Genomic DNA, 64805 nt, shown 5'->3' with positions numbered 1-64805 from the left:
AAACAGACCCCTCACGCCCCAGGGACCCTGTGTCAACGCTACAGCAACAGTTGGTGAAGAGCGGGGCCCGGAAGTCTCGGACCGGACACACGGACACACGCGGTGAACCCCTAAGTGTCCCAGGAGCTCAGCGTCTCTTTGCCTGAAGAAGCGGTCACGGCGGCCCCAGAGAGGGTCCCCTGCGGAGCCTGCTGGTCCTCGCAGGTGCACGCCCCTCCCATTCCCCCTGCTCTAGCCCCTCGGCAGACTCGATGGACGTGAGGTCCCGGTGGGACGTGAGAAGAGGCGGGAGGCTCACCAGAGCAATCGCCCGGGTTTGCCGATTCAGATGCACAGGAGCGGGGACACATCTGTGTGCAATGGGCGCCAGGGTGTGGGGCCGGTGCGGAAGGAGCAGGAAGCTCCACGCAGACGTGCACATGGCTCCCTGGGCAGAGCCTGCCCGCCGCACGCGTGGCAGCCTGTGGGTCTGCCCGCGCTTGCCCGGAGGACGGGGACCGGGCACAAGGGTGGCCGCCAGAACCCTCTGGAAATGCGGGCTCCGTGGCACGCTGTGCGGGAAGGTGCCCACGGGCGCAGAGAGACTGGAACGTTCCTGCGGGAGCGACTTTGCCGGACCCGGAGCCCGGGGGACGCCCTTCTCAGCACCCTTTTGGGACATAAATTCCCATCGGGCTCTTCTCTGCGGCCGCGCTCGGTCGGAACGTTGGTCTTCCAGCCGGGCTTCTGGAGTTCAACGGGGGCAGGGATTCCGAGCGACGCTTAGTCCCCAGAGACGACGCGATAGTGATCGCCACAGAGGTAGCAGGGCCGGGGCGCAGTCAGAGCCGTGCGAGTACTGGGCTCTTCCTCCAGCAGGCGAGGAGCCCGGGTCAGCCGAGGGCAAAGAAGCGCGGGCTGGTGGCGGGTGCACAGTAGTTGTGACCGTGTGGCCACGTGGCCGGTTGCAGGAAAGAGCGCCACGGCCATTCCGTTGTGATTTGTGTGCGCTTTCGCGTGCCTGTCAGCCCGTTTGCTTGCTCTCCCCTCCTCCTGGTCCCACCCCATCTGCCACCCTCTGAGCCAGCAGTGGCCCGCCTTCCGTGTCAGTTACAGGGTGGCTGAGCCACAAGAAGGGATGCGCCGCCCGTGCGGTCCAGGGCAGCACGTGTCCAGCGTGGGCTGTTGGCTGAATGACGTCAGGCACATCTTGCTCCTGGCTTTCCCCGGAAGCGAAGCGCTCCGTGGTGAGTTCGCACCGGTGGGTGCGTGCTGCGCACGGCCGCCCCTGGACCCAGAACTCCTTTCCCTGTGTACTTCCGAGTCCGTGTGACCACAGGGACAGTTTGCCCGCGATTCAGAGGACACACGAAGCTGCAGCAGCCACGTTCTTCTTAGTGTGAAGGACCAAGCTGTGAGGTCTAGTGCCGTCACCTTCCACCCCTGGGTGGGAGCTAACGGCACCGGTGGTGACACAGGTCACCAGCTGACGGCGCCCTGTGAGACAGGGCACCGCCTCCCTGGCGCTCCTGACCAGAGACACGCAGCATCTAATCGCGATGGACCCCGGGCAAGGCAGAGCTGAGGGACTTTCCGCAAAAGAACCGACCTCCAGTCTCCAAAAGGTCATAAAGGCCAAGGAAAGACTGAAGAGTGTCCTGGAGTGAGGGAGACAAGAGGGATGAGCCAGCCCCAACAACGGTGACCTTGGATTGGGCCCTTTCACTACCCAGAACTGAAATGGGGCGTTTCCGGTCGGCCAGGAGAGTTAAGTTCCGGGGATGCGCTGAGTGGGGGGGACAGGGGGCAATGGGGAGCAGTCTTCCCACGCTGGGGCGCTTGGGGGCAGGGGCTTGGGCCACGTGTTGCCACCACAAGCACAGAAGCGGCTGGACACGAGGAAGCCTGGGGAGCCGATCGGTCTGTTTATGGCCCCGGTTGTGGTGATGATTTCGCGGGGCTGGGCCCCAGCTGCTCTCACTGTACGTTAAATCTGTGCAGTTTAGTATTGGTAAAAAGGAAACCGCGAGGCCCCAAATGTAGTCACTCACGTCAGGGACCCGTTAGCCAGTCAACCGGGGAATGCCCTGGTCAGCACCAGGACATGTACTGAGGGACCCCTTCTGTTCCCCTTAGGAGGGCCACCTGGCCTAAAACAATGCACTTTGCTACTAATTTCCTTTTTTCCATTCCCTCTCTTCCTTAAAAACCCTTCCTTTTCTGCAGCTCAACGGAGTTCCTCTCTGCTTGGGGATGAGATGATGCCTAATCCACGAACTGATTAATAAAGTCAGATGTTCAATATTTGCTCAGTTGAATTTCTGATTATCTATCGACTGTACCTCAATGAAGCCGTTCTTTACGACAAGAACGTCACTGGGACAATTTTTAAGACCTGAAAGGGAGCTGAGGACACATGGTGGGGACATGTGGTGTTAGTCCCTTGGCTGGTGTGTGTGTGTGTGTGTGTGTGTGTGCAGGATAATGTCCATTTGAAGGAAACAGACACTAAGCTACTTGCGGGCGATGGGGTGCTAGTTTTTCAAACTACTCTCAAAACGGTTCAGAGCAAACGGTTGTACTATCCTTGCAATCCTGAATGATTTCAGAATAAAAATGATCCGTAGCACTTGAATGTGTCTGGAATGTCGTGGTGGCCTCGGTGGAGTGGGGCAGGTGCTGCCCGGTGTCCTGATTCGGGGTGTGGGTTGAGGGATGTAGGGAGACAATTTGAAGCTGTGGGTGTTTGGGAGAACACTCCCCAGAGGGATCTGCGAGCAGATCAGGCAAAGGGTGGGCAGGGGGCTGGGGACTGTCCCCCAGGCCACGTGGAAGCCGGACCCCAGGGCTCAGAGAGGGGCGGAAGCAGGTGTGCCCTCTCCTGGGGATCTCAGAGACCTGCGGGTGGGTCCCGCAGATGAGAGCTCAGCCCCGCGCTGCAGAAAGGCGCTTCCCAGGCACCTGGCTAACGTGCTCTCTGGAGCCTCACTCGCACACGGGACCGGCTCCTTGTCCCACCCCCACAGGTGGCACCGTGAGTCCCTCTTGGGAACAAATGTCCAACGGGTGTCTGGGAAGAAAGCCAGACCGCATGAGTTACCTGTGTCAGGGCAAGGAGTCCCTCCATTTCACTCGCCAACGATTCGCCAGCCAAGGACGCGCCCAGAGGGCAAGCCCAGCTGGGTCTGCAGGACTGAGGGGGTCTCCGAGAGGCAGGATGGGCTTTAGGACGGGAGCCTCTCTTCCTGGGGCGCTGGCCGGGTCTGAGTGAGGGGGCGACGGTGGGGCACACCTCTGGATCGGGAGGGCCTGGTAGACCTGTCACGTGCCCTGCCCTGACCCCCGACCCTGTGGACAGCGGCATGGGTCCCGTGAGGCCCGGGACCGGGGACCAGAAGGTGCTCAGGACAGGCCTGGGGCTTGCTGCCAGAAGTGGAATCGCCATCAGAACCCACAGGTAGCAGTGGCACAGAGGAGAAGCCCGGTGAGGCCTCTGGTGCCCGGAGGGGTCCACCGATTTGTGCCAAGATGAAGTTTCAGAGTGGGGGGAGGGAGCCAAAACAGGACGGCCGGGAGGGAGAACCACCCCCTCCCCGAGCCACACCTGAGAGGGAATGAGGCCGGTAGGGAGGCCACACCTGTGGATAGGATTGGGCTCTGGGCTTGGAAGCCAGGGGGCGGGTGTCCTAGGCCGGCCAGGGGCCAGTGAGGAAGACTCTGGAGGCCACAGACTAGGGCCGTGGTGGAGTCGGGGTCAGCAGGGCAGGAGAACGGCCTCAAACCCAGTATGCCTGGGCTATAATCCAGGGGCGCCTGCTCGAGGCTTCCAGGGGCCAGCTCCAGCCCATCCGTCCCCACCATCCAAGAAGGGCCACGTTCCTTCTCCACGGTTAATTTTTTTTCTGTTTTTGTTGCTGTTGTTAATTTTTTTAATCTTTATTTTTATTTTTGAGAGAGAGACAGACAGAGCGTGAGTGGGGGAAGGGCAGAGAGAGGGAGACACAGGATCGGAAGCAGGCTCCAGGCTCCGAGGTGTCAGCACAGAGCCCGACACGGGGCTCGAACTCATGAACTGCGAGATCATGACCTGAGCCGAAGTCGACGCTTAAGTGACTGAGCCATCCAGGCGCCCCTATTTTTCTTTTCTGTTTTTTTTTTTAAATATTTATTTATTTGGAGAGAAAGTGCAAGTCGGGGAGAAGGGCAGAGGGAGGAGGAGAAAATCCCACACAGGCTCCAAGCTCAGCATGGAATCTGATGCACGATCGCAACCTGAGCCGGTCTCAAGAGTCAGACACTTCGACTGAGCCACCCACAAGCCCCTTTATTTCCTTTTCCAAACCTTGTGGTGCAGCTTTTGACCAGCACCTTTGGGTTGTGCTGGGGAGGGCAGAAGATTCCTGTAAACAAGGAAGTAGAGACTGCAATGATGCCCCGCCCCTGCCCTGTGCCTCCAGCCCCCCCCCTTCCTTCACAGCACCCCAATGGCCCCGCCACAGGCCTTTAAAACCTCCTTGCCCTCCTCTCCTGCTGCACACAGGCTCAGAGTCAGCACCATGCAACTGAATTTCAGAGGCCTGCCGGCCCTGGTGACAGGGGCAGGGAAAGGTACATATGAGCAAGTGGGTGTGCGGGAGGGGCCAAGGTGGAGAGTAAGGTGGCCAGACTTGAAGCCTCACAGGCCTGTGCTGGGGTCTGTGAGTCCCTCCATGCCTGTCACGGCCCTCCCCGCCAGTGCCTGCCTCCCTACCACACCCCGGCCCCTGGTGACGTCCACCACCCAGCAGGCCGCCCTGGGACAGGACACTGCCTCTACTTGGTCAGTGCAAGACGCCCCACCCGAGACAGTGGCCTTCAGGTTCAGGCTACGCAGACGGGGACATCCAGACAGGGTCTCTTCCCTGGGCTCAGTGGAAAGGAGCTGTTCTCTGGGGCCTCCCTTGGCCAGATCCTGGCCGGCCGAGCCTCTGACTCTGGCTGGCACCCCCTCACTGCTCTTTCCTGAGTGGAAGAGGCTGCAGCCTCAGTCCTCAGCCTTGACCCAGATGTACTGGGGTATCTGCCCACCCGGTGCCCCCCTGCAGGGATCGGGAGGGACACTGTGAAGGCCCTGCATGCCCTGGGAGCCAAAGTGGTAGCCGTGAGCCGCACCGACGCTGACCTAGTCAGCCTCTCCGAGGAGGTGAGCAGCCCGGTCACGGCCCAACCTGACCCCACACGCTCCGGGTGCCTCATGAGCCTGCTGGGACCACCTCCTTGATCACTGACCACTGCCTCTCCACAGTGTCCCGGGATACAGACCGTGTGTGTGGACCTGGGTGACTGGGACGCCACGGAGCGGGCACTGGGCAACGTGGGCCCCGTGGACCTGCTGGTGAACAACGCTGCCGTGGTGCCACTGCAGCCCTTCCTGGAGGTCACCAAGGAGGTCTTCGACAGGTGGGGAGTAGGAGAGCAGGTGGACTGGGGAGTGGTTGCTGAGGACAGGGGCCGATGTGGCCGTGGACGCTCTGTCTGCCCTCTGCAGGACCTTCAGTGTGAACCTGCGCTCACTGGTGCAGGTGTCCCAGGTGAGCCGGTGGGGGAGCAAGGCCCAAGGATGACCAGGCCCGGCCGGGAGTACAGTGAGATCAGGCTGCCCCTCTCCTGGTTTCTAGATCGTGGCCCGGGGAATGATCCACCGCGGAGTGCCTGGCTCCATTGTCCATGTCTCCAGCATGGTGGCCCATGTCACTTTCCCCAACCTATCTGTCTACAGTGAGTCCCTCTGCCCAGCCCGTACCCCATCCATCCATGAGGAGATCCTGGGCGCTGGGGCTTAGCGTCTGTGCAGAGAGGGCTAAGGGGTCCTCAGTGCTGCCCTCCCTCCACAGGCTCCACCAAGGGCGCAATAAGTGTATTCACCAGAGCCATGGCCGCAGAGCTGGGGCCGTACAAGGTGGGCATGGGAGGGGAGGACCTGGGGATCACACAAAGGTGGGCTGGGGAGCAGGGGTAGGGGCTGGCAATGGTAAGGGGCGGCAGACGGCATGGGAGAGGCCCGAGGACCATCCAAGGCTCTGGGCAGCGACTGACTGAACACAGTAAGCAAGTTCCGCAGGTGGTGGGGGGAGCACAGAGGCTCATCTACTCGCTGAGGCCGCCGTCTTCGCCCCTTGGCCCTAGATCCGGGTAAACTCCGTGAACCCCACGGTGGTGCTGACGGCCATGGGCCAGAAAGTCTTGACGGACCCCGAGATCGCCCGGAAACTGAAGGAGCGTCACCCCCTGCGGAAGTTTGCAGGTCAGCGGGGCTTCGGGGAGCGGAGGGCGCGAGCAGGGCGGCCGGGACACACCGCGCTGATCCCGCCGGTCCCCCGCCGATCCCCGCAGAGACGGAGGACGTGGTCAACAGCATCCTCTTCCTGCTCAGCGACCGCAGCGCCTCCACCAGCGGCTCGGGCATACTCGTGGACGCCGGGTACCTGGCTTCCTAGAGCGCCCGGCGCCGGGGAGCCGGCGCTCAGGGCACCAGGCCCGCCCCCCGCCCGCCCACGCCCCGCGCCGCCCACCGCCCAGCCACGCCCCGGTCACGCCCACCGCCCCACCACGCCTTCACCACCAAGCCGCTCGCTCGCGCATCTCCCACCCAGACTCTGCATCTGGGCACACACCGCATCCACACTCGTGCTGCCATGAAACCCGCCCCTGTCGCCCCCACCCACTGTGTCCTCCGCTGTGCCGGCTGGATTTCCCTAAATAAATGGAGGCCATTCTCTGGAACCAGTGCGTGCCGGGGTTTGGGAGGGGAGGATCAGGGAGGGGGAGCACACATTTCACTTGCCATGAAATGAGGGCGCAGATCCTAAAGCCAGCCGGACTCTACGGGCGACCCTGTCTTGTAGCTGAAGGGCAGCGATTTCTTACACAGAGACTTTTGTCCGTGCCCCGCCCCCTCCCCCAGCCCCCCAATCAGCCCTGGGCAGAGGGCAGCCAAGTTCCCTCCCCTTGAGGCTCTGGCCCCGCCCTTCAGCCCAGCACTGCTGCTCCGAGCTCCGCCGGTCAGAGAGGTTAGAGGGTCTGGGATCTGGGGAAGATGCCATGTACCCCCGGGTCACATCTATCTGTAAATGACCCTAAAGGCTCAGGCAGCAATGCTGGTTGCTCTTGCCGGCCACCGTGAACCCCGGATGACCCCGATCCTCCTATCTCATCCTGTGCAAGTTTTTTTACCGTGCTGGTGGTCTGCTAACGGGCCTGGATGATAGGGGTTCCTCTCCCTTCCAGTGTAGCAAGATTCTCACACAGAGAGTGGTGACACCGCACCCAGGCTTTTCTTTCCAGGAAGCAACTTTATTTGTGCCGCATTGCTCAGTTGGGTTCGTACCCAAAGAATTGAGCCCCGAATGCCACGTGGTGTGTGTGTGGTTTTTTTTTTTTTTTTTTTTTTTTATGTATTTTCTACTTCTTTGTCTCCCATATATGGTAACACACACAAACATGCAGTCTGATTAAGTGGTCTCCTGTTATAGGGTCGTGAGCAATGTTGTCATGTATGCTCATAGCCAGGTTACCTTGAGGGTTTTTTTGTTTGTTTTCCTTAGGGAGGGAACCCTACCACATTCCCCTCTTTGATGCTTGGACCCCTCTATTTTGGGTTAAAGAGCACCATCTTGGTTTAAAGGCTCATATTTCTATAGCATCATTTCATGTATGGCTGTCCTCTTTTTTTTTTTTAAATCATGGCCTCAGTGGGACTGGAAGCAGACCGTACAACCAAGGGAGCTAAGCACCGTAGGATTAAGCAACCTCCCAGAATTAGGAGGATAATTTTTATGAGAGTTTTGAATCCCCTGAAAGTTAGTTTCCAAATAACTCTCCGGGGTTTTAACCACTCCAGGTCTGGACAGGGACATGAGTAATCCTTTTGATTTGATCTGTGATCTTTTCTATGACTTTTTCCTCATTATCTATAGGCAGCAGTTGCTGAGGCTAAACTTTTCACAAACTTCTTCCTCAGAAGCAAGCAGGCAATCTAAGGCCCAGCGATTTTGATAGATAGCACTGAGCATTTCGGTTTGCTGCTTGGCTAGTGAGTGCTAACAGAAACCTCTCCCCCCATTCCTAGCCGGCCCGGGGCGGCCTCAGCCAATCCTATGGTGAAAAGGAGACCAAGAATCATAGTAACAGTGAAAAACAAGGCGGAAACATATAGAAAATAAGGACAGTCTTGTTTCATCGGACCGTCGGTTCCTCAAGCGTCTGCCGTGCGTAGGTCAGTCGGCTTCCAAGTGACTAAAGCAGGGCTGCAGTCTCCCGGGGCCGGAGCCTCTGGAGTTGCAGATTGCTTCTTCCTGTGGTCAGCTTGCACGGCGTTGATGAATCAGGAAGGCACTCCCAGTTTCGAGATGCCGGCTTCACTCTGTCGTAGTGAACCCAGGGACCCGCTTCAGCTACTTTCCTGCGTAGGGGTGCACAAAATGACAATGAACAGTCCTCTCCAGAGGGGTTTTAGGGGTTGGACACTCTGCTCCTTCACCCATACAGCATCTCCTGGTTTAAAAGGGTGAGCCTCTGTGGTCAGACTCACAGGTAATCGCTCCCTGACCCAGTGGTATAAGGTGGTTAGGGTAGACGCAAGGGCTCACATCTGTTGTCTTAGGGTTAGATTGCCTGTCTCATTTAGATCCCCCCCTTATGCCCTTGATAATGGGGGGGAGGGTGCCCATAAGGGATTTCACAAGGAGAGAACCCCATCTGCTTCTTCAGCTTCCCACCTGCAGCTGTAGTCTGCCTCCCTGAGGTCCCTTGTCTCTCTCTGCCTCATGTTCACCCTTTCCCTATTCATTCCTCCCCTGGAACAGGGCCTGTGTCTGCTGTGAGGGAACAGGGATGATGACCGTTCTGGCTTCTTCAAGTTTACAAGGGATGGTGTAGGGGTACAGCAGTTAGAATCTACCCAAGGGTCGGTCAAGTGGCCCACAGTGTATATTTAATGAGAGCCTCCCTTAACCTTTCCAGGAAGGCCACCGGGGTTTGATTTTGTGTCTGTAAGATAGTGGCTAATTTAGCGTAGTTTAAAGATTTGACCTTACGTCCGACTTCGGCCAGGTCACGATCTCGCGGTCCGTGAGTTCGAGCCCCGCGTCAGGCTCTGGGCTGATGGCTCGGAGCCTGGAGCCTGTTTCCGATTCTGTGTCTCCCTCTCTCTCTGCCCCTCCCCCGTTCATGCTCTGTCTCTCTCTGTCCCAGAAATAAATAAAAAAAAAAACGTTGAAAAAAAAAAATTAAAAAAAAAAAAAAAAAGATTTGACCTTAGACCTCCTGACCATATGTACAATTTTTTAAAGATTTTTCTTCATAAACCTTTTTATAACTGTCCTTTGCTTTTAGATTTTGACCTGAGCCATTTTTTCCCCCAAACAACCAGTCTTATTTAGGACAAAATTACTTTTTTTTTGTTTACCTTTAACAAAAAATGTATTTCCATACCTTATATTTATTTATATGTCTAGTTTTCTTTTTTTTTTTTATATGTCTAGTTTTCTACATGTAGAGTTACTTTCCTTATTTCCATCAGTCTCAACTACATTTAGCAGAATTTTAACTCTTAGAAACCTTAGTCTCCAGTGAAAACTAAGTAGTAATCAATTATGAACTGTTACATCAGAATTTCTTAGATGTCAAACTTACGAATCAATTAAGCACAAAGCATGTTTTTTAACAGATCCAACTATCTTTAGTTTTTCTGCAACAAGTCAAAAGCGCAAACCTACATCTAGTAATTAGTGCTTTAGCGGCGCCTGGGTGGCTCCGTCGGTTAAGCGTCCGACTTCGGCTCAGGTCATGATCTCACGGTCCGTGAGTTCGAGCCCCGCGTCGGGGTCTATGCTGACCGCTCAGAGCCTGGAGCCTGTTTCAGATTCTGTGTCCCCTCTCTCTGACCCTCCCCTGTTCATGCTCTGTCTCTCCCTGTCTCAAAAACAAATAAAATGTTAAAAAAAAAATTTAGTAATTAGTGCTTTAGCCTCTTGTCTCGTTAGATAGCCAATGAATTAAAACCCAATTTATCATGCAAGCAAAAACTTTAACGTTTTTGTTAGGGTCAGGCGTAAGGCAGGGTAAAGGTAGGAGTCAGAGGCTAAAAAATTTCAGCAAAGGCTTTATTTGGGAACTAAGGTCTCGGGCGAGGTTCCGTGACTCAAGGAGAGAGAGAGAGGAGCCAGGGAAGCCGCACCCAGGTGTGGTGGGGTGGGGTTTTTAAGCTGCAGCTCCTCTGGGTTTAGGTCCGGGTGGGCCTTTTTCATGTCAGGTCATGCTGTCGCTCGGTGATTGGTTGACCTCCAGTTCGTTCTGGCACCCTACTAGGGGCTTTTTGTTGGATTACACTGGCAAGATGGCCGTCCCCTCTACTGTGGTTCCAAGCACATCATAACAGTTTTAAGTTACCAAAGACTTTGAAAGCTATCTTAACAATTACTCACGAAAACTCTGAGACAAAGTTAACCATTACTTTAAGTCACCCTTTTGTTAAATTGGAACAGAGATCACATGAGCTTATTTGCAAATCTAGGTAGAGTAAAAGTTGTTTTTTTTTTTTTTTATGTTGATAAACATTGTCTCTATCAAACCAACAAACTTAAATTAACTTAAACACTGAATACGTTTTACTTGGGTCCACCGAAGACAATTTGTTTCCCGTGATTAATTGCTACTTAGAGTCCTGGTGGGGAAATCTGAAGTGTGTGGTCTCCACTCTAGGACCTCTGGGGTGGGATGGTTATGTGCCTGAGGCATTGGGGAGCCCGTTCTGCAGGCCGCCCGCAAGTGGTGCAGAAACAGGAGGGGGGGGGGGGAGGGGAAGGCAGAAGAGGCGAGGTGCCAGCAGAAGGCAGAGAAAGAGAATTCCCAGTTTTAAGTCTTGTCGCTCAGACAGAGGAGCAGACTCCAGGTTTCTTTTGTTTTGTTTTGTTTTTCACTAGTGCAATAAGGCAGTGCCTGCCAGTCCGGAGAAGACAGGGAATTTCCCTGAAACAAAGGGAGTTTTGGCCCCTTGGGAGTATTCCTTAAAGCTCCCATTCTGAGGTAAGCTAACCAGAGACAGTTGGCTCTAATTATCATAGTCATTGACCCAGGAAATGAATGAGAGACCAGTCCCCACACACGGTCACACGGTGACTCCAACCCGCCGCCGAGCGCCCTGGAGTTGCGGCTTTGTGCCCAGTCCCCTCGCGGAACTACTAAGGCAGCCCTGGGGGGTGACCAGGCTCCCCTTCTGCCTCTTAGGGGCAGGTCTGCCAAAACGAACCTGGGTTCATACTAGTCTGATGGGCGCTCCCTGAGCTGGTCCCTGGGCCTCACGGGCTCCGCTGGCGCACACGGGGTCCTCACCCCCGGCCGGGAGGGGTAGCCTCCTGCGGGTCAAGTGGTCCCCCGGCGCCCGGAGGTTCGTATCCCAGCAGCAAAGGAGGTGGAAACGCACTGTCTCTGAATCCCGGACGAGTCCCCAAGTAATGTAGCAGGACTCTCACAGAGTCGCGACACTGAGGTTTTACTTCCCAGGAAGCAACTTTATTCCTGCCAGCACAGCTCAGTTGGGTTCGTACCCAAAGAACTGAGCCCCAAGCACCACGTGGCATAGTTTTTCAAATGTGTTTTCTACTTCTTTGTCCCCCATATGTGGTAACACACAAACATGCAGTCTGATTAAGTGATCTCATGTTACAAGGTCCTGAGGGATGTTGTCATGTATGGGCACAGCCAGGTTACCTTGAGGTTTTTGTTTTTGTTTTTTTCCTTCCTTAGGGAGGGGACTCTACCTCACCAAGTTAAGGTGGGGCTTTGTTGGCATTGGCTTCTTCAGGCTGATTTAGTTGTCCAAACTCTTTCCCTTTGGGCACTATGAGAGAACCTGCGTCAGCCATGGGGTAGGGTGGGGGTGCGGGTCATGCGATCCCTTTTGCCAAACTTTTCTTCCCAGAAACAAAGCAAGATATGTTGGCGCTGAGTTCTGCATTTCACGTGTAGCTACACGTTCTTTCTGGTATTAACCAGCACAGCTTTTCTGGAACAATCTTGGCAGGGAACCGGTGCTCTCCGGGCTCTGCTTTCGGAAGCCGCTAAACAGCTTTCAGGCTCAGGTGACCCGCCGCCCCCACTCCCTTGCGCCTGCGGCGCCCGCCTGGGCGGTGCTATTTCCATGTCCCCGCCCCTGACCCGGACACCAGCCTGCGATTGGCCCCTCCGCGCCCCGCCTCTCCGCCGTCCCGCCCCGCGCCCTCCGACGGCCGCCACACTCAGACACTGAACGCCAGTCATGGACCTGGGGCTCGCGGGCCGCCGTGCGCTCGTCACCGGGGCGGGCAAAGGTGGGCCTGCGGGGCGGCCTGGGGCGGCGGGCGGCCGCGGCGGGGGACGCACGCACTGAGCCGCGCTCCCCGCAGGCATCGGGCGCGGCACTGTCAAGGCGCTGCACGCGGCGGGGGTGCAGGTGGTGGCCTTGAGCCGGACCCGGGCCGACCTGGACAGCCTGGTCGTCGAGGTAGGCGCAGCTCTGTCCCGGCCCCGGGGCGGCGGGAGGCGGGCGGGGCGGGGGTGGGGGTGGCGAGAGGGCCGGGACGCGCAGGCGCGGGGCGCAGGGGCTGACCCAGGACCCTGAGCAGCCCCTCCCAGGGCGCGCGGCCTCCGGTGGAACGGCAACGCCCCCTGGGCTTGGAAGGAGGCAGAAATGGCTGCTTTGCCGGCCCGGGGCCTTGGGACGCAGGAAGTGGACCGGCCGGAGGCGGGGCCAGCCTCCAGGTCACCAAGCCCGGAGATGCCCAGGGACCGCGTTAGGTCCTCTACCACCTCCCTCAGCAGCCTGCGTTCTGAACCCCAAGAAGGTATCCTCTGGGACCTCTAGCCCCGCCCCCTGTCAGGCTGAAAGATCGGCGAGGCAGCGCCCCTTTTGGGGCGGGGAGCCGCTGGTAGCTGTCCCTCCCCCCGCTACGCACAGTGTCCTGGGGTGGAGCCCGTGTGTGTGGACCTGGGTGACTGGGACGCCACGGAGCGGGCACTGGGCAGTGTGGGCCCCGTGGACCTGCTGGTGAACAACGCCGCCGTGGCGCTGCTGCAGCCCTTCCTGGAGGTCACCAAGGAGGCGTGTGACACGTGAGCTGACCAGGGTAGACGCCCCCGGGGACAGGGCTGTCCCCTGCAGCAGCAGCCCCAGTCCCTGACCGGGGTCTCTCCATCTGCCTCCAGATCCTTCGATGTGAACCTGCGGGCTGTCATCCAGGTGTCTCAGGTGAGCCGCCTTCAGGGCTGGGGTGGGAACTAGTGGGTGACGAGTGCTGCCTCACGCTCCCTCTGCAATTCCAGATCGTGGCGAGGGGCCTGATAGCTAGGGGGGCCCCGGGGGCCATCGTGAATATCTCCAGCCAGGCCTCACAGCGCGCGATAACCAACCACAGCGTCTACTGTGAGTAAGCCCCAGACGTGCTCCCGCCCGAACCCCACCGACCCCCAAGCCTGCAGCCGTCGGGCTCCAGGCACGCCACTCCTCACAGGTTCTACCAAGGGTGCCATGGACATGCTGACCAGGGTGATGGCTCTGGAGCTGGGGCCACACAAGGTGAGCCCCCCTGGGACGCCTCCCAACACCCAGCCCTCATGCCCTGGGCGCCTAGCCTGCCTTGCTGACCTCCTGTCTGTCCTGGTGCAGATCCGCGTGAATGCGGTGAACCCCACAGTGGTGATGACCCCCATGGCCCAGGCCAACTGGAGCGACCCCCAGAAGGCCAAGGCCATGCTGGATCGAATCCCACTTGGCAGGTTCGCTGGTGAGTCAGGCAGGAGCCCAGCCGGGGGGTGCACCAGTAGCCCCCATACCCGCCTAGGTGAGAAGTGAGAGGGAAGGATGAGGGCAGCGCCCTCCACCTGTGCCCTGACTTCCACCCTGCCCACAGAGGTGGAGAATGTGGTGGACGTCATCCTTTTCCTTCTGAGTGACCGGAGCAGCATGACCACAGGTTCCACCGTGCCGGTGGACGGAGGCTTCCTGGCCACCTGAGTCTCCCCTGCCTAACGTAACCCCTGCTTCGTGCTGAGCCCACCCCTGTCCCCATCTCTCCAATAAACATGATTCTTCTGCCTGGTTTGCACACTGACTGCTAGGCCGCTGGCAAGGGGTCGGGAGGTGCAGGACCCAGTGCTGGGGGGTGGGAATGAGTCCCAGGTGGGCAGGCACCCGTTCAACTCACAGCCCAGGCCAGGTGGCAGCCTGGCTCCCGCGCCTGAGATTTTTCAGACCTGGCCAAGTTCCTGGCAGGGCCTGGGAGGCGAGGCCATCCAGGAGGCCAGCTCCTAAGCGCGGCGGTGAATTTGACCAAGGGTGGCCTTTGGCTCCGTCCGGAGGCTTGTGGGCTGGAAGCAGCGGCGTTCTGACAACCAGCTCCATGGGTGTAACCGCACGGAGACACCGGTTGATGCTTATCGGCATTAATGAACGAGTCAGAAGTGGAACAAGGAAGACGGATGTTGGAACTTCGCTAATTTGTCAGCGACCTGATCGACCTCTTTGCCAGATCAGGTGACAGTTTTCAAATACTGGAAGGACATCGTCCCACTTTTGTGGCTCACAAAGGACTCCCCACGTGAGAGCTGGCCCATGTGTCACCCGCGTGTCTTCCTGCCTTAGGCCTGAACGATTCGATCCGCCAGGCCCTGCTCGAACTTGCCGGTCTCCACAGGGTAGGGACACCCCCCCCCAATCTGATGTTACTGAGGGCGGGGCTGGGCGCAGATGTGTGGGGACGGATGTGCAGTGTCCCACCTTCATGTGGCATCCGCACCACACAGATGCCACGGGCACGAGTAACCCCACACACCTAGACGATAGCATTGTGTACAAAAACGGGTGTTTGGAGTATTTGCTCATTTTCTGATATGACTCATTGTAAGTGTATATAATTATTAATAAAGGCGGTTTAGCAACTGGCTAGCGAAACTCCTGAAAACTCTCACGGTTGGCTCTTCTGAGCCGGCGGGAGCCTGTTGTGCACACCATGGGGAGGCCTGGTGTCGTAAGCACCTGCCTGGACTGGCACCCTGCGGCCTCGGGTGAAGTCCGAGCTCCTGCACTGTGGTCCCCCGCGGCGCTCCCCGGCTGACCTTCACCTTCCCTCCCACCATTTCTGACTCTGGCACTGACACACGGCCCCCTTGCCGCTCCAGAGGAACCACACTCGACCACTACGCTTTGTCTAGACTGGCCGCTTCTCCTCCTGACCACTTCTCTTCTTGAATACTTAGCTCAGTGTGGCCCAGCCCTGGTGGGTGCGGGGCGCTGCGGAGCCCTGCCAGGGACTCCATGGGCCCTGACCGCAAGCTGTCCCCTCCCCACACCTGAGAGCTGCTGCACCGAAGCCCGCCTCCCCAGCGCGTGCCCCTCCCCGAGGCCTGAAGTCAGCACGAGGGGGGCTTTCCTCACCCCAAAGGGGCTACATGTCCTTGCTCCCATTCTGATCTGGGTCACATCCTTTGGGGACTGACACAGCTGAGCAAGGTCGTTCTCTCCTCTTGCCCAGGATGTGGGGTCAAGCTCACCCCTCTGTACTCTCGATGGGGGAAGTGAGGGGCCAGGCACCCCAGGACAGAGAGGCAAGTAGCCAGACAGGCGGGAGATGGTGGTGGAGAATGTTTATTGTATAAAAGAAGAAAGGGCTGCCCCATCCTGGGGCGCATGAACCGGACCCATCCCCCCAACCTCCCCCACCAGGAAGCCCATCCTGGGGCTGCCCTGGACCTGCCCCTGCAGCCCGAGGGAGACCCTGCTCCCTTCCAGCCTCCCGTGGGGGCCAGGTAAAGCTGGAGCTGTACCCCAGAAGGACAAGACAGAGCAGACAGGACTCCACGGCCCCAGCCCTGTCCCCATGCTTCTTCCCCCTCCCCACCCACACCACTCCCCCACAGCAGACTCAGGGACACCAAACATCTCGACACGACAGCAAGCACGGGCCCGGGCGGGGTCGCTCCTCCAGAAGCTGGCTCTAGAAGACCGTGCACTTCTTCCCGGGCTTTTTCACAGGGGGTGGGCAGAGCACAGCCCGGATGGCCTCGTCAAACACGGTCTTCAGGCCCCGCTGAGTGAGGGCTGAGCACTCCAGGTACTTGACAGAGCCTGAGGGCAGCGAGGGAGGGGACAGTGATGAGGGGACAGCGAGAGTAGGGGACGCTGAGGATGGGACTCAGCGAGGGGGAGGACAGCAAGGGAGGCGGCAGCGGGGCGGTGGGGGGGGGGGGTGGTGTGTGCAAGTAAGGGGTGAGCACAGGTGGGGGCCCACAGGGGGCAGCACTGTGCCCTCCAGAGCAGGCTTCCTGTCCCTTTCCCGCCGGCATCCCAAGGCCCTGCAGGGCCCACTCACCGATCTCCCGGGCCATGGCCAGGCCCTGGGGGTAGGTGATGGGCGCCAGCTTCTTGTCCCGCAGCCGCTCAATGGTGTCCTTGTCGTCACGGAGGTCCAGCTTGGTGCCCACCAGGAGGATGGGCGTGTGGGGGCAGTGGTGTCGCACCTCGGGGTACCACTGCGGGGATGGAGGCTCTGACCCCTACCCCTTGAGGGCTTCTCCCCCAGCCATGCCCGCAGCAGGCCGTGGCTCCCAAGAGTCCCCTCCTCTTGGTCCCTGGATCTACCCTCAGCCCTTCCTGGAGCCGTCACTGGGATTAGTGGGAAAGTGACCCAGGACAAAATGCCTACCGGGAAGTTTCAAGGGCCCAGCGGCCCTCCCTTCTCTGAGAGCTTCACCCCCAACCCCTACCTCACCGCAGCCCCTCGTCACTGTCCTGGGTCACCTTCAGACCCTGTGCCAAGACCTCGCCTGCCTCCGAAGGACAAGCTGCCTAAGGTCTTCAGGCAAGAGCCCCCACCCTGCCAGGGCAAATCCTCTGAACAACCCCTCTCCCGCAGACAAGCCCTCCCTGCGACACTGCCCTACCTTGGCTCGAACATTCTCAAAGGACGCCGGGCTCACGAGAGAGAAGCAGATCAGAAAGACGTCCTTGGGAGAAAAGGTGAGGGGGCCCTGGTGGGAGTGGTCAAGGACCTCCAAATGGCAACCCCCCCACATATCCCGACGAGGACCCCGCCCAAGCCACCCAGCTCCCGGGGCAGCCCTGTCGTCACCTACAGTTTGGGGATAGGACAGTGGCCTCAGCCGGTCGTAGTCCTCCTGCCCGGCGGTGTCCCACAGCCCCAGGTTGACCGGCTTCCCGTCCACCATCACGTTCGCAGAGTAGTTGTCGAAACTGCCAGGCAGAGCGGGAAGGTCAGTCCAGGCCCGCACAGAACGCGAGGTGTGGCAGCGCCCCGGCCCCACCCGAGCAGCCCAGACCGGGGCCTCCCGCGCCTGACCTCGAAGCCCGGGGTTGGGGGGTTGGGGGGTTGGGGGGGGTTGGGGGGGGGTTGGGGGGGGTGGGCCCACGACACCGAGACCGCGCCCGAGGCCCTGACGGGCCAGCTCCAGACCCGCCCGCCCGGAGCGCTCACACGGTGGGGATGTACTCTCCCGGGAAGGCGTTGGTCGTGTAGCTGATCAGCAAGCAGGTCTTCCCCACGGCGCTGTGGACAGAGGGCGAGCCCACGTTGCTCCCGGGCCAGGCTTCAGCCCTCCGCCCAGCAAGGGCAGCCCCTCCCGTGCAGCCAGAGGCGAACACAGGGGTCCCGGCCCGGCAGATCCGCAGCTGCCCGGAGCTAGAGGAGGACCAGCGCGGGCCGGCCTCCCCAGGGCAGGGCTGGGGCTGGGGGTGGGGGTGGGGCGAGCCGTCTCAGAGATTCCGGCACCCGGGCGGGTGGGCCCGGCGGAGGGCGCAGCCCAGGTGGGAGGCCCGGCCCCACCCACCCGGCGGCCGGGCGGCGGCAGGGCAGCATCAGGTGGGCCCGGGCCGGAGGCCCGCGGCCCGGCGGCCAGCGGGGACCTCGCCCCAGCGCGCCCTCCCGCTCCGGCCCGACCCCGGGGCGCGCGCGGGAGGGGCGTCGGGGCGTGAGGGCCGCCCCGCCCGGCCCCCCGCACCCCCGCCGCTCCCGCGCCCCGGAGCCTTGCGCCCAGCCCGGGCGGGGTCCCCGGGGCCGCCCCCGCCCGGCCCGCGGCCCCCGCGCGGCGCACTCACCCGTCGCCGACCACCACGCACTTGATGGCCTGCATGGGCGCGGGCCGGGCGGGCGCGGCCGCGAGCCGAGCTGCGGAGAAATGCCCGGCGCCGCAGCGGCCGCGGACCCGAGCCGAGCGCGGAGCCGAGCGGCCGGAGACAGCCGAGCGCCGCCGAGCGCCGGGCGCGGAGACAGCCGAGCGCGGCCGGCGGGGGGCGCGGGGGGCGCGGGCCCGCCCCGAGCCCGGCACTCGCCCGGTCCCGGAGAACTCCGGTGAGGGGTGGGGACACGGCGATCCCCAGCCAGTCCCCGGAGCCCCTGGGACCCATGCCACGAGCCGGGGGTCAGCGCAGGCAGGCGATGCCCCCCAACCAGGCCGTGTGTGGGGCCCTCTGTGTGCCTGTGGCTTCTTCCAGGAAGCGCCTGCCCCAGGGACCGCGGACAGAGGGGCTGAGATGCACTTGCCCCGCGACCAGGAGACAGCTGGTGCTGGCAGTCACCGGTCCCCCCACCCCGCCCCCGCAGCCCCACGTCCCCACAGGGCAACAGCCACGGGGCAGCGCCCGAGAGCGTCTCCTGGGTGGCTGGGAGCACAGACACATGTGGGGAAAGGCACCGGCCCAAAATGTATCACAAAGTGTAAAAGTTCTGTATTTCAAAAGAACCAGGACTCCTGGTTACATTGGGAAAGGAGCGTTTGTGGGCACACCGGAAAAGGCGATTGTGAGGGGTAGGGGGTGCAGGTCTTCTGGATTTTCTTCCCCTGTGGCTGCTGCTTCTGAAACACATCTCAGGCACGTTCCCTGGGACCCGCCCGAAGGACTGGGGTTGGGGCCCACGGTGTGTCCGCTGGGGACGTCTTGGCTGACTAGCCCCGTGCCTGCCTAGCAGGGCACCCCAGCGCTGGGCAGCAGTGGCCCCGCTCGCCGGTCCGCCTTGGCACCGATTTTCCAAGTCTCCAGCTGTAGACCCTGCCTTAAACTGCCAGCCTGATGGGCTGTCCCTTGAGAGGAAGGGACGGGCAGGGATGGGGCACAGATGTCCGGGAGATGCTGCCTTCCTGCCACTCTAGGAGTCCCCCTGCTTCCCTTCACTTCTGGGGACTCATGGCCCTCAGGGGAGACCCCTGCACATAAGCCAGGACGGCATTTTGCAGGAAGCTGGCCCTCTGGGCCTCCTCCTCCCGGATCCGGGCGATCTCAGCCTCCTTGAGCCGAAGCTTCTCCCGGAGAGAGGCGTTCTCACTCTCCCTGTCCAGCAGCGCCTCCCGGTGGTCACCTGTGATCACTGCAGGGGAAGAACCTCAGGGAGGTCGGCAGCGGGGGAGAGGGCCTGGGGGGCCCTGGCCGGGGTCCCACAGAGGCAGACCCCATCCAGCACCCCTGGGAGCTGAGACCCAGGCCAGGCTCAGCTCTGCAGCCCGGCCGGCTGTCGTCGGGTGGCCCGCTGAGGACAGGCTGGGCTGCGAGGGCACCGGGGTGGGGGCTCAGCTCACCTTTCAGCTGGCGCTCCAGCGCCGCCACCTTCTCTCTCAGAGCCTCCTGGGCCGTCAGTTCGGCCTGCAGGCGGCCGTTCTGCTCCTGCAGCTCCACCCGCACCCTGGTCACCTCTGCCACCTTTTCTTGGTCCTTGTTGCTCAGTTCCTGCCAGACGTGGGGGTGAGTGTGCGGCGGGGGAAGGGCACGGGGGGGGGGGGGCCTCAAAGTCCGAGTTACCTGCTGCAGCTCCTGTAGGCGCCGCCTCAGGCCCTCCACCTGCAGGCCCAGCTGGCCGGCCTGCGCCTGCGCCTCGGCCACCGTCTGCCTCTGCTGCAGGCAGGCGCTCTGGGCCTCGTCCCGCGCCTGAGCCAGCAGCCGCAGCTTCTCCTCCAGGTGAGCCAGGCGCTGCTGCTGTGGGCACCCAGGGGGGCTGCTGAGCCCAGGGGCGAAGGGCCGAGGCCTGCCAGCCGCTTCCCGCCCTGGCCCTGGGCCTCCCTGTGGAGTAGCCGCCTCGGCCCCAGGGGAACTTTTCCTTGCAGCGTGAAGACTGCTCGTAACTGAAGTCACTCTGTGTGTGTGTTCCGAGCAGGCTCCACCTGAACTAGCCCACACAGAGTACCCTTCCCGCTCCCCCTCCCCACCCCCAGGCTGACCACTCTGCCCTCTGGGTCCTGGCTGTGGCCATGCGATCACAGGCTGCACGGGGGCAGACCGCTTCCCCCATCCCAGGGTGGCACGACAGTGGCTCTTGGTGGGGGAGGGGGTGGGATGTGTCCCGCACCTGTCCTGTTCTGACTCTTCCCTGCCCCCGTACCTCTGGAGCTCCCGTCCCCCCACCTTCCCCTACAGAACCAAAGGACGGCCTAGGTCTGGCCGGTGCACACATCAGCCCCTCAGGCCTCGCTCCCCGGTGGGCACCGTAAGCTGTGGAATCCAGGCGTGTCTGGCCACGGGCTTACCTCCTCCAGACGGACTTGGTTCTTGGCCTTGATGAGCTCCTCCTCAGCCTGGCCACGCTCACTGAGAGCCGCCGCCTTCACTCGGCTCAGCTCCTGCCCCACAGACAGCGACCCACTGGGCCTATTCTCCTGCCCCTAGCCAGGACCCCTGTGGCCCCACCCGGCCACTGGGCCGGGGGTGCCCTGCACCAGCCTCCTGAGAGTGTCCCGGGAGTTGCCACGGCCAAGAGGTCCCACGTCCCACCGTAGGAAAGTCCCTCTGGCCTCACGGAGATACTGGTCCTGAACGCGGGGGGAGAGGGGGCGGGGGGGGGGGGGCGGGCCTGAAGAGGTTCTGACCGACAGAAGGGGTGCCCCAGAGAAAGGCAGAGTCTAGCACCCAACTGGCATGTGCTCACCTCCTCTAGGGACAGCCGTGAGGCCTCCAGCCTCTGCACCCTCTCCTGCATGGCCTTCTCACTCTCTTCCAAGCGGCGAGTCAGGTGCTCTATCTGCCCAGGCACAGGGTGGGGGCAGGGCTGGGAGACCAACCCCCCGGGCGGGCATCCCCTGACCCCCTGCCGTGGAAGGAGGCTTCCCTCCCCACCCCAGGAGGCAGGCAAATCTTGGGGACGCTGCTCCTCCCGAGAATGGGCTGCCCCACGCGGCTTTGCAGGAAGGGTGGAGGACACAGTCCAGTGCCACACAGGGTGGCACAGGGCACACGGCAGCCCGTGCCGGGGTCCTTTCTACAGCCTGGTCGGAGTCCCTGGGTGTTATATCTGCTAGGGCTGGCCAAGAACTGCCAGGCACCCCCAAGGTAGTCAAGGGGAGCACGGCCAGGGGTGTGCTTCGGGGACACCGTGCCACCCTGAGGCTTCTGCAGGCCCCGGGCAGACAGCGGGGACAGCAGGAGGCCTGATGGGGTCACTGACGAGCACCTCCTTGGCACGCAGCCGCTCCAAGTCCTCCAAGCTCTGCCGGCACCTCTTCTTCTCTAGTTCCAGACGCTCTGCAAGCCCAGGCGGGGAGAGCATGGGTGGGACTCGCTGGGGGCACCTCGTTCCCGGCGCTCCCCACCCACCCACCCACCCCTCTCCGGGCCCCTCGGCTGTGGGCCCGCGTGCGCCTACCCTCAGCCTGGATGGCCCTGGTCTTCAGCTCGGCCGCCGTGTTGGTCAGCTCCTGCCTGGCCAGGAACAGCTGCTCTTGCTGAGATCCCACCTTCCGCTCCGACTCGTCCACCTGGGAAGCAGCACCGTGGGTGGGAAGCTTGGGTCCCGGCCCCGGGGCCCCGCCCGTTTCCTCAGGGGGCCCGGCCCCTCACCCCCACACCTGGTTTCGCAGGAGGAGGGTCTTCTCGTTGGCAGCAGATAAGTCTCTGAGGAGCTTGGACTCCCTCTCCGCAGCTTCCTGCGGGGGAGGCAGGGCAAGGGCGCCCCCGTCACCCCTGCCCGGCACCGCCTGCCCGCCCTGCGCCCAGCCCTCCCCTGCTCACCTGCTGCTCTAGCCTGTGTTCTTTTGCCTGCCTCTGCGCCAAGCTTCGCTGCTCCTGCTCCACGGTAGCCAAGAGCTCCCCCAGGCCTTGGGCCTTTTGCTCCGACAGGGCCAGGGCGGCCTCGGCCATCTGCAGCCTGTTCGGAGGGAGACGCCAGCCCCGCCCCTGCCTCACCTCGGGCCTCGCAAAGGCCTTGCTGTTCTCACTCCTGCTGGCCACTGTTCACCTCAGCTAGAGCTGACGTCCTCCGAGAAGCCTTCCAGGATTTCCAGCCCAGCCGTTCCCCACCTCCACTCTGCACACTGAGGACTCGGGTTCCTGTCTGTCCCACTCTTTTCTGCCCGTGGGCACATCACTGAAGCGCTTTGAAGCCACCCTCCAACCACACTCGTGCCCCCCACGCCTACTTACTTGGCCTTGAGGGCATTGATGATGGAATGTCTCTCATTCAGGGCTTCCTGCAGTTGCCCCACGCGTATAGCTGACGCCCTACGAACAGAAGGAAGGTCCGAGAAGCCCAAACCTCAGGGCCCTCCCGGGCCCCCTGGGCTCTGGAGGCAGCTGCCGTTCCCGATGCTCCCACCACGCCCCAGGTGCCGGGCCGGGAAGTTCTCGGTGCCGCCCCTCATCCTGCAGCCAGCTCCCCCCGGGGAGCACGCCACCCCTTCGTCGGTGGGCAGGTGCCGAGCATCCAAGTCTCGGGCGCCCCAGGTGAGCTGCGGTCCCGGGGCGGCGCTCACCTGCTGCTCCTGGCCATCTCCTTCCGCTGCTTCTCAATCGTCTCCATCAAGTCTAGAAACTGGGGACAGAGCCAGCCAGAGCCGTGTCAGGACCTGGAGCCTGCCCGCTCCCTTTGGTCAAGCAGGAAGGAGAGCAGACGCCCGCCGAAGCAGCAGAACAGGAAAGCACTGGCCTCATCCAAAGGGAGGCTGGGACTCCTGCACAGGGGAAGCCCGCCCGCCCGCCCGCCCACCTGACAGAGGAGGTCAGACCAAGAGGCTGCCTCTCGGGCCTAAGTGTTGGCCGCCCTGGGGGAGCACTGGTGTCTGCGAGAAGGAAAGACGGCCATGGCATGGGGACCAAGGGGAGCTCTGTCCATGCAGCTGGGGGGAGGCTCTGCGGAACTCACCTGCTTGGATTTCTCTTCCCGGAGGTGCTGCACCTCCTTGCTGAGCACATGGGTGCGGGCCTGGTTCTCTCGGAAGGTGGTCTGCCGGTCCCGGTTGTGGTCCATGGCTTGCTCTATTGGAAAGAGCCAAGTTATCCACCGGGGGGGGGGTGGGGGGGTGGGGGGGGAGGAGGCTGCTCAGCCCAGGAGCGGCCAGCAGCCAGCCCGGCCCCGCACCCAGAAGCCAGTCATCTGGGAATCGACACTGTGTGAGGCAGCCTTACCCCACAAATCAGAGAGACCTCCCCGCAATGCACCAGAGGCAGAGGCGTGGGTAGCAGTGGGGCCGGGAGCCCGGGAGGCACCCAGTGCAAGGGGCATGCACGTGGGGAGACTGCCCAGCTGCCAGAGATGGACGCTCTCCTGGGCACTTGGGCTCCACCTCAGAGGTCAGAATCCACAGCGTGACTCCCCAGAATCGAATACCACACTCCTCTCCTGTGTTCCAGAAAGATTCCGGCAAGATTTGGAGAGGAGCCAGCCCAAAGTGGCACTGAGGGTAATCATAATGGCTGAGGGACCAGGAGAAGTTCGGGCCGGGTGGGCCCAGCAGGAGGTGGTGGCCCCACCCAGGATTCCAGCCCAAGTTCAGGCCCTTGGGTGGCCGGTGCTGCTGGCAGGACAAGTAACCATGGGGAGTGGCAGACTGTCCAACCGGGCCCGGGGTTGAGTTGTTGGGGTCACTGATGGGAGGGGGCCACAAAGTCTGGGTGGCTGTGCTTATACACAGCTTACATGTGTAGCCACGAACTCTGGGGTGACTCCTTCCCATCTGTGGCTGGGCCACCAAGGCAGTGGTATGGCCATCGGGGCAAGACCCCACGCCCCAGGTGACCCCGTGCCTCACAGGCCTAAGGAGCGAGCGCACATCCCGAGGCAGGCTTGGAGCAGCACAAGGCAGCAGGCTCTCCGCGGGCTCACTGCCACTGTCTCCTTCCCTTGAACCTTCTCCCTCTACTTCATTTCTGATTTAGGCTAATCTCACGATGCTTCTACGCGTCCCTGCCCCAAGCCCCGAGCTGCCCCTCCCTCAGTGGCTGGGCCCGTCCAAGGGCATCAGCTTTATTCCCGGCTCCAAACAGGGCGAGCTGTCGGCAGCCCGGAGTGCCCGTACCCACAGCTCTGAGAATGTCCCCGGGGACGTTATTCCCCGCCAGCTCCAACCTCCACAGGGTCTTGTTGCGGGGGAGACAGTTCACCAGGGCCCGGCCCCCCAGGAGGCCGATGTCGTTCCAGCGCAGGTCTGGAAGGAAATCCACTGTCACCACACGTGCCTGGAGATGGCTGGCCCAGCCTGGGATGCTTTCTCTGGGGGAAGGGCACTCCCTGTGGTCGCCAACTGAGCAGGAGCCCAGCAAACCGGGCCCCTCCCCGCAGCACCTTTCCACCCACTTGCTTCCAGAACAGGACAGAAGCGGCAGGAGGGCCGAGGGAGCAGCAGGCGACAGCCCCAGACCTCAGACCTTCGGGAGAAGGCCGGTGCAGAGAGGCCTCACCCAGCTGCTGGAGGCTGGCGTTGCGCGTCAAGGCCAGGGCCAGCTCCTCTGCGCCCTTGTGGCTGATCTGGTTGTTGCGGAGATCCAGCTGCCGCAGGGCCCCGTTGTCCGCCAGGGCCCTGCAGAAGGTGGCGAAGGCGTCTTCCCACGCACCCATGTTGTTCCACTCCAGCGTGAGACTGCAGGAGAGGCGGACGTGAGGCGTGTGGCCCCAAGGAGCACCCTGCTGCCACAGGGTCTGGAGGGGCTGGAGGGGAGGTGCAGGCTTCAGGGTCTCTAGCAGAAAAGCTGCAGCCACGTGAGTAACTTAAACTTGTCAGCTCCCTACCAACGGATACGAAATGCAAACAATGGGCCACGAGGGCTCAAGAGAACTCTCTCAGGCCTCAGAACGTGCCCTCTGGGGCCGACCCGAGGACCACATCTCACCTCTGAATGGACTTGTTCTGCCGGAGGAGTTTTCCCAGAGCCTCGGCCCCTGCAGCTCGAAGGTTATTGCCCTAGGGCAGGAAAAGGCAGCCTGGTAATTCCCCATCGTCACACGCTGGGCTCCAAATGCCATGTCCATACCCCACAGGGCCCTGGTCAGACAGTGGATGAGGCCAGGTGGCCGGCTGTGGGCGGGAGGTGCTTTCCTTGACCAGAGTGGGCCTCCTGGAGCGGTTTGTTGAACGAACACTCTGGAACTCACATTCCTAACCTCAAATCACACACCACCCCCCAGTCAAGACCACCAGAAGACGGTAGGGAGCCCTGTGTGCCGAGAGCACTTACAGATACTGTATCCAGCCACCATCCACATTTTCAGGTTGCTAGGACACTCAAATCTCCACACACACACACACCCCGCCACCCCCCCCCCCACTCCCCTCCGGGTCTCAAGTCCCACGCCCGAGTGCAGACTTGCTCACCTTTAGATCCAGAAACCGCACAACAGTGTTGGCACACAGCCCCTGGAGCAGCAGTGTGGCCCCTGTAAGGCGGCAGGACGGTCACCCTGTGCCCCTGAGCTCCTCCCCGTGGGCTCCAGCTTGGGACAGCTCAGCTTCCCAGACGTAAGGGAGAAACGACTGTCCCAGTGGCCCCCACTGGTCAGGATCCATGCCCGAATTGAGTTGCCCTGCTTGCTGTGTCAGGTCTGAGACATCTGTAACCTCTGCTAGGCACAGAGCCAGGCTCCTGACCTCATGCTCACCAGCACCCTGGGATTCTCCTAAGGGGAACCTAGGACTTCTCTGTTGCAAAGAGAAACTGCCCTCTGCTGCCAGGTTTCAATTGCCAGCAGCTGTCAGGGGCGCTGCCGCTTGCTTCAACTGCCTGCAGCACAGAGTAGAAACCTCACAAAGATGAAGTGTGACGGTCGGGACGGAAGACCTCTGAGCCAGAGGCTGCCAAGGAACGTGGACCACGCGCAGCAAACCGTGAGAAACAAAGCAAGTCCAGGCTGCCCTGAGGCAAAGGGCTTGACCCCAACCCCAACCTTGCAAGGGCTGCCCTGAACCCTGCGGGCCCTCGGGTGCCCACCTTCCTCGCTCAGCATGCAGTCACTCAGGATGAGCTCCGTCGGCAGTGTCTCTTTCTGCAGCAGCTCGCCCAAGGCCCTGCAGGTGTCCACGGTCAGGCTCTGAGTGGCCAGGTCCAGCCGACCCCGTGGCAGCCCCTGCAGTTGCTGCAGGACAGTTTCCTGGGGCTCGGCCCCACTCTCTTTGCACAGCCGGCTGTAGGAGTGCCGGAACTCTTCCATGGCACACTCCTGGGGACAGGCCTCACCATGAGCCGGCTGGGGCTGGGAAGCAGAGGGAAGGCGACTGCTTGCTCCTGCTACCCGGCTCTTCTCCCTGAGGACAAGAGGGCAGGGCCCGTCCCCTGGGGGCCTACGGTGCCGGACCGCTCAGTGCGGAGCACAGGCACTCCTAAGTTCTCAGGAGCCGAGGAAAGAGGAACAAAGTGAGTTGGTTCTACAGGAGGGAGACCCGATGAGGGCAGGGCCGGGGAGTGAGCAGGGGGCCGCTCCAGGCGGCGGGGGTGAGGACCCCTCGTCGACGGCACCTCCCGCGGCGAGGCCGATCCGCGAGCCCCAGGCCCCAGCCCTCACGCTCCGGACCGTCCCCGTGCAGACGCCAGTCCGCGCGGCCGCCGCGAACCTCAGTATCCAGGAAGAGCAAGGCGCGCCGGGAACGGCGAGCGCAAACTGCAACTCCCAGGAGGCTTTGCGGAGGAGGAGGAGCGATCTTCGCGGGCCAATAGGGACGAAGGGGTGGGCACGCGCTTCTGGCCCAGGGGGCGGGGATGCGGAGGGCGCGCTCCGGACTGATTGGCTGGAGGGGCGGAGGCGGGACTTCGGAGGCTGCGCCCGGGACAGACTGGCCTGGGGCTCCCAGGACCCTGTAGCGCGCGTGTCCCGGCGGCTGTCATGGAAGGAACTAGCGGCGGCTTCCGGAAAGTGAGCGCACCGGCGGAGCAGGGGGCGGGGACCGGGCGGGGGACCCCAGGGTGGCTCACGTGCGGGCCCCGAGCCGCCCCCGCTACGCCCGCTGGTGCTTTGTGGGGCAGGCCCGTTCCCAGAACCCGACCGCGACCCCCGCCCCGCGCGCCCTTGGCTCTCCGCGGGTGGGGTCCTGCAGCCGAGTAGCCTAGGGTGGAGTAGGCAGCCTGGTTGGCGGCCAGAGGGAGAGGGTCTGCGGGAACCAGGCAGAGGCGTGTGCCCCCAACCCTCGCCGCCCGCGGAGCCACGGGAGCTCCGGGATCCGGCGACCACCTTGCGTAGTGGTTGCGCCGGGCTCGCAGGTAGTCCCGCGGCCTGCATCCTCTAAAGCTTCCCTTTAGCCTGCTCCCTATCAAGAGTCCTGGGCTTTGTGTCTCACCTGAGTCAAGCTGAAACTTACTTTATTTTATTTTTTTTATTTACTTATTTACTTATACTTATTTTTGAGAGAGCGAGAGCGAGAGAGAGAGCGCATGAGCAGGGGAGGGGCAGAGAGAGAAGGAAACACAGAATCCGAAGCGGGCTCCAGGATCAGAGCTGTCAGCACAGAGCCCCCACCCGGGGCTTGCACTGAGGTTCTGCGAGATCATGACCTGAGCTGAAGTTGGCCCCCCAGGTGCCCCAAGCTGAAACCATTTCTGTTTGTGTTCCATCCGGGGTGTGCGTGTGGCTCTGCAGTCAGTGTCATTGGGTCAGGCTCGGTTACAGGCCCTTGACTCAGATGAGTCCGTTTAGGAATTGGGTACTGGGACCCTCCTCACCTACTGGTGGAGAAACTGAGGCAGAACTAGGGTTACACTCAGGCCATTCCACTCAGGGCCTCACCCTTTGCCCTGGTAAGGGCGGTTCTGGGTAGCTGGGTGGGTACGGAGGCCCCGCTGGCTCCCGCCCCCTGCCCGCTATGAGTGGTTTCTGAGCCCCTGATAGCAGAAGGGAGGTCTGCCAGTCCCGGGGGGTAGGAGTCACTCCCTTGCACAGACACAGGGATCCTCTGTGGCTCACTTTCTGCTTCAGCCCCCTCTTCGTCACCCGGGCTTGTGGTTCAGCCCTGGCCACCCCAGGAGGGGTTGTGACCTAACAGGGAAAGTCACTGAGGCTGGAATGACTTGGCAGAGTGGTGGTCATGAGAGTGCTCCCCCGCAATTATAACTGGAGAGCTGGGGGTACGATCATTACCCTTGAGCAGGGCTGTCCCAGGTGAGGGCCAGAGGGCACCATAGTGCCTACAGGCTGTCCTGCCCAACGCGAGTTTGAGTTACTTGTTTGTTTAGGGAACCACCGTGTTCAGCTGGTGCCGACCCCTTCAGTGGTCTGGACAGCGCCGTCCCCCCCCCACCCCCACCCCGGGTGCAGCAGCCTTGCTGATGTAGGTCTTCCTGGGGTCCCCCCCCCCCCCCCCCCCCCCCCCCCCCCCCGGCAGGTGGGGCAGCAGGGCCTTCTGGGCCTTTCCTGGTACCTTCTTGGTTAAGCAGCAAGAAGGACCAGCAGGTGGCGCCAAGCTCTCACAGTCACTGCTGGAGGGACCCTGTGGCAAGTTCTTACCCTCCTGAGCCTGGGCCCCAAGGCATCCACTCCCTGTCCTCCCTCTGCTCTGCCCTCAGGCTCTGCCGAGTGGCACCGGGTGGAGCAGCGCCACCTCCTGTGGCTAAAGTCAAGGGCTGGCCAGCCCCCAACTCACCTTCCCTGCATGACACCCCATTTCTGGCTGCCCCTCCTCCCACCTCCCCCAGCTCTGCAGAGAGGTGCCATCCTTCAGGGGCTCAAGTCCCCTACCTTGAGGAGTCTCAGCTTGGACCCGCCCTCGCCCCACCCTCCTGTCTGGAGGCCCTGCAGACACGCCCAGGCTCCGCTCCCCTCCGCCCCTGTCCACCCTGACCCCCTATTGATGGAGCAGCCCGGCCCCCGCACAGCTGTGTGGCTCACGGCACCCGTGCCCGTACAGGAAGATTCCCCTGTGCGCTGCAGGCCCTGCACGCAGTAGACCCCAGGGAGGGACCCCAGATGGAGCTGACCTGGCGCCGAGAGCAGGGTCTGGAACAAGCTAGGCAGTGTTGGTGGTGCGGACACTCCTGCCAAGGGGCCCCTCGAGGAGAGTGCCTCGGGCCCAGGGGTGGGAGCACAGGACTGTCCTGGAGCCCAGGGAGCAGCGGGTTGGCACCCGGGCCGCTCCCACCTGTCCGCCGCGTGTCTGATTCTCCCCTGGAGGCCTCTCCCCACCCAGTCTCCCAGCTTTCAAAAGGCTCCCGGACAGAGGGTCTTGCCAGCAGCCGGAACCGAATGCCTAAGGGGTCTGCCGCAGGCAGGGCACGGTGCTGGGCCACTGACCCACCATTGATGCCTTTCCGTCCCCCGTCCCCTCCCCAGGAGCTGGTGGGCAAGCTGCTGCAGCTGCATTTTAAGGATGACAAGACCAAAGGTTCGTGGGCACTGGCTGGGAGGCGGGGCCAGACTCAGGGACCGCCAGGCACAGGGCCAGCGCCTTGGGGAGGCCGGGGTCGGGGTGGGGGTGCAGGGTGGGGCCACGGCCCCTGACAGGGGTGACCAGAGGGGCACGGATCCTGTGACTCACTCCCCTCCACCTTGCAGTCAGCGGGGATGCACTGCGGCTCGTGGCGGAGCTGCTGAAGATCTTCGTTGTGGGTGAGCCAAGGGGCCCCGGCAGCGTCCTCTGGTGTCCCCCAGGCCGGTCCCGACCATTCACTGCTCCCCTCATGTTTCTCAGCTGGGAAACCACACACACACACCTCTTTCCCATTTTCCCACCAGCCCCTAAGTTCTGTGTTCCTGGAAAGCCCCATGTTTCTGAGCTGCCAGCCGCGCACAGGGTTGGGGGGAGGTGCACCCCGTCCTCCACCCCTGCACACTCTCCTCCCGTGTCACGGCAGAAGCAGCCATCCGCAGCGTCCGGCAGGCCCAGGCGGAGGACCTGGCTCTCGTGGACGTGGACCAGCTGGAAAAGGTGTTGCCTCAGCTGGTAGGTGGCCCCCACTGGGGCCTGCGCCCTGCCCTTCCGGGAGCAGGAGCGGGGCTGGCACCTGTGGGTTCTGAGTGCTCCTCTCCCCCCCCCACAGCTCCTGGACTTCTAGGGGCTTCCACCCCCACTGCGGCCTGCTGTCCAAGTCAAGGCTAAAGCCCCGTGCCCACGTTTCGGTGGCTTCTGGCTACAGACAAGCAGCTCCTGATACCCGACATTCTCCGCCGGCCCCAAGGGCTGAGCTGGGTCCTGGCAGACACCCCACCCTTCCTGGTGTCTCCTTTGCCTCGCTGCTGACTGCCTGGACACAGCAGACGGCGTGGGGAAGGTCGCCGAGGGGACGGGGAGGCAGGCGTCTCCCCCTCACGCCCACGGGTGTCAGGGAAGCGCCCGGTCCTCTGAATGCAGGTGCCAGGAAGCAGCGGGCTGCTGCTGGAGCAGGTGGCCTGTGCGCCTTCGAGTGAGCGGAGGTGCGCACGGTCCCGACACCCCGACATCAAAGCTGCCGTGTACCCTTTTAACCATTTGATATTCCCCTCAGAAGGTGCTTCCCTGAGCCATAAATTTGCTCTCACAAGGCAACGTCAATAAATCAAAGCCGCCTCTCGGGCACGCCTCCCTGATGCATTAATCACCCAAAGTCAAGTTGCTTCAAAGCCTGCTGGGCCGCCCCTCTCCGTGCTGGCAGGAAGGCAGCCCAGCCCTGAGAAAGGAGGACACCAAACCGCGCCTGTGAGCACCCTGCCGCGGGCCACAGCGAGGGGCAGTGAAATCCGAGCCCTCACGCATGTGGCCGCTTGCCGGACGGTGCTCCCGGCGGGGCGCGTGGCTGTGGGGCTGCCACGGCCCAGCAATGTTGCCGTGGGCAGGTGGGCAGGGTCTGCCGGCAGGAGGGACCCGGAGCTAGGTCAGGGTGGCTCCGTGGCCTCAGGCCGTGCCCCGCCGGAGACCGAGCTGCATGGGACCCGTCCAGAGCCCGTCTGGGTGGTGCGGCTGCCCCCGGGCGCTCGGGGGCCTGGGCACCCCACGGCACCCACCTCCCTGGGGCTCCCACGCCTGAGCTGCAGGGTGTCCCCTGGGGAGGGACAACAGCCGCCCCGCCTGCCACGCGGATCTGCGCCTTTGCGGGCAGCCCGCACCTGAGGAGGGCCCGGGCTGGACAGCAAGCCCGTCCTCCCTAATTTAGCCCCGCTGGCTCCCTCCTGCACCCCTTCCCATGATGGCCCCCCAACTTTCCTCCCCCACCCCTCTCCTCAGGGAGCGTTAGGGGCTTCAAAGCGCCGGGAGCATGTGGAAGTGATTAGACCCGAAGAGGAGGCTGGCGGGAGCCCGTGCCCCGCGGCCACTGCGCTCAGACAGGCGGCCAGGCAGTGAACGCCTGGGGCCGCTGGGGTCCTCACAGGAGGGGTAATTAACGGTGTCAGTGAGGTCAAGTCAGCGGCTCAGGGAGGACACCTGTCTGTGCCTCTGTTCACAAGAGTGAGGTCCCGGCAAGCGGCATCCCCCAGGTCCACGCGGGTCCAGGCCGGCTGCAGAGTCGATGAGCCCAGGGTGGGGAGCTGCACGCAGGGCGCGGTGGGGTCCCTTTCTGAAGAAAGGACGACAGAAGCACCCCGAGAGAAGCTCACACCTTTATTCCCGCTCAGGGTGGGGAGGGGTCCCGCAGCTGGCAGACAGGGCACCTCCAGGCTGGTGGCTCTCACCTCTTGCCGGCTGCAATGCCAACACCAAGATGACCCGAGGGCCCCGGGTCGGCAGGCAGCCCCTCCCTCCGCTGCACCCTGCCACGGTACCTGGCAGCTTCAGCCACTTGGGCACCTTGCCCAGATCCCTCCTGACCGGCTGGGCCGTCTCGGGGCGGGATTCAGGGAGCCCCGCTGCCCCCGCCTCAGCCGTTGGCTCCAAGTCACGGGGTGCAGGGTCAGGGGCTGGCATCGGGGGCGGGGCCCCAGCAGCCCTGGGCATGCACCTGGGGGGCAGGAGGCCGAGATGCAGGAGGGCCGATGCGCCACAGCAGGGACTCGCCCCTCCCCGCCGCGGGCACTCACCTGGCCACCAGCAAGTCAGCCGCAGACGGGGAGACGGTGCGTTCCAGCAGCCTGGGCTCCAGGAAGAGGCCTGCGGGACACCCGGCCCACCTCAGGCCATGGAGGGCCCCCCTCCCCCTGCTGCTGCTCTGCTCCGGGAGGGGACGCGGCCTGGGAACAGGGTACTGGGCACACATCTCCCTCCCGGATCTCCTCCCCGCCCACCTGTTGGTTCCTCAGCTCCAAAGTGCACGAGGGCAGCAGGGAAGAGATCTGCCTGCAGGGAGAACAGAAGGGGGCTCGGGGCATCAGGTGGGCACCGTGGGCAGAGGCCGCGGCGGGTGGGCAGGGCGGGCCGCATCCACTTTCGTGGTGGCCTCTTGGGGGCTGCATGGGAAGCTAAGCGCCACACACCGGGCCCAGGGCTCTGCCGACCAGGGCCACGCCCCGGCCAGGTCCCCACCGCAAGCGCAGTCCGCTGCCCTGTTCCCGGGAACTGCCCCCCACCCCTCCCGGCTCTACTGGGTCCCGCTGTGCCACCCCCCACCCCCAGCACGAGCCGGGCTGGCTGTGAGACCACAGGGGTCCCTCCGGGAGCCAGCCCCAACACCAGCAGGACGTTCTCGCGGCACATGCATTCGGCATTCCTGATGACCCAGGAGAACAGGCCTAGAAGCCCCCCACCCTCAGCGGAGCCTGTAAGAGGCCGACGGGTCAGGGGAGATGAAAACAGATACACGGGACTGGTGTGGAGGAAGAGAACAGGCAGTGTTGCTCAGAGGACCCAGAGCGCGGGGGTCTGTGCAGCAGCCGGTGGGCTGCCGTCAGGGGGAGGGGGAGCCCCCATACCCGCTGAGCGGGGGCCCCTCAGCCGGCCCAGGCCCAGGCATGGCGAGCGGGGGCTCTGGGAGCCAAGGCGCTTTGAAAGTCCTGGGCGGGGAGGTACCGGGTCGGCTACCTTTGAGTGTCCGCCACCCAGAACCCCAAAGCTCAGGCTCGAGGTCCCTGACTCCGCACCGGGCGGCCACCTGCAAGTGACTGGTGTGGAGCCCTGGCCACAGGGAGGGCGCCGCACCGGGGCCCCCACACCCCGCCCTGGGCGTCCAGGAACTGCCTCTCCAGAGTCTCCTCCCACGCGGGGTAGTGGTGCGGGGCTCTCGCTCAGGTGCAGGACAGGGATGGGTCACATAGGCCCTGACGTGCTCCCTGGAGGCAGGGGCTAATCGGAGGGGCAGATTCAGGGCCGCCCACAAAGGGGCCCCACGGTCTACCGCTCCGGTCTCTGTACCCGAGGACCATGGCTGCAAGCCCCAAAGCTGGCCAGAGGGTCCTGGTCCTCAGCCCTCAGTGGAAAGGTCAGCCACAGGTGAGAGCGCCCCCTCTGCTCTCCGGGAGGAAGTTTCAAAGGCCAAGCCTGGGGACGCTGAGACCAAGGCCAAAGACGAGGCTGATGTGAAGGCCCCATCACTCTGTCAGGACACCTGGGGTCACAGGGACAGCCTGTGGGGCGTACAGGGGGCTGCCCCAGGGCCCGGGAGGCACAGAAGCTGGGGCCGGGAGGGGGGCAGAGACAACAGGGCTCCGAGCTTCCCCGGGAGCCTCAGCCTGACCGGACCCTGACTTGGCTGACCTCCCAGGCACCTGGACCACTCTCGGCACATTCCCAAGACCCCGCCGGAACCCACCTGGCAGGACAGCCGGGGGCCGTGGAGCTGAAAGCCCTGAAGGACCCCTCTCACCCAGCTGGGAGTCCTTCGGGCCCTTGGGGCAACTCCTCCTGAACCCAGCCTCCCTGCCTCCCCGCTCAGCACCCACCAGAAGCATCCCACTAGCTTGCTCGCGTCTCTGCGATCCCAACCAGACAAAGGGTGAAGGGACAGCACAGAAGGCCGCTGTGACCACCAGGAAGGAGTCTATGCCTCTGTTCAGGCTGAGGTCTACGCAGCTCACGGCAGTCTTCAGGACCGGCTAAGGCTGCTACTCGGGCCCTAAGCGAGGTGGTGGGAGAGGTGCCGGGGCCCAGGGCAGCACCAGGACTAAAAAGGAAGCCCATCCAATGGGCACTGGGGGCGCCTGTGCCTGCCAACCGCAAAACCCCCCCCACATCCTCCCAGGCCTCGTCCTCAGCCCCACCTCTCCCAGCACTCAGTGCCCTGGCCCAGTGGCCAAAAAGGGCAGCTGGGCCACCGTCCCTCTCACCTACCCCAAGCTGCCACTCTCTGGAGCTTGGGACCGGCCTCCCGGCAGCCTCCCAGGCAGCCAGCAGCCGGAGCACAGCCGTGCCAGGGACATGAAAGCCGGCGGCTTCCGCGCCCACGCCCGCTCACCCACACGAGGGAGGAAGGCTTCCTTCCCCAAGCCCTGCCAGCTCTCTGATGGCGGGCGGGCGGGCGGGGACGCCACCCCGCGCGGAGGCCCCCACAGCTCCAGGCTGAGCTGACAGATGAAAGGAGACAGCTGCTGGTAGCAGGGGGCAGGGTGTCACCAGGAATCAGGCCGCTTGGACAGAACAGACAGCACCCCAGGGCTCCTAATCGGGGCGTGGGCGGGGGAGTGGGGTGGGGGGGGGCGGGACCGGCGTTGGTCCCCCTCCATTCCAAAGCATCTCCTAAATTCAATGTTTATCAACAGGCTGGCCAGCGAGGGAGGGAGGGAAGGTGGGAGGGCGGGTTGGAGGAAGAGGCCCAGTGCCTCTGGGGCTCCCGAGGGCTGAGAAAGGGGAGCTGGGGGCGGGGGGCACAGCTCCCTGCTCCCGCCTGCCCTGACTTCACCCCGACTCCTTTCCTCGGAGAGCTTCCAGCCCCTGCCCCGCCCTCCTGACAATGGTGGCAGCCCCAGGCAGCAAGCACACCCCCTCGGCCCAACTCAGACCTCTGCAGGGCCTGCCAGCCACTTAACAAGGGCCGGCCTCTGTTACTAATTAAAATATCTGAAAAGACTTTGAAGAGGAAACCATTAGGCCAGAGGGCTGGGGAGGCCCCAGGCTACGCTCCCAGGGGCAAAGGGACGGGACATTCCTCCTGGCTCTGGAAGGCAGCCCAGCAGGGCACAGGATCAACACTCCTCACCTTACCTTCAGGAGCTCTGGGGGCCGTGGGGAGGGTCGGCCGAAGCAGACACCAGCTAGCGGGGAGGGCCCATCACGGCCCTGCCAGCAGAGGCAGGGAAGCAGGCCGGGCAGCCGGGTGCCACACTAGCCCCACAGCTGCCACCCCAGGGGACCTGCCACAGGCGGGTGAGGCCTCTGACCCTCCATCCGCCCCCGCCAGCCCCCTTCTCACCCAGACCCCGGGGCAGGATGCAGGCGGTCCCGGCTCGGGAAGGCTGGCAGCCAGCCGGGTAGGCCCATCCCCGCCAGGGCAGGAAGCGGGGGAGGCTGGAAAGGCCCGGCACCAGCTTCAGAGGCACTCGTCTCCCTCTGGTGCACCCCCCCCCCCAACGTCTACAGAGCCAGCCCAGCCACACCTGCACCCCTGGCCCCCCGCATCCCCGCCAGGGTGCCAGTACCTGAAAGAGGGTCAGCCTGTGGTCATCCAGGATGGTTTTTGGAGGAGTGATGACTGTGAAAAGATAAGTGTCTGGGCCCAGAGCCACCTCGCCCCCCACCCATCCCCGGACCCCCACAGGAGGACAGGCCTGAGGGGGAGGGGCAGGCCCCGGGCCCAAGGCCTTAGCTGGGGTATCTCCAAGGAGCCCCCTCAGCTTGTAGCCCTCTGCCTGCCTCTCTGCTACTACTACAACCCGGGCAAGGGGCTTGGGGGGTGGGTGACCCAGGGCGGGCCCACCTACAAGGAGCCCCAGCCCCACACAACTCCCCGCGAAGCCCAGTGGTCTGACCCCTCCCTACCCAGACGCCCTTGGGAGGGGAGGTCAGGGAGAGGGGGCAGGGCAGGGGTGCTGAGGGGGCAAAAGCCAACCTCCCCTTGCCTTTCCCCTCTCCTCGGACTTGTCCTCAGACACCAGCGGGGCTTACACAGTAGGCGGGCTACTGCATGACCAGCCCAGCCCACCCCACGATGTTGTTTTCTAGAGGAAAATCTCTCCAAGCCCCAGCTGGGACGGGTCGGGGGTCACCAAGATCCGGACGTTGCCGGGACGTGTCCAGCAGGAGGACTCACACAAATAGAATGGCAGCTCAGGATTCCCCAGGTGGCTTCTCACGAAGTCCCGCAGATCCCCCACTGGAGGAGGGAGGACGGGATTAAGCCGAGAGCCCCCATGGGACGGGCACGGTCCGCGTTCTGGGACGGGACAAGCCACGTCCCGCTTCTGTGCAGAGCCCCCTACACCCCATGGGACGGGCAGCCCCGGGCAGCTCAGCCGCCTCCACCCCAGGGGTGAAAAGCCAAGCATGGTCCTTCCACAGGACTCTGAGACCCTCAGCCTGGCTAGGCCCCCAGCTTGCTGCGGGAGCATCCCTCCCTTTACCACTTACCCTGCCCACCCGAGCTCTGCCCTACGGGGGCCCCAGGTACAAAGGTTTGGTTACACAGCATCCCAGGGACCGTGGGGGCCTGCCTGCCACCCTCACTGACCTGGGCACAGGTCACCAAGGAGGCCGCTGACCTCATTCAGAACTGGCAGCGTTGCTGCCTTCCTTCCAGGGGAGCCACAGCTCCAAGCCAGAGACTCCCACGTTAGGGGGGCGGGGGCCCACCCTTCCTCTGGGTACCCCTCCATCACACCCGTGCCCTGAACAGGTGGGCGCGCGGGGGCACCACCAGGCTGGCCAGGTACACATCCGACACGAGCTGGCCCCCCGGCCCTGTGCCCACACCCCCAACACTCTCTGCAAGCTCACAGGCTGCCCCACAGATACAACCAACAACCCGGAAACGCCCGTCTCCCCCAAAGGCCCAGCAGCCGCAGTCCCATGGCCTGGAAGGAAGCCAGGCGGGACTCAGAGGGCCCCCCCCCCGCCCCAGACACCCCGGTGGGGCCACTGACCTGTCTCATTAGGGCGGAAAAAGCCCTGCAGGATGTAGCGGTCAGGGAACAGGACCCTCAGGACCACCTGGGCCAGGACAAGGCAACTTGTCAGCAGGAACGGCCAAAGTCCCCATCGGCTGTACCCTGGGCCCACGATGGCCGGTCCCCCAACCCGGGCCAGAAGACACCAGGCCCAGGGCAGGTGGAAGTGCCAGCCAGCACCCGCTCCCGGCTGTCCCCACCATGCTACTGGCCAGGGCTGTGGCCTCGGCTCACTGTACCGCGGGCTGCACACGAGGACTGGTCAAGCCCCACCACGCGCGTTTGTAAAAACACGTCAGCGTGTTTTCATCACGAACAGGGCTGACTGGTTACGAGCCGTGGCCGTGCAAGCCTGCAATGAGGCGGTGACCACAGCCAGCGGCGTGGTCAGACGCCCCCCGAGCCCTTCTACGCACCTTGGGGTACCGCTCCAGCTTCTCCCTCTTCTGAGCCTCCCTGAAAGCCTTGGTCACTAAGGGCGCTTCCTCCAGGCGCTTCCTGCAGGGGGTGGCGAGTCTGCGTGTGAAGGTCGGGGGTCTCCCTGGCCAGCCAGTGAGGAGGAGCCACACCCACCACCCCCGGGCTCCGAGGGACCAGGAGGCGCCGACACAGCTGGGGCACACCCACCGCTCGCTCCTGAGCTGGGCCAGGCGCCTCCTCACGTCGTCCACGGTCACCTCGAAGAAGTCATCCGGCAGCTCCGCAGGGCAAGCCTGGAGCAGCTCTCCCAGGTCCGGGTGGCACACCACGGGGTCCCGATCCACCGGCTGGGTGGGCAGAGGGCTCGGCTGCCGCAGGCCCCCAGGAGCCTGGTCTCCTGACTCCGTGGGGCCGGGTCACCCAGGCCCCACAGCTGGAGCCAAGTCCATACCCTCACCGGCCCCACCCGTCAGCCCGTGACCGGGGCCAGGTGTCCAGGACTGGAGACCCTCCTTCCATGCCTCCTGCTCAGGTACACTGGCATGGAGACCCCCATTCACCAGCAGAGGACGCGGCCCTGGAGTCTCGGCTCAGCCATGCCAGGCAGGCACCCTCACTGCCGGGGGACTTGGGGGTTGGGGTGACAGGCTCCCCTAGTAGCTACTTGGCTCACTTCCCGTCTCTGGAAGCCCCAGCGCCGAGAGGCCTCCGGAGCTGCCAGTTATCAGGGTCCCCCGAATAGAGAGCAAACTCAGGGAACAGCACCCCGGGCGAGGCCACATCGGGGGCTCCACAAGAGGGCAGGGGAAGTGACAGCCCCCAAATTAGAGGTTTGGCAAAAACCTGCCAGCCACTGGCCACGTGGCCAGGCTGACCCCCCCTCCCCTCTCTAGGGGAGCAGCCCAGCCCACCCTCTGACCACCCTGGGGACGCAGAAAGGGACGGCATCACTCCTAATTGGCAGCAGCGACGATGGAAATTGCGAGGCAGGGCTCGCTTGGCCGGAGGCGCCTCCGGGTGGGTAATTGCCAGTGTGACCCCTCTCGGCGCCAAGGCGGCCTTGGAGCCGGGCCCGACCGAGCCGCGCAGGTCCCGGCCCTCTGGCCCTGCCCCTGTGGGGGAACCTCACCTCTTCTCCACACCCAGGCACGGGCCGGGCAGGCTCTAGGAGCACACCTCCCCAGAGGTCCCTCCTGAGAGCCCTCTACACGGTCCAGCCTGCCCCGAAGGCCAGGCTCACCGCCCGGGGGACGACCACGCTCAGGCCAATCGAGGGCTACTAGGGCCGCCCAGCATCTGGGGACCAGCGCACCTGCTGGGCGTCTCCGGGGCTAACTCCCCAGCCACACGTGAGGACTGTCGGCCCGGGCAGTCTCAGGTCGAGTGCCCAGCGACGCCACGCCTCGTGATACGGCTCTCCCCCGCTGAAGGGGGGGGTGGGCTCTCACCAGGAAGCCCCCCCCTGACCTTGAAGCACCGGGGCAGAGCAGCCAAGCAGGGCTGGCCAGAGCCTGGGTAGCAGGGCCCGTAGGTGGCTGGCTGAGGCCCCTGGGGGCTGCCCCTTCGCAGCCACAGGATCCTGTGCCACTGTGGGCAGTCTTCACCAGAGCTTTTTATAACAAGATGCCAGGCGCCAGGCTGCCCCCCACAGCCACGGCGCCTGCATTCCAGAAGGGCCAAGAGCCGGCCGGGGCGCCTGGGGCAGGGTGTTGGGGGGAGTGAGGGCAGGACGCGGATAGGCCTGAGCCAGGAACCGCCAGGGCACGAGCGCCAGGCCCCCAGGCACTCAAGCACGAAGCCTGCAGGCTAATGAGCAGCTCTAAGGCCACTGTGTCACAGTCTCTCCCTTGGAGGACCCAGCCCTGGGCATGAGTTGGCCCGAGAATCCAGCGGTCCGGGGCACCGAATGGAGTCTGAGCGCTTCCCCTGCGGAAAAGCCAGCCCCAGGGAGCCCTGCCCACTCGGGCCTCCCCTCCTCCTGGCACTTCCGGGGCACAGCCTGGGGCAGCCAAAAGGACTGCAGGCCCCCGGCAGTGCCGATAAGCCCAAGGCCCACAGCACGCTCCTCAGACCGCTCCCAGAATGGGGGACACAGAGGACACCAGCCACCGGCTTCGTGCCGCTCAGGGGCCACTGACTTTTGGTCAGAAAATAAACCTGACAAAATCCCTCTCAGTGTTGGATTTACCCTTGATTCCTTCTCTCCTCCGGCGTCTCACTCTGCTCCAAAAACCTATCTGGTCAAGCAGAAGCCAAAAGCTGGGAACGAGCCACCCCGCAGAGCTCGGGGCCAAACCTCCTGAGTCTCAGGGCGGCCACCATGTCCTGGCCCAGGAGGCCCTGGCCCACGAGAATGGACCAAAGTACCATCCCACTGTCAAATGGTGGAGAGAGAAGCCGGGGGGCTTCGAACACCTCCCCTTGGCCTTCCCCAGGAGAGCATTTCCCCCGCAGACAAGAGGGGCCGGCGGGGACGGGGAGGTGCAGTGGGGCTGGGGAGGCCAGAGCCGGGCGGACTCCAGGCCGAGCCCTCGTCCTGCTCACGGCCGACGCTCGGCCAGCAAGCCGCCCTCCTCTACTATTCCCTGGTCCCAGCAGTTATACGCACGGCTCCCATCCGAGGCGGGTTTACGGATGTTTCTAGACAGAGAGTGCAGCTCTGAGATGAGACATCCTCAGGGAGAAAGCGTACGTGGCATCCAGTGTGACGGGGGCTGTGGCCCTCACCTTCAGCACAGGGTGCCAAGCTCCCAGGCGCTGGCTGAGGGCCGTGGGGTCCAGGAGAAGCTGCTGGGGCCACAGGCTCGGGGGCTGAGAACAATGGAGCCCAGAACCTTCTCAGGAACCCTGACAGCTGGCCTTCAGGGCCCGAATCTCCAGGTCAGCTCCAGAGCCTGTGGGGGAGCCATGCAAAGGACAGCGGCTCCAAAGAGCATGACATCACTGGGCCCGGGTCACCCTTGCAGAGGTGCTGGTTGCCCGCCTCATGGGCTCAAGGCCTGACCCGTCTTCCTCACCCCTACCCCTTATCCTGGAAGTGCCTGGGGAGGGGCCGGGCAGAACGATGGGGGCACAGCCCGAGGGCCGAGGGTCTGTCCCGAGTGTGCGTGACAGATGGGACAACTGAGGTGCAGGTGTGACCCTGAGGAAGGAGGTGCCGACGCTCCCCAGCCCAGGGCTCTCCTGTCTGGCAAACGCAGGACCTGGCAGGTTCTAGGACTTGGCCTCCACCCAGGGTCCTACAGACAAGAGGACGTCCGGAAAAGGACAACGGAGGACAGATCAGAGAACATAAAGCTGTCCGCACAGCCGCGAACGCCGGCCAGGCGCCCCTGCAGTGGGTGACAGCCCAGCTCCCCGGCCACACGGAAAGCGCCCTGCTTCGCCAGGACGGATCGAGTGAGGGAGGCTGCAGAGGGGGCCGAGGGGGCCTCGCCCACCCCCAGCCCCACGCCAGGCTCAGCGCGGCTGAAGGCCCAGCCCGGCACCAGGCATGGAGGGCCAGGCGGGCCGGGCGCCAGCCTCCAGCAGCTGCCTCCCCGGTGGCGGAGCGGCCACCACGCACACGGGTCCCCTCCTGTCGGAAGTGGCCTTGCCGCGGCTGAGGGTTCATTTTCTTGACAGTAATTTTCCGGGACGCGATGACACACAGAGAAAAAATGTAAAAACTATTTGGGGGTGACCTCAACCCCAGATTTTCCAGCTTTCCCGTGAGGGCTCTTGGTTTTCTCCCCGCTCCCGGCCCAGACTGTCCTCTGACAATGGTCTTTGGTCAGAGGGAATGTGAAGCGTCTCCCCTTGAGGCTTGGAGCTTAAATGAATCCGTACACAGGGCCGCGGGCCAAACCTCCCGAGTTACTCACAGAGCCGGCGCCCTCCGCCCTCCGCAGGGCCGAGCCGGCGCGAGGCCAGGCCTGGTCCCGGCGGGGCTGCTCGAGGGAACCGCCGAGGACACCCGAGGCCGCGGGCAGGCGGTGCCTTCCCCAGGCCGCCCACCCTGAGCACAAGAAATGGGGGGACGGGCCGAGGCTCCCACACGCCCGTGGCGTGACCAGACGCTTGCCACCGCGAAGGAGGCGCACGAACGCCCCACGGCACGGAGATACACAAATGTAAGGTGTGGTGCGGGGTCCCCTCCGCCTCCCAGCTGCCCCTGGGAGGACACGTGGCCCGAGGTCAGCAAGTACAGGGGGGCGGACGCCCACGCGGTGGGGACACACGTGCCACGCCAGAGGGCCGGGAACGGTCCCACAGAGAGCGCCCCTCGGGTCCATTCAGGATGGGGGCCTGCCAACGAAACCCCCCGGCCCATCCACAGAAGGCCACCTGGCCCTGCCGGAGCTCTGCGGACCAGGGCACCCCGCGTACCCATTCTCCACTATGGTTCGAAGGCCGGCATCTCCCCCCCCACATTCAGCTGTGGCAGAGACGGCTGGAGGGCCCTTGGCAGCCCTCGAAACCGCTGCAAGACTGGGCCAGCACCTTCCGGGCCGCCGCCCCATCTGCCGACCAACCTCAGCGGCGTTCCCGTTAAGGCCGCCGCTGTGCCTCTGGGGACAGCTGGGCCCCTGGGCTGCTGCCGGAGCCCGGGCGGCCACAGCACCGAACGCACACGCCGGACGCAGGCTCGAACCGTGCCCTGGACCCATACGCGGGGGACAGTGGGGTGTGCTCAGGGGAGGATGCTAGGAGAGGCGCCCCAGCACGAGAGGAGGGGGGCCTGCTCGGACCCCCAGGTCCTGCCTGGGCTCCTCCCAGCCCCACGTGCTCTCGCTCAACCTGCCCATAAAGCAGGGGGCAGGGCCGGCCAGGGCCAGCTGCCTGGAGACGCAGGTAGGAAGCCCCAAGGAGGCACCAAGGAGGCACCAAGGAGACACCAAGGAAGCCCCAGGTCCGCCTCTGAGGGCGGAGCGTCAGGCAAGGGAAGACTGCTGCCAGCCGCCTGTCCTGCCCGGGGCATCGGGGCCTTTGATCAGAGACCCCCGGACCGGCTGGGGGTGGGGGGCGCCTGCTGGGATTGTGGCCCAGCCGCGCACAGGGCTGTGGGGCGGCCTCCTGGGCCGGCGGAAGGACTTCAAAGGACAGGCCAGGGGCCGCCGGGCAGCCCCAGCCTCTCCCCGAGCCCGGCTCTGATGGCCAGTAAAACTACCTTCTAATAATTAATGTTCTGACATCAAAGGCAAGAGCCGCCCGGGTCTGTAAACCATCCCAGTTCTCAGCCGAGGACCTGCCTATATTTTATCCTGTCTCTTCTGACTCTTTATTTAAATCCAAAACCACACACAGGCAAAACATTAATGGAAAACTTGGAAACTCGTTTTGATTACCAAAGTGTACCTTTGAAGTTCCCCCAAAAGTTCTGTTTTGTTCCCTTCTGCCCTCCCCCCCCAGGGCTGACGTGGCCGGCCAGCCCTCCGGGTGTGGGGCTGTTAGTGACAGGAGGCACGAGGCGGGCGGGCAAGCTGTGGGGGACGCTCCACAATCAACCAGCTGCTGGGGCCCCCAGATCAAAGGCACACGCTGCTGGCGGCCAGGCGCACCCTGCCTGGGACCTCTCCTGCCTGGGGGCCCCAGGTTCAGTGCTTGGGGGTACACTGGGATCCTGTGCCCAGACAGTCACCCGCTACAGGACAGCATAAGCCAGCACCCGCCCCCTGCCCCCCAGGTGCCCACAGGGCCATGCGTGGCTTCGTAAGGGACCCAGAGAGCCAGGGAGTGCCTGGGCCCAGCCAGCCGTCCACAAGCCCCACTCACCAGTCCTCTGTGACTTCAGGATGGGAGAAAGGGACAGCCCGCCCTGGCCCCAGCGTCCAGCTCCCAAACCCAGAGATCCCCAGGAAGAGCCGGCCCACTGGGAGTCAGAACCCCAGGATGCGCTCACCCCAACCACACGGGTCTGCTTTTGGCCACTGATTCTGGGCCCAAGTCACAAAGGCCAGGAGAGCGGGGACTGCGGATGGGTTTCTAACACGGCCCAAATATCAGCACAAGGGCCGGGGCGGCAGCACCACCACCTCTCCAGGGTGGACGTCCATGAGCCTCGGGACTGGCTCGGCCCCCATCCACTCAGGTGAGCAAGCCCCAGCCTCCCGGCCCTCTGAAAGGACGCAGGCTCGATCCTGTGGCCGAGCCGTCCCCTGCCCACGACCCCCACAAGCACAGGTGCAACTGCCCCTCCGCCCTCCCCAGGTGTGCGGCCTGGAAGAACGACAAGGGCCCCAGAGGAGACAGGAATGCAGGTAGGGGTGCCAGGGCCCCACGATGCCCACGGGATGCTCTGCTTACGAACGACAGACACTACAAACGCTAACCCTCCACTGAAATGCTAACTCCCACCAACAGAGAAGCTAGCAGGGACGCAGAGCATCACAACTAGACGGGTCCCTGCAACGCAAGGATGGCTCGGCGGGGAATCAACCCCAAACCTCACCAGGCGAACGCGCCGGAGGAGGAGGCCCGCCCCGCACACCGGCTAGCAGCAGCAGACCGAGGGGACTGCCAGCGCCACAGCTGCCCGCGAGGCGGTACCGGCCAGGGCCCGGGGCCCAGGCAGAGGGCGCGGGACGACGGCTCCGAGGCACGCAGGGCGGGAGCGTCGGAAGCCCGCACACGGCCAGAGAGGCCACCAGGCAGGTGGGCTCCCCCGGCTGTGACGCGGTCCCAGGGGCACGAGTTGGTCCAAACCCACCAGACCGAACATCTAAAACGGGGCCTCGGCGCAACTGATTTGAGGCCAAACAGAACCCGAACCACGGCTTCCCGGGAGAGCCGACCACGCGCCCTCCTGCCCGCCGGCCATGGCCTGGGGCTCCTTACCGGCTCCGGCTCTGACCCGGGCTCCTGGCCAGGCCTCGACTTCTTCGGTTTGGAGGGGCCTCCCGGGCTGGAGAAAGACTTCGGTGGTTTGGCTGAAGGCGACGTCAGAGACCTGGCAGACCCGGAAGAGCCCCCCAGTCGCTGTCCCCCACCTGAGAAAGGAACAAAGGGGGCGGGGGCAGGCTCCTTCGAGATCTGCTTCGCTGGAGCGTCCACGCGGCTGGCCCCCGAGGTGCCCACTTCATCCTGATGGCTCACGTCACCCTGGCTGAGCCCCACCGAATTCAGCGGGAGCAGAGGGCCGCCGGTGGCCTGGTCGGCCGACAGGGAGGGGGCCGGGCTCCCTGGGGTCTTGGTCCGGGAGACCCCAGGCTCCTGATCGCGTCGCTTCATGGCGAACCTGGGGGCGCAGACCCGGAAAGCAAGTGAAACGCCACACGGAGCCCTCCCTTTCCTGGGGCTCACGGCCCTGAGGGACGTCCTCTGGCAAGGACCAAACCGGTTTCGGCGCCTTCCGCAGCTCCCACCCGGCTCGCCGTCCAGGGGCCACCACGCTGGCCGTACACAGCGACAAGCCACTCCCCGTGGCACCAAGCCCCCCAGGTCCCCGGGCAGGACGAGCCAGCAGGCAGTGGCCTCAGATCAAGGGGAGAGGACCAAGATGGGGCACATCTTCTCTTTCACTTTTCCACCTTTTCTTTCAGACCCCACTCTTTTCAGTGAACAAGACAGGAAGGCTCCCCCACCTGATGATGGCGCTGCCCCCGGTGAGACCTAGAGACTTGAGCGTCGTGCTCTGCAAGGAGGCTCTGCCGGTCACCTGTGAGGAGGAAGCAGGACTCGCTGACAGTGCTCACCCACCTGGCCGCCCGGACACGGGCACCGTGAGCCCCACCCGCCAAGCCCTCCTCACAGCAGCTCCCTCGGCCTGAGCACAGGCACCACGGGGGCCCCCAGCCAGACACCTGAGCATATGCTCACTGGTCTGCGGCCTGGGTGGGCAGGCTCAGGCCGGAGTCAGCCACATCCGGCCCGCCGACCCCCTCCGTGGGCTGACCCGACCACGACGGCCTCAACCCAGGCCCAGGTGCCCGGGGCCCCGTGGTCTGTCTCCTCTAGGGGAGGATGGGTCCCACCAGGTCCCTCCCACTAACAGCCCTGGGACCCCCGCCCTTCACGGCCCTGCGTCAGGGGACCTCGAACTGGGATAAATAAACCCCAGCATCCTCCCGGGGCCCCTTGGGGACAGTGGCCACCCCGGGCCAGAAAAGGGCACTTGGCCAGGCTCAAAACAAAAAGCCCCTGTGAGGCAGGGGACTAAGCAGCAGGAGGGTGCCCCCGTCACGGACGGGCGGGTGGGGACGGGCAGGGCCTCGGAGCCGGGCTACGCCCGCACTATGCTGCCCTTGGTTTTGAAAAAGATCAAAACACGGAGCAAAGCAAATATTTATTAAAATGAAACCACTTTTGTGACTCTCGGGCTTTGAGAAACGCTGAGAAAACAAACAGGGCGTTGAGGAGGCTTGGGGAGCAGCCCGGGCGGCCCGTGGTTAGTGCCAGCGGAGCCGGCACTCCGCTTTTTTCCATGGAACACATCACGCTTTCAGAGGCCGTCTCCCCGCTCGCTGCTTTGAAGGCGGGTCTGAGAGAGTGAATTTTCCAGATTGGAAAGTGGGGCCGGGCCCGTGTGGTGACTTGGGGCCAGGCGGGTGGGGCCGGGCCGCTCACCTACCTCGTCCCGCATGTACACACAGACCGGGCTCGCCTCGCTCGGCTGCTCCAGGCACTCCCTGCGGGGGGGGGGGGGGGGGGGGGGGGGGGGGGGGGGGGGGGGGAGGCAACGGAGACGTCACAGGCCAGCCGCAGGCACACCCGGTGCCCTCAGACGGCGCCCCCTGGGCACCCGGGCAGGACCCCGGGGCCGGGCCCACCCTGGCCGCCTCGGGGCCACCAGGAGGCGGCGGCCAACGCCTGGCGGGGAGCCACCGGCCCAAAGGGCGTGGGGGTGTTTCCCAGCCTCACAGCCCAGAGCAGCACCAGCCACCTCCCAGACAAGCCTCAGATCACGGTCAGCTGAGCAGGTCAACGACGAGCAAGGATCCCGGAGCCCTGGGAAGCCATCCTCTAAGAGGACTGCTGACCCCAGAGCCCCAGGAGCAGCTCAGGGCCTGCACCCACTAAGTGGACTCCAAGGAGAGAGGCCAGGCCCCCGAGGCCATGAGCAAAGGCACGCTGCCCCCTCTGCCCAGACCCCGGGGCAAGCGTGACCTCGGGCCGTGAGGCGGGAGGACAGGGAGGGGCCTCCCTGTGGAGCACACCCACTGGCCGCAGCCCAGCGGTCACACCGCACAGGGCTGGGCTCACGACAGCCACTGAAACCACAGTCACCAACAAGGTGAAGACCGGGGCAGGGCACGGGTGCTGGCGCACAGGGCGATACAGGCGCCCCAGCCGCTGTCACACGCACAGGCTGGGCCAGCGCAACGCAGGGGCAAAGGCACCAGGTGTCCCCACCCCTCACCGCCGTCCTCCAGGTTGCCATGCCACCCTCCCCTCCATCCTCCCTCCTCTCCTCGAGGCCGTGCTCACCGGTAAGATGGTGGCGGGCACCCACCTGCACCAGACCGAGCCACTGACGTAAACGGGACCCATACACGGGAGGGAACAGGCCCAGGAAGCACAGCTGCACGCGCTCACAGGACAGCAGGACGCACACATGCTGCCCCCACCCCCCCCACGCACCTGTGCACCACCACCTGTGCTAGGGGCCCTGTGCTGACCGTGGAGGTCAGGGGGCAAGCGGGCAGGCCGAGGCCTGGCTTTGGAGCCCTCCCACTGCAGGCAGCAAAGCGTGTCTCCTACACATCACTGAAATAAGCCCTCACAGACACCCACTGGAGACCACGCCTGCGGTGTCCTGTCCAGGCCCTCTCCCATGAGAAGGGCGAGTCGGAGGGGCAGGGCCCGCCAGAGCGGGAGACCTGGGGTGACGTCAGGCCAGGCTGCACGGCCCCACCAGGGCTCAGGGCTTCACATGCAGCCTCGGCCGAGACGACTCGGCAGCCGAGCTGGTGACCACAAGCAGCAGGGCCTCCAGCCGCACACGGACACTCTGAGCGCACGGCTGCCCAGGACCGTCCCCAAGACCCGTGATCCCATCCTCTGGGTGGGTTTTTTCTCTCTGTTCCTCCTGTTTGCTTTCCTCTGCCTGTTGCCCAGAGCTGGGACCCACAGTCCAGAGCTAGATGTTGGGACCCCCGGAGGAGTCCCTGCCCAAGCCTGACCAGCCCTCCCAACGTCCCCAAAGGAAGGTGGGAGGCCCATTAGCCCCCACGGAACTCACCCGTGGTCTCCCCACACCCACAGCTGTGAAGAAGCTGGTCCCCAGAGAAGGCTGCCAGCCTCAACCAGAGCCACGCAGGGGGCTGGCCACAAAAGGTGTAATCTCACGTGCACAGCAGGGCCAGGGAGCACCCCTGCAGACCTGGGACTGGCCCAAGACTCAGTGAGCCCAGGCCTCAGAAAAATACAGGACCCCAAAAGTGTCGGTGACATCCCCCGGCCAGGCTCACGCACTTTTCTTACTGAAGACGAGACAGGGGAAGTGAAGGGACCTCAGCCAAGGAAGGTGCGTTCTAGCAAACCAGATCCCAGGGCCAGCGAGGGCGAGTGGGGACATGGGGTCCTGGACCACCTGGACTCAGAAAACCGGCCACACGCTGGCTGAGCCGACGCCCACCAGGTCCTAGTGGGCCCTCGCTGCTCCCTCAGGAGCCCCGGCCAGGCATGCCGTCTCCGGGACCTTCCTCTGGCACCTGACGTCGTGGTGGGGACGGATGAGCGGAGCGGAACAGGAACGGTGCCCGGGGAAGGCCTGCTCATCTCTGTGCCCTCAAGGCCCCTGGACATCAAACGCCAGCCCGGCTTTGATGTACGGCTCCTCCAGAGGGATCGGATTCCCATTCCCATGTGGGGATCTGACGGAGAGGCCAGTAGACGTGCCAGGGGAGGGGTGCCGCGACGGCTTCCAGACCCCCCGGGCCAATGAGCGGGGCTCTCCCTCCAGAACGGCAGGCGGGGGGGGGGGGGGGGGGGTTGTTCCAGAGCAGCAGACCTCGGCAGCCCCAGGACTCTCTTGGAGGGAGCTGGGCCCCCAACCCAGGCAGCACTGTCATTCAAGGCCGGGCGTCACGCAGACCTTCCGCGGAGGCCCACCCGCCCCTCCTCGCACATCGCCTCGGTCGGCAGGACGGCTCTAGCCCCGCGGAAGATCTGCAAAGCCGCTCCCACTCGGGCCACGGGGCGGCGGGAGGGCCGGGCGGGGCAGAGACTCTGTTGCTACTGGCTTCACTCGCCACAAACATGCTGTCCCCACGGACACGGGATGTCTGTCCACCCAGGGCCAGCTCCTGGCAGGACGCCATGCGGGAGGCAAGCCAGACATCCGGACCCTTCTATTTACATCACCTATTTGGGACTGACAGAGCTGTGACTTCAGCCTCGGCTGCCACGAGGAGGCAAGGCCACATCCCGAGGGGCCGGGCCACTCGTATCCCAACACGGAGGTGAGGTCAGGGCCGCAGGGAGCCGCGGGGCCCCCTCCTCCAGGGCAGACCGAGCAGGGTCAGTTTCAAGAGGGAAGTTTCCTTTTCTTCCCAAGGAAAGATGGGGGACGGTGCCCCAGAGCTCTGAACGAACACCCCGGCATCCACACCTCTGGCCGCCCGCAAGCTCTGGGGCGTGGCTCATGCATCCCCTCAGTGTGACCGCAGGCTGGTCCCCAAACTCGCGGGCAGCCCCTCTCGAGGATGTTCGAGGCCCTGCTGCTTTGACCGGTCAGACGCACCTCAGAGACAGAGTCACGGGCTGGAGCAGGGGACACGGGGCACCGGGACAGAGCCCCTCTCCTGGTGGCCCTCCCTGCAGCACGTGCCCGAGGAGGAGGCGGGGGGAGGGCCGGTCAGGCCAAGCAGAGGCGGCGGCGGCGACCAGGCCCACGTGGGCACTGAGCACGGACACGGCTGCAGCCGTAGGAAGGCCGGTCCAAGTGTGAGACGCGCCAGATGTCAAAGTTCTCCATCCAACAAAGAATGTAAAAATGTCTCATTTTCCCGTTAATCACATGTTCAAAGCACAGTACTTTGGGCACACTGAGTCAAGTCCGCCATAACCTGAAATTAATTTCACCTGTTCTTTTGATGTGGCCACCAGAAAAGTCTGAACTACCTCTGCAGCCCACACGTGTGGCACATGTGGCACGTCCCGTGGCCGGTTAGGTGATCCAGACGCTGGCGGTCAGGGCAGAGCCACCGTGCACAGGAGCCACGACCTGACCCACAGCGGACCCAGGACGCGCACTCACCCGACGGCTCCCTGCCAAGCCTGTTGCTCAGAGGCTTACCTCCTCCTGAAAAACCCGCTTCCCGCTCATCCTGTCCTGTGAAGACTTGGAATTCCCAGAGCTGCCCCCCCCCCCCCCCCCGCGAGCACGGGAGCTGCCGTGAGCCCTGGCGCATCGTCCCCGCTGCGCGAGGATCCATCCCGGGACCACGCACACGTCCGCACCAGCGGTGTCCCACAGTGGCAGGCACAGCCCCTGCAAGATCCTAGCTCGGCCCCGCCAAGCCCTGTGAATCAGGCGTGGGGCCGTGACTGTGGCCACAGATGCCGCCTGCCCTCCCTCTTGTGGACCCTGCTCCGTGGTCAGTGGGCGCCAGCTTCCCAGCAAAGCGCGAGCGGAGAAGCGCCCCCCTGCCTGGAGCCGATGGGACACAGATGGGGCAGCAGCCGCACGGCTGGGGCAAGGGTGCCGGGAGGAAACTTCTAGAGACGTGACGGTACCTTCGTAAGCAGCACGTAGAGGAGGCAAATTGCTCTGCTCCCACTCACACACGTTCACGGACACCCCGCGGCCAACTAAACCGACCCGAGGGGCCCAGCTCCTCCTGACGCCACCCAGCTTCTCCCAAGAGCTGTCTCCACCCCCCCGCTGCGCTCCTCGCACTCCGTCAACAGCTGACCCCACCGGCCGGTCCTGAAAGGCCAGTCCCAGAGCCCCCGGCACCCTCCACCGGAACCCTGTCTAGTTCCAGCCACCACCGGCCGAGGGACCAGATCCTACGCATTGCCGCAGGGGACAGGATCCGTCGCAGGGGACCGGGGTCTTTTGGAAACACCGGTTTCCAGGTTTCCGACGCCGTTCGGTTTTATTTGCACATACGTACTGCAGTCTCCTCTGGAGGGAGGATCTCACGGCAGGGCGACCCGGCTGCCCGACTCTGAGCTACTCCTCGCCGCCAGCCCCAGCCTCGAGAGCAGGGAGCCAACGCATCCCTCCGTCAGGCGGGACTCTCGGCGCGCGTGTCCAGCTCCTCCCGGGTGGACCCTGCCTGCCCTTCACTGCGGTGGCCTCGGCAGCGTCCTCAGAGCACGTGCAAGGGGAGACCGTGCGACCTTTCAGGCCTAGACACCGCTTGGTTCCATCCACGCCTCCGATATCTTGACAGATAATTCTAGGATAAACACTTTTCCTGCAGCAGGTGAAGGCACCGGTCAGCCGCCCTCCTGGTGGTGCAGCCGGGAGCCTGGGGCCTCTCCGCAGGCCTGCGGTGTCCCTTCGTCCGGCTCCAGTGCTCACGGTGGTGCACCGCAGTCTGGAAATGCGGCGTCCGGTCCTGGCACCGTTTTCCACTGCACTGCCACGATTCCCACCCCCCCCCCCCCCCCCCGCCTCCCTCTTCTCTTTCCCGGAGCCAGCTGCCTGGGCCCCAGATCTCCCTCTGCCTGTCCCATCCTGACGCTCAGCCGCCTGGCTCTGTCTCTTCCTCCCGCAGAGGAGGTGAGCTCCCTCCCGAGCCTCGGCCAAAACGGCCAGGACCCTGTACCCTCAATTCCAGGGGCGGCCGCCGACCAGCCCCGCCCCGCCGAGCCTCAGGCAACTGAGCAGGATGGTGGGTCCTCAGACCCACGAGCTTCCTCACGCGCAGCAAGGATTGTGGCCACTTGAGCCACGGGTGCGGCTGACCCATACACCTCCCTACCTGCTTCCAAGGGCTCCTCCTGGTCTCTGCACTTGCCTGTTCAACCGCACCCAGCTCTCGTTCCACCTGCCTCTCCGTCCTGAGAACGCGAACAGAGGCTGTCACTCTGTCCCCGCAGTTCACGGTCTCCTCCTCATACGCCAAAGGCTTGCTCAGACATCTGGGCTCCGAGGGGCAGTGCAGTCGGCTGTCGGTGCCCAGGCAGTGGTCCGGGGAGCCACCCACACCTCCTATAGTGGGAGCTGCGAGTGTTCTGGGAGCTACCCAGGGGGGTCATGCTCCTGCAACAGCCTGAACAGTAAGGGCACCCCTGTCCAGAGAGCCCTGAGGCTCCACACCCAGGACCACCTCCAGGGCCGGCAGCATAAAGCGGAAGGCAGCTAAGGCCCCGTGGCTCCTTACACCTCATCTACCACCTGCCTTCCCACTCTGGCCTCCTTGCCCAGCCATCGTCCGCCTCACCCATGACCCAGTGCTGCCATCGCCCGGGCTCTGAGTAATACCTTTGTAAAATCCTCTCCTATAGTTTTAGTTGCCTTTTGGGAGGGAGAATGACACCTGTATTCCAGGAATTCTTCCTGTTCCTTGTTCCTGCCACAGGGCCTTTGCACTTAATGTCCCCTAGACCCAGAGGGCTCCCTCCCAGATCCTGGTACAGCTGCTCCTGAGACCTCCCCCGCCACGCAGAAAATGCTGCCCCACCACGTCCCAAGGTGCCCTGCCTTCTCCTTTGCGAAGTCTTCCTGTGGCTCTGCAGGACTGCCTGTTAGCTCCTCACAGAGGTCAGCTCTGCGAGGCCAGGCCCCGGCTCCCTGCTTCAGCCCCGCCCGGCCTGAGCCGGACGAACGAAAGGACAAAGGAGAGACAGATACGGAGGCCTCATCTTCCCAGCAGCACGGAGCAGCAGCAGAGAGGGCAGGTGCCGGCGGCACAGGGCTCTGAGCTGCAGAAGCACCCCCACCCCCTTGGGAAAGCAAGACAGCAGGCGCCACGGGCGGCACAGTGAGGCGGCCCGCGGACTGCGTCGGGCGTGCCACGTGCTTCTACTAGCAAAGACCCCCGAGCAGGGGCTGCCAAGGCCCCCAGGAGCGCCCGCGGAGGATGTCGAGGCTGGCTGGAGGGGAGGCAGGCCCGGCCGCAGGGGCCCAGGCCCGTAGGAGTGGAGGGGAGCCCCCTGCTCTCGGCACAGCCGCCCCCACGGCCCCGTGGGAAGAAGGTCCGACACAGGAGACACGGGAAGAGGAAGCCCGCACGGGACGACGCCGGCGGGGAGCAGGAGTCCGGGTGCGGTGACGGCAGGGGCGGCGGGCACTGCAGTCAGACTAGATGGGCTTTCCTAGGCGACCCCGTCCCCGTGCGGGCCCAGACTCCCCTCTGCCGCACAGACAAACCTCAGGGCCAGGCCCTGCTCTCCCGTCCTCACACCGCCCCTGACGGCAAGCAACTTGTCCGGGGCCACACAGTGACCACTGCGCCCTCCCACGGTCCCTTCTATGCCGCGGGCCAAGACCTTCAAAAGAGAACAAAGACTTCCATGCCAAAATGAAAGACAGAAAAGTAAAACGCTACCACGTTGACGCATTCAGGACTAAGATTTAAACCATTAATTACCAGACGGAAACCGACACCTGTCAAATATCGTTAACGGTTTCTTTTCAAACGTGACCCATTTTCCTAAGGAAGTTTTATACCTAAAGCCTCTATCCACCGAGGAGCCCAGAAGCTCCCTGTTCCCCTCACCGCTCACCAAGCCCCCCACGAGGACAGAAGCATGGCTTTGTCTTCCGGGAGGGCAAGGCGCCACCGTCACGACAGGAAACCCAGGAAAAAGGATGAGCTGCGGTGGCCAGCACCTGCTGGGGGCAGCTGATGAAGGCGGCCCCCTTATCTCAAACCCGTCCTCTCAGCAAGATCGGAGAGCCCTAAGGCACACCCTCCGGCCGCGGCGAACCTCGGGCTGTGGCTCCAGACCAGCCCCGCCGACCCAGCAGCAGCCTCGCCATAGAGGGCAGGGCCCAGAACCTGCTCGCTGACGCTCACCTGGTCTGTGCAAAATGGTTGAGAAGCTCCCAGAGCGTCTGGCCTGAACAGAAAGTGTCTTGCAACCTGGAGCCATCGTCCAGCTGCAGAGCGATGCGAACCTGAGGGGCGCAGATTGGGAAACCGAGTCAGGAAGAGAAGCAGCCGCCCAGGGCACAGGTCAGAGAGCACACACCTCTCCTTCGGGGCCCCGGGATCCCGTGGGCGGCAGGACGCGGACTCTTGGGGGTAAGGAAGCGCTGTCCCCCCCGCACACCCCACACACGTTCGTCGCTGTGTCTTCAGTCGTCACAGTTTGGGCTAACTTGTTCCGCAGAGACAAATGACAAGCGTGTTACGTCTTCTGAGCGTTTTTCACAAACGAACACACTGTTCTTGAAGCTCCGTGTGCAACAACTGTTGCACCGAGTGGGGACGTAAGTCTACAGCCCCAGAGAAGACACTCCTTTCGGGTCCTTCCACTGAGTGACAGACACACCGGAGGACGCGCGCGCAGAGCCGGGGCGAGCATGTGTCCCTATGCCCACGAGCACCTCCCTGAGGCCCGTGTGTCACGGTGAGTGCTGGGTGCCCAGGCCGGCATCCCTGCCACTTTGGCCAAGACACTCTTTTCTTCAAGCGTGCCTTTACATGGAGTCCCAGTAACAGAGGACGAGCCGCTCTGTGTGAAAGCGCGAGAGAAGCTCCCTACCACCCCCGGCAGCCCCAAGGAATCCCCAAGGGAAGTCAGGGTTCCTTCCATGTGAAAAGAGGGGTGTTGGGGCCGGTCCCCGCCGCCCGACTCCCGATGGGCTCCGGAGTGCTAACTGATGTCCGCAGGCCCGAGCCGCCTTGTCTCTCGACAGGGATGAACTACCTCCCCTGCGGTGTCTGGGGGGCTTGCAGAGATACACCAGCACTGTGGTTATTGTTTCCACCCACGGTAACTGTGCTATCGTCTGCTCAATCTCTAGGTCCTAAGTAATTGATCTGGTAGGAAGCAGGCCACGGTCAAAGACTCGGGCTGTGGTCCCAGCAAGGCCTGTGAGGAGGCCCAGGGTGAAGCCTGAGCCCCTGGGCCACGTGTGCTCCCGCCAGAAGCGAGGCTGCACCACGTCCACAGGAAACCGCAGGCTCCGAGGTGCTTGGCTGACAGCACAGGTAGGTAGCCCCCCACCCCCCAAGACCAATTCAGAGCAGAGACCGAAAGACTCGTTTCCAATCAACCACCGACCCTGAGAAAGTGGTGAGGGTGTGAGGACACGAGCCTCGCCCGGCACATCCCTCCATTCGCCACCCCCTCCTACAATCACGGCAACAGCTCGTCCCACCCGTTCAGCCTGCTACAGCATCCTGTCGTCCCAACAGCCCGGACTCAAGAGCCACAGGCAGCACTGCCGGGCCCCTCCAGGGGAGCCACCTACCATGTTCTCGGGCCCCTCGCGGCTCCGGGAGACAGGCACCATCTCCAGCTTGGCGTTATTGGGCAGGTTGGCAAATCTCCACTGGAGAGAGAGGTCAAGAACATTCCTCTGAAACCTGCAAAACAGGCCACAGCTCACGGGCTGCCCTGCAGATCCTAATACAGCCCAGCTTGCACACAGTGCCCAGCACAGCCCTGCTGGGAGCAGGGACTAAGCCGAGCGGTGTTCGCGTCCACGTGGCGATTCCCCAGCCAGTGCCCCCAAGGCTGCAGGAACACAGGTACAGCCTGCCAGCTTGCAGAGACAGAGTGGATGCCTGTCTGCGGCGGATCTTTCAAAGGAAAGGAAAAGTAGACACTGACTCAGCTTTGAGCTAACAAGGACAGAGCAAGAAGGAGAAACCAGAAATGGGTCACCCTCGTGGACAGACCAGGGGGCGCCCCAGTCCCCTCCCCAGGCATGAAGCAGCAGCAGGCCCAGAAGATTCAGAAAATAAAAATGCACCCCAGAGCTACTGAGGGGTGTATGTGCCTAGCTCTGCTCGGGAAAGTTCTAACCTGCTTCTGGCAGGTCGGGGAAACCAGAAAGAGCTCGAAGCTCTGTGAGTGGATGCCAGGGCACAGCCCGGAGCCTGGAGCAGGGCCCTGGGATTCTCAGTGGCAGCACAGGCTCTCCTCTGTCTGAGGTGAGGACAGCCACACCAAGACAAGTCACTAAGGGGAGAAGTTCCTCAGGTGGGACAGAAACCCACAGGCCACCAAGGAAGGGTGCTGATTCCTTTGTTGTTTTAGACCACTTGAGGGGCGCCTGGGTGGCTCGGTCGGTTAAGCGTCCGACTTCGGCTCAAGTCATGATCTCGCGGTCCGTGAGTTCAAGCCCCGCGTCGGGCTCTGGCTGACAGCTCGGAGCCTGGAGCCTGTTTCAGATTCTGTATCTCCCTCTCTCTGACCCTCCCCCGTTCATGCTCTGTCTCTGTCTCAAAAATAAATAAACGTTAAAAAAAAAAATTTTTTTTAATAAAAAAAAAAAAATAGACCACTTGAAGACGTGCCAAGAGCCCTCTCCTTAGAAACACGCCCGCACGCTAAGACCCAGGCATGCAACTCCGGGGCACCGCGAGGCCGCCAGGATCCACACAGTTGTTTGCGGGGGAAAGTTTGCAGGTTTGCCCACATCTGCACGACCACTTCCTCTTCCCTCAGAGCCCCACCAAGAACAGATACAAACAAACACACGGAAACCCTCCGCAGAGACCCCTAAAAAGACACATCCCCATCCTAACCCCCAAAACCCATGAATGGGACCTTACTTGGAAATAGGAACTTTGCAGATAAAACTGAGTTAGGGATCTCGAGATGAGGTCATCCTGGATTTGGGTGGGCCCTAAATCCAATGACAAGTGTCCTTATAAGAGACAGAAGAGGAAAAGACACACGACACACAGGGAGAAGGCCACGTGAGGAGGAGGAAGAGGCCGAGTGCAGCCACAAACCAGGGAGCAGCTGGAGGCCCCGGAAGCTGGGACAGGGAAGGAAGCTGCTCTCTTAGAGCCTCAGAGGGAGTGTGGCCCTGCCCCACACCTGGACTTGAGGTTTCTGTGAGACAGTAGGTTTCTGCTGGTTTACACCCCGAGGCAGGGTCCTGGGAGGGGCGGATGGCCCCGACAGACCAGGACCGGACCCTAGCACACTCACTTCAGATCGTACTCGCTGGGGTTGAAGTTCTGCCGCTGGCATGTGTCCTCCAGAACCTAGGAGTCAGACGACAGGACTGTGAGCCACTGGGTCTGGCCTGGTGACTTGGTCGGCAGGCACAGAGTCCAACTCTTGATTAACTGGCTTCCAGGCCAAGCCTAGTACAAACCACATGAGGGACTGTCCACTCAACGGATCCACACGCCTCACCTGCAACCCGTGTTCACTCTCCCTCTCCTCACTGGGCCTGCCTCGTCACCCAGCTCCCGGGACAGCCTCCACCCTGGGTCTCCAACAGTCCACCGCCACAAACCTTTCCCTCCGCACTTTGGGACACTCGCCCCACGCAGAGAGAGTAAAGTTCAAATTTGGGCCCCACTGCCTGCAGTGCTTCACCGTCCTCTCCATGAGCCACCCGCACACACGGCCAGCGCAGGTGGGTCTTGGGGCGCCCGTCTGGCCCGGGAGATCCCCGCTTCCGGGCCCGGCAGACACACTGAGTTATTCGGGTCGGCTCAGACCGCCACCGCCCCACAATGGGGGCTCCTCCCGGCAGACCGTAGGGCGAGCACTGGCCCCTGAACCGCGGGGCCCGATAAGCCTTTTTTAATGCAACAGCTGCCCCGGAGGGAAGTGCAGCGAGTGACTCAGCAAATCAGTTTCCAGACGCCACGGCCGCACATCCAATGGACACCTGGCCGAAGGACGCCCCAGGATGGGGACACGGCTCGAGGCTCTGCGGCGGACTCGGAGGGGTGGAAGGACGTGCCTCCCCCCGACTCCAGCCAGCCAGACCCCGGCCCCCGCTGGGACCCGCGGAGTCCCGGAGGCAGGAGCCCGAGGCTGAAGGGGGCGGGCCCGCCGCGCCAGAAGGAAGCTCATTGGCCCCCTCAGGCCCCGCCCCTGAAGGCCCCGCCCCCGCAGCGCTCCAGAGCCAACCGCAGGAGCGGACCCGGCGCCGCGCCCCCGCCGCCCGCCGCCACCGCCCGCCGCAGCCGCCGCAGCCGCCGCCGCCGCACCTGCAGCAGCACGGTGCTCGGCGTCACCTTCACCGTGTGGCGCCGCCCGTTCGGAGCCAGTACCGACACCGCGGAGCCCCCGCCGCCTGCTGGGGCCGCCATCTTCCGCTCACGTGATCCGCCGCCGCCGGCTCGGCGTCAAACCACTTTATCGCCAACAGCCCGGACGCAGAGCCACGCGGCCGCGGGGCGGGGCCTGGGGGCGGGGCCTGCGCACGCTTCCGGGCCCGCCCCGGCGTCCGGGCTCCGCCCCTCGGCCCTGGCCCCGCCCCGACGCCGCCGCTGAGCGCGGGAGCGCTGGGATACCGCGTGGCCCCGCGCGGGCACCCCAACGGGCGCAGCGTGGCTCTTGGGCCCGGCCCGGCCTTGCGGGCTGCGAGCTCGCCAGGCTTGGGCTCCCGGTCCCGCAGGGTCACCGCGCCCAGGCCGGCCTGGGCCTCTCTTGCCCTTCAACCCTGGCTCCTCCACCCCAGTGCCCGCCTACCTGCCCCCCTTCCTGCCCACTGTCCCCCAGTCCCCAATGGTCACCTACGCCTGCGGCCCTGGGGGGTGGTGTGAAGGCCAGGGACCGGCTCAGGGTAAAGGCCGGCCACGAGCTCAAGAGTAGAGCAAGTCTGACACCAACATTCTATGTGTTAGGTGCTTGCCCTGATTGCAGCCTGGCGCAGTGGGAGTCTGGAAGGTTGCAGAGGAGGGGCGTGTCGGGTCCTACTGTCCCACCTGTGTGGGTGCTGTCTCACCTTCATGTGGGTGACACATTCATCTCACACGTACCCGTATACTGACAAATACACATGTGCATGCATATGTAAGAAAACGGGGCAACTCCAGGGACACCCCTGATGGTCCTGCCTGACTGTCCAGGCAGCAGTCCTTTATGTTCAGTGTGACCTGAGTGTCCCACTGAGCCCTCAGTACGCCCCTCCCCTGAGGCCAGGGAGCATCACAGGACATTGGAGGTTTCACATGGGAGGCACTTGGGAGGTCTTCTGGTCAAGCCCGGTTACCAGCCACTGCCAGGTCTTTGCTGGCTAAGAGACAACGTCTCTTGCTATCACCTCGTGCTGTCCACTCCAGCCTGCTCACATCGGCCTCACTGTCTGTGAGCAGACACTTTTGGGGCATTTCTAATCACTGCCTGGCCAAGCTCTCCACCCCCACTCTTTAACCCATCGGAGCCCCAACGGCAGTAATGTGGCGGCCAAGCCCGTACACCCCAAGTCTCCCTGAGCCCAGCCTTTTCAGCATGTCAGCCTACAGGCATCCCCTTGGGATCCCCTGTCTCCAAGGGACAGGACTTTGCTGCTTGCTCACTGGTTTGCTGCTGTCCCGACCCGGAGCAGGCCCGGCCCTGGGGCCCTGCCCTGTGCAGGGACTCAGAGCAGAGTGCGTGGAGCAGAGCCTGGCATGGGACAGGTTCTTGGCAAATATCCGTTTGACCATTGATAGTACAACAAACACATAGTCCCCTGCAACTGTGCCTGCCCCTCCGGCAGCCCATCCTCACCTGGCAGAGGCAGGGGACCCCAGACTCAGTGACATCTACACTGGGGCACTGGCCATGGGAGGTAGGAGAGTCAGGGCAGACCACCTCCCCTTAGTAGCCTGGCTGGGCCGGACCTGATGCAGACCAGGCAGGACAGACCAGGTATACAGCGAGGCACCTATGGAAACAAGCCCCGGGGATGAGCACTGGATGCTGGCTCAGAGCCCTGGTCTGCCAGACCCACGCTTGACAAGCCTCTGAAGGCAGGAAACACCCAAAACTCCAGGTCCTGCACGTGCTAGCTCACCACCCCAGTAGGAAGACCCCTCACCTGCCTTCAGCGTGTGTGCACGCTCAGGGTTGAACACACACATTAGGGCCGTGTATTTGCTCTACTGGGAGGGAGGCTGCTTCTTTCTCTGTGCCTGCCGCCCTCAGCTCGTCTCTGCACCTCAGCACACTTATCTAGGGCTCCGTCACCTCCTACGGGCACTTCAGACACAGCCTTGAGCTACCCAGATTCCAGGGAGCAGTCATGGCGGAGGCCGTGGAGGAGACTGCGGGGTCAAAGGGCATCTTTGGGAGGTATGCGAGGCCATGAAGGGGAGTCTTTACTTAGGTCTCTGTCGGGCATCTTTTTACAGTTCGTGTTTTTCTTTCCAAATCTGTTATCTCAGAAAAGGGCAGGTCTGTACCTCAGTGTTCACAGCAGCTTTATGTGTGGTGGCCCAAACCTAGACCCAGATGTCTGTCAGGGGGTGAGCGGCTGAGCACGTGGAGGCCCGGCCGCGCCACGGAACACCACCCCTCAATCCGGAAGAACGAGCTCCGGGTACAGCCACCTGGGCGACTCCCCAGGGCAGTGTGCTGCGTGAGAAAAAGCCGGTCCCCTAAGGCTACTGGCATCCCAGTTCCGTGGATGCAGCTCTATGGAAAGGGCAGCATCTTAGAAATGGTAGACAAACGAAGGGTCGCCAGACGTTAGGGCCACTGGGTTGGGGGAGGGAACGAAGCCGGTGTAGATCTAGGGAGACAATGCCAGGGACCCTCGTGGAAATGGGAAGGGGGGGTACACAGTACCCACGTCCCCGTCCCGGCTGTGATCTCGTCCGTGGTTTTGCCAAATGCCGTGATGGTGGGAAAGCAGGCAAAGTGCACGAGGGATAGCTCTGTATTATCTCTTACGATTCCACATGACTCTCTAATCACCTCAGTAAAATTCTCAATTAAAAAATGACATCTGCGGGTGCCTGGGGGGCTCAGTAAGTTAAGCGTCCGAGTTCAGCTCAGGTCATGATCTCACAGTTCCTGGGTTCGAGCCCCACATCGAGCTCTGTGCTGACAGCTCAGAGCCTGGAGCCTGCTTCGGATTCTGTGTCTCCCTCTCTCTGCCCCTCCCCCCCTCTCAAATATAAACAAAACATTAAAAAATAATAAATAATAAATAATTTTAATGACCTCTAGGGGCACCCAGCTGGCTCAGTCATGCAACTCTTGATCAGAGTCATGAGTTCAAGCCTCACATTCGGTGTAGAGATTACTTAAATAAATGAAAACTGAAAAAAAAGGACATCTATAGACAAGCTAAACACTTAATAAAGCACTGCTCTCCAGCCCTTCTCTACGCATCCCTCTAGATGCATCGCTGCTAACATCATGTCACATTTGCCTTCTTTCTGTGCATTTATATTTGCATATGTGCTGGGGCTCCCGGGTGGCTCAGTCACTTGAGCGTCCGACTCTGGATTTCAGCTCAGGTCATGATCCCGGGGTCGGGGGATCGAGCCCCGCATCAGACTCCACACTGAGTGTGGAGCCTGCTTAAGATTCTCAATCTCTCCCTCTGTCCCTCTCCCCATGTGCTCTCTCTCCCCACCCCCTCTTCAAATAAATAAATAAATAAATAAATAAATAAATAAATGTATATATCTGCATATTTGTTTATATTGAAAGTAAGTTGACAATATCCAGGCACTTTCCCTCCAAACAACTCAGCAGCACCCCCTAAGAAGCAGGACCTTCCCCTACTTAACAACAACCCACCCCTGCGCCCGCCAAGCAGACAGTCATGGACAGAAGGATATTGTCTAATACACATCTCACTGTAGAATTACCCTTGTCCCCAAATAGTCCCGTACTGCTGGCTGTCACATTGTGTCTGTTCATCACATCTGCCTACACTCTTTTAATCCACAACAGACCCTCGATCTTTTGTTTTGCTTGTTTTAATTTTTCATGACACTTGCATTTGGTAAGAACCCAGACCCGTTTCCTTTGGACTGTTCAATAGTCTGGTCCTGCCTCAGCCCTTCCGGGATTAAATGTTCGGATCAGTGAGGCAGCAAAGGCGACAGCCCATCAGGAGGTCCAGGACATCAGCTTGTCCTGTTAGTGGGGAGTGAAGTCTGAACACTCAGCCAGGGTGGGTTCTGCCAGCTTCCTCCGTGGCCAAGGTCCCTCACAGAGTGAATAAACCATGTGTGGGGTAGTTCCTTGAGACTGTAAATATGTTTTTCAATGACCATTTACCCAATGGTTCTAGCATCAGTTGACGGTTAGTGTCTGAATCCATCGTTACGTTTATGATGGCAAAATCATGACTTTCTAACTTTATCATTTCCTTCACATTTACTAGGCATTTTCTTGGTCAAGAAATGCCAAAAAAATTCTTAAGCATTGGGGCGCCTGCATGGCTCAGTCGTTTGGGCTTGTGACTCTGGCTCAGGTCATGATCTCGCTGGGCTCATGGGTTCGGGCCCCACGTCGGGCTCTGTGCTGACAGCCGGGAGCCTGGAGCCTGCTTCGGATTGTGTCTCCTTCTCTCTCTGCCCCTCCCCACTCATGCTCTGTCTATCTGTCTCTCTCTGTCTCTAAAATAAACATTAAAAAAATTAAAAACAAATTCTTAAATGTTAATATGAATTCATAGATTCTTTTTCCATTCAATTATTCTTTTCGATGGTCAAATTGATCCAAATTTAGCCAGTGAGACCTCCTTAAAGCTGGCTCCTATGCTCCCATTTTATTTATTTATTTATTTTTTGAAGGGGGATGACTTTTATTTTTATATTATTTCAACTTAGAAGAAAGTTGCAAGGGGGCACCTGGGTGGCTCAGTTGATTAGTGTCCAACTCTTGATTTCAGCTCAGGTCACGATCTCACGGTTGGTGAGTTCCAGCCCCGCGTCAGGCTCTCTGCTCACCGTGAGGAGCCAGCTTGGGATTCTCTCTCTCCCTCTCTCTCTCTCTCTCTGCCCCTCCCCCACTCATTCCCTCTCTCTCAAAATAAATAAAACACTTTTTAAAGAAGAAGGAGGGGGGGCGCCTGGGTGGCTCAGCTGGTTGAGTGTCCGGCTTCAGCTCAGGTCACGATCTCACGGTTCATGAGTTTGAGCCCCGCATCAGGCGCCGTGCTGACAGCTCAGGGCCCGGAGCCTGCTTCGGATTCTGTGTCTCCCTCTCTCTCTGCTCCTCCCCCGCTCATGCTCTGTCTCTCTCTCTCTCTCCTTCAAAAATAAATGAAAACATTTTTTTAAAAATTAAAAAGAGAAAAAAAAGAAGGAGGAGGAGGAGGAGGGGGAGGAGGAGGGAGGGGAGAAGGAGGAGGAAGAGGAGAAGACAGTTGCAAGAACAACACAAGGAACTCCTGTGTGTTTCTTAGACTCACCAATTATAACATGCCGGCCACTTGTTTTATGATCTCTCTCTCTCTCTCTGTAGATACAGATACGTAAGTTTTTGATGAACTATTTGAGAATAAATTGGAGATACCGTGCACCTTTGCCGCTCAGTGCTTCGGTGTGTGTTTCCCAAGAGCCAAGCCAATCTCTTACAAATCACCGAACTTCTACACACCATTGGGAGACCTAACATGGATACCATACTCTGAGCTGGTCTGCAGGCACCTTTCTCAGTGACATCTTCCCTGCATCCTTTTGAGTGTTTCCATTCTGCTCTGAGCACTTCACTTCTGCCACTCAAGATGTCCTAGGTTCACCCAGGATGTTCCCTGCCCCAGCCATTTAAATCTGCCATTTCTCAAGGAAGCCCCAGTCTCCATGAGAAGGGAGTGGGCTTTAGAAGCCAAGGCCTGGAGCTGAACGTGCTCAGCGTTATGGAGCCCCTCTGCCTTCTACGACCTCGCCAGGGACAGAGCTGGCGTCCTGATGGCATAGAATGTCTCTCCCTCCAAACCACACCTCAGGCTTCTTCCTCTCCCCTCATTCCATATTTATATTTGGTTGAACAATATGAAATTACCAATATTCAACCATTTTTTATTCTACAAAAGAAAAAAAAAAGCAAATCTACATGGTTCAACCAGGTATCCCTTTCCCCACAGTGACAATGCTTGTTTTCAGTAACATCAGTGTGTTTACTAATGTTCTCTGTTCCAGGGCACCTGGCTGGCTCAGTCAGCAGAGCATGTGACTCTTGATCTTGGGGTCATGAGTTCAAGCCCCACATAGGGCATGGAGCCTACTTTAAAAAACAAAACAAGGGGCGCCTGGGTGGCTTGGCCAGTTAAGCGGCCCACTCTTGATTTCGGCTCATGATCTCACAGTCCGCGAGTTCGAGCCCCATGTAGGACTTTGCAGTCACAGCACACATCGAGCTTCAGATCTTCTGTCTCCCCCTCTCTACTCCTCCATCCCCACTCTCTCTCGAAAATAAATAATGTTAAATTAAAAAAAAATTTAAAACAGCAACAAACAAACAAAAAACCCATTCTGTCACAAAATTCCCTCCAAATAGCTTCGGCATCACCACAGCAATCTGGCTATTAACTACCGACCTACTAAGGAAATTTCAAGATCTCTTTGTAGTTATTTTTGTCCTCAGAACAGATACCGCTAAAAAAGTACAGAGTATAGTGTTCAAATTTTATTTGAATTAATTCTCTTTTTCTGTGCAGTTACGGTCATCCGATACATACGTTCATTTATTTCTGAATCTTAGGGTCTTTTTTTCATCTTTTTTGATTGAATGCTATGTTTGGTTATACAAGATATTTATGGGCATCAAAAGTTGCAAGTTTAACACAAGACAGCCAGAAAGGATCACTCCCTCTTGGTCCGTTCCTACTCACCCCATAGAAAACCATCCTCTTTCAGTTCTGGGGTAGCCGTCCCGTGTTTCTTTTTGCAAAGATAAGCAAGTGCATGTATCGGAATGCTAAGGGACATGGGTGTAAATTCTTCCCCTCCTTCCTTCTCACCCAGCGGGTGGCACGGATGTCCCCTTGTGTGTTATTTTCACCGCAGCCCACATGACCCTGTTCGAGGACCAGTTTGACCTCCATACACCGCACCCAGAGTGTTGAGCGTCCCCAAGAGGATGTTGTAGGGGAGGTCACAAGCTGGACAGCCTAGGGAGGGGTCGGGGCATGAACTCCGGGCTGCATGGAGGGTGGGGGTTGGTTCTTCACTTGTAAAAGGACAGCGGCAGCAGCCCTGACTGCCGAAGAGAGGGGGCCAAGCCATAGAGCACATCACAGGCAGTGAGTGCCCCACAGTGGGCCTCCGCTGGCCCTGAGCCAGGCCGAAAGACCAGGTTGGGGTCCTCGCCCCAGGAGGCACAGAATCTCCTGGCCTGGCCCAACCCAAATGCTGAGGGAGGAGGAGAGCCATACAGGTTACCTTCCTGGGCATTGCAAATGGGGCCAAGGCTGTATTTTCCAGAGAAATGATGGCTCAAAGAAATGATGTGGTTTTATTAGGACCTCAGGTCATATGTTGTAGGTTACAAGCGCCTGGCTGGCCTGGGAAA

General features: G+C 62.3%; 6 protein-coding genes across 16 annotated transcripts; 3 read left to right on the top strand and 3 right to left on the bottom strand.

The window, feature by feature from the left end:
• The first annotated feature begins 4445 nt into the window (after positions 1–4445).
• Positions 4446–6761, top strand: LOC122206154 (carbonyl reductase [NADPH] 2-like). Its single transcript, XM_042915051.1, has 8 exons — positions 4446–4587; positions 5064–5161; positions 5264–5418; positions 5507–5549; positions 5637–5736; positions 5853–5917; positions 6145–6262; positions 6352–6761. The coding sequence occupies exons 1-8, from the start codon at positions 4464–4466 to the stop codon at positions 6453–6455; spliced, it is 807 nt and encodes a 268-aa protein (XP_042770985.1). The 5' UTR covers positions 4446–4463; the 3' UTR covers positions 6456–6761.
• Positions 6762–12218: 5457 nt separating this feature from the next.
• On the top strand, positions 12219–14954 carry DCXR (dicarbonyl and L-xylulose reductase). 4 transcript variants are annotated; one of them, XM_042915048.1, is made up of 9 exons: positions 12219–12326; positions 12402–12499; positions 12621–12839; positions 13073–13107; positions 13201–13243; positions 13318–13417; positions 13506–13570; positions 13661–13778; positions 13905–14954. In XM_042915048.1, exons 1-9 carry the CDS (start codon positions 12275–12277, stop codon positions 14006–14008), a joined length of 834 nt encoding a protein of 277 aa, XP_042770982.1. In that variant the 5' UTR covers positions 12219–12274; the 3' UTR covers positions 14009–14954. The 4 variants fall into 4 exon arrangements, with proteins under 4 accessions (XP_042770982.1, XP_042770981.1, XP_042770984.1 ...); XM_042915047.1 differs by having other exon boundaries at positions 12953–13107; XM_042915050.1 differs by lacking the exon at positions 12621–12839.
• A 667-nt stretch (positions 14955–15621) lies between these two features.
• RAC3 (Rac family small GTPase 3) lies at positions 15622–18232 on the bottom strand. 2 transcript variants are annotated; one of them, XM_042915052.1, is made up of 6 exons: positions 18104–18232; positions 17484–17555; positions 17125–17242; positions 16933–16995; positions 16362–16521; positions 15622–16117 (listed from the first exon to the last, which is right to left on the bottom strand). In XM_042915052.1, the coding sequence occupies exons 1-6, from the start codon at positions 18136–18138 to the stop codon at positions 15987–15989; spliced, it is 579 nt and encodes a 192-aa protein (XP_042770986.1). In that variant the 5' UTR covers positions 18139–18232; the 3' UTR covers positions 15622–15986. The 2 variants fall into 2 exon arrangements, with proteins under 2 accessions (XP_042770986.1, XP_042770987.1); XM_042915053.1 differs by having other exon boundaries at positions 16358–16521; positions 18104–18226.
• A 479-nt stretch (positions 18233–18711) lies between these two features.
• On the bottom strand, positions 18712–26821 carry LRRC45 (leucine rich repeat containing 45). 2 transcript variants are annotated; one of them, XM_042915044.1, is made up of 17 exons: positions 26186–26821; positions 25573–25634; positions 25091–25161; positions 24662–24840; positions 24280–24408; positions 23127–23239; positions 22738–22796; positions 22409–22486; positions 21998–22133; positions 21835–21912; positions 21633–21744; positions 21441–21511; positions 20919–21011; positions 20521–20613; positions 19799–19972; positions 19579–19726; positions 18712–19370 (listed from the first exon to the last, which is right to left on the bottom strand). In XM_042915044.1, exons 1-17 carry the CDS (start codon positions 26403–26405, stop codon positions 19174–19176), a joined length of 2013 nt encoding a protein of 670 aa, XP_042770978.1. In that variant the 5' UTR covers positions 26406–26821; the 3' UTR covers positions 18712–19173. The 2 variants fall into 2 exon arrangements, with proteins under 2 accessions (XP_042770978.1, XP_042770980.1); XM_042915046.1 differs by lacking the exon at positions 24280–24408.
• A 166-nt stretch (positions 26822–26987) lies between these two features.
• CENPX (centromere protein X) lies at positions 26988–30321 on the top strand. 2 transcript variants are annotated; one of them, XM_042915437.1, is made up of 5 exons: positions 26988–27104; positions 29511–29562; positions 29733–29786; positions 30035–30120; positions 30218–30321. In XM_042915437.1, exons 1-5 carry the CDS (start codon positions 27075–27077, stop codon positions 30230–30232), a joined length of 237 nt encoding a protein of 78 aa, XP_042771371.1. In that variant the 5' UTR covers positions 26988–27074; the 3' UTR covers positions 30233–30321. The 2 variants fall into 2 exon arrangements, with proteins under 2 accessions (XP_042771371.1, XP_042771369.1); XM_042915435.1 differs by having other exon boundaries at positions 26992–27104; positions 30032–30120.
• Positions 30322–31735: 1414 nt separating this feature from the next.
• On the bottom strand, positions 31736–57738 carry ASPSCR1 (ASPSCR1 tether for SLC2A4, UBX domain containing). 5 transcript variants are annotated; one of them, XM_042915653.1, is made up of 16 exons: positions 57551–57738; positions 56532–56587; positions 54838–54952; positions 53435–53535; positions 46087–46144; positions 45101–45174; positions 44355–44754; positions 37746–37885; positions 37535–37616; positions 37095–37161; positions 36266–36328; positions 35655–35707; positions 32373–32424; positions 32169–32238; positions 31914–32089; positions 31736–31833 (listed from the first exon to the last, which is right to left on the bottom strand). In XM_042915653.1, the coding sequence occupies exons 1-16, from the start codon at positions 57650–57652 to the stop codon at positions 31820–31822; spliced, it is 1623 nt and encodes a 540-aa protein (XP_042771587.1). In that variant the 5' UTR covers positions 57653–57738; the 3' UTR covers positions 31736–31819. The 5 variants fall into 5 exon arrangements, with proteins under 5 accessions (XP_042771587.1, XP_042771589.1, XP_042771590.1 ...); XM_042915655.1 differs by lacking the exon at positions 57551–57738 and adding an exon at positions 56845–57354; XM_042915656.1 differs by lacking the exon at positions 57551–57738 and adding an exon at positions 56742–56836.
• Between the last annotated feature and the right edge of the window lie 7067 nt (positions 57739–64805).

Source organism: Panthera leo, chromosome E1 (assembly GCF_018350215.1).
Source record: "Panthera leo isolate Ple1 chromosome E1, P.leo_Ple1_pat1.1, whole genome shotgun sequence".
NCBI lineage: Eukaryota > Metazoa > Chordata > Mammalia > Carnivora > Felidae > Panthera > Panthera leo.
Note: the sequence above shows the minus strand (reverse complement) of the source record. Positions and strands in the feature narration are given on the sequence as shown.

What these genes read in the sequence shown, in the direction of transcription:
- LOC122206154 (XM_042915051.1), top strand. Translation starts at nt 4,464, where the DNA reads ATGGCCCCGCCACAGGCCTTTAAAACCTCCTTGCCCTCCTCTCCTGCT. An exon ending in ACCAAGGAGGTCTTCGACAG is followed by an intron (nt 5,419 to 5,506) that starts GTGGGGAGTAGG and finishes TGCCCTCTGCAG; the next exon opens with GACCTTCAGTGTGAACCTGC. An exon ending in CAGAGCTGGGGCCGTACAAG is followed by an intron (nt 5,918 to 6,144) that starts GTGGGCATGGGA and finishes CCTTGGCCCTAG; the next exon opens with ATCCGGGTAAACTCCGTGAA.
- DCXR (XM_042915047.1), top strand. Translation starts at nt 12,275, where the DNA reads ATGGACCTGGGGCTCGCGGGCCGCCGTGCGCTCGTCACCGGGGCGGGC. An exon ending in TGGACAGCCTGGTCGTCGAG is followed by an intron (nt 12,500 to 12,620) that starts GTAGGCGCAGCT and finishes GACCCTGAGCAG; the next exon opens with CCCCTCCCAGGGCGCGCGGC. An exon ending in AACCAACCACAGCGTCTACT is followed by an intron (nt 13,418 to 13,505) that starts GTGAGTAAGCCC and finishes CACTCCTCACAG; the next exon opens with GTTCTACCAAGGGTGCCATG.
- RAC3 (XM_042915052.1), bottom strand. Translation starts at nt 18,138, where the DNA reads ATGCAGGCCATCAAGTGCGTGGTGGTCGGCGACGG. An exon ending in TGCGTGGTGGTCGGCGACGG is followed by an intron (nt 17,556 to 18,103) that starts GTGAGTGCGCCG and finishes CTCTGTCCACAG; the next exon opens with CGCCGTGGGGAAGACCTGCT. An exon ending in TTGAGAATGTTCGAGCCAAG is followed by an intron (nt 16,522 to 16,932) that starts GTAGGGCAGTGT and finishes CCATCCCCGCAG; the next exon opens with TGGTACCCCGAGGTGCGACA.
- LRRC45 (XM_042915044.1), bottom strand. Translation starts at nt 26,405, where the DNA reads ATGGAAGAGTTCCGGCACTCCTACAGCCGGCTGTGCAAAGAGAGTGGG. An exon ending in CAGAACAAGTCCATTCAGAG is followed by an intron (nt 24,841 to 25,090) that starts GTGAGATGTGGT and finishes CCTCTCCTGCAG; the next exon opens with TCTCACGCTGGAGTGGAACA. An exon ending in ATCAATGCCCTCAAGGCCAA is followed by an intron (nt 22,134 to 22,408) that starts GTAAGTAGGCGT and finishes CCCTCCGAACAG; the next exon opens with GCTGCAGATGGCCGAGGCCG.
- CENPX (XM_042915435.1), top strand. Translation starts at nt 27,075, where the DNA reads ATGGAAGGAACTAGCGGCGGCTTCCGGAAA. An exon ending in CTAGCGGCGGCTTCCGGAAA is followed by an intron (nt 27,105 to 29,510) that starts GTGAGCGCACCG and finishes TCCCCTCCCCAG; the next exon opens with GAGCTGGTGGGCAAGCTGCT. An exon ending in TAAGGATGACAAGACCAAAG is followed by an intron (nt 29,563 to 29,732) that starts GTTCGTGGGCAC and finishes TCCACCTTGCAG; the next exon opens with TCAGCGGGGATGCACTGCGG.
- ASPSCR1 (XM_042915653.1), bottom strand. Translation starts at nt 57,652, where the DNA reads ATGGCGGCCCCAGCAGGCGGCGGGGGCTCCGCGGTGTCGGTACTGGCT. An exon ending in CCGGGTCAGAGCCGGAGCCG is followed by an intron (nt 37,886 to 44,354) that starts GTAAGGAGCCCC and finishes CTGCCCACCCAG; the next exon opens with CCGGTGGATCGGGACCCCGT. An exon ending in ACAGGCTGACCCTCTTTCAG is followed by an intron (nt 32,425 to 35,654) that starts GTACTGGCACCC and finishes TTCTCCCTGCAG; the next exon opens with GCAGATCTCTTCCCTGCTGC.